The 72,089-nt window shown below is 42.0% G+C and overlaps 4 protein-coding genes across 11 annotated transcripts in view; 1 reads left to right on the top strand and 3 right to left on the bottom strand.

Moving 5' to 3' along the window:
• Positions 1 to 5,990: 5,990 nt before the first annotated feature.
• PURB (purine rich element binding protein B) lies at positions 5,991 to 13,492 on the bottom strand. The gene has a single exon (XM_075207314.1). The coding sequence runs from the start codon at positions 13,264 to 13,266 to the stop codon at positions 12,265 to 12,267; it is 1,002 nt and encodes a 333-aa protein (XP_075063415.1). The 5' UTR covers positions 13,267 to 13,492; the 3' UTR covers positions 5,991 to 12,264.
• Positions 13,493 to 27,837: 14,345 nt separating this feature from the next.
• Positions 27,838 to 41,567, bottom strand: LOC142151558 (neuropeptide Y receptor type 4-like). Of its 4 annotated transcripts, none has more exons than XM_075207317.1 (4): positions 41,426 to 41,567; positions 32,935 to 33,008; positions 32,640 to 32,705; positions 27,838 to 31,791 (listed from the first exon to the last, which is right to left on the bottom strand). In XM_075207317.1, exon 4 carries the CDS (start codon positions 31,757 to 31,759, stop codon positions 30,647 to 30,649), a length of 1,113 nt encoding a protein of 370 aa, XP_075063418.1. In that variant the 5' UTR covers positions 31,760 to 31,791; positions 32,640 to 32,705; positions 32,935 to 33,008; positions 41,426 to 41,567; the 3' UTR covers positions 27,838 to 30,646. The 4 variants fall into 4 exon arrangements, with proteins under 4 accessions (XP_075063418.1, XP_075063417.1, XP_075063420.1 ...); XM_075207316.1 differs by having other exon boundaries at positions 41,415 to 41,567; XM_075207319.1 differs by lacking the exon at positions 32,935 to 33,008.
• A 6,978-nt stretch (positions 41,568 to 48,545) lies between these two features.
• Positions 48,546 to 52,261, bottom strand: COX5B (cytochrome c oxidase subunit 5B). The gene is made up of 4 exons (XM_075207334.1): positions 52,089 to 52,261; positions 50,653 to 50,723; positions 49,547 to 49,646; positions 48,546 to 48,786 (listed from the first exon to the last, which is right to left on the bottom strand). The coding sequence occupies exons 1-4, from the start codon at positions 52,183 to 52,185 to the stop codon at positions 48,671 to 48,673; spliced, it is 384 nt and encodes a 127-aa protein (XP_075063435.1). The 5' UTR covers positions 52,186 to 52,261; the 3' UTR covers positions 48,546 to 48,670.
• Positions 52,262 to 52,271: 10 nt separating this feature from the next.
• The window catches only part of SEMA4C (semaphorin 4C), a 465,016-nt gene continuing 445,198 nt past the window's right edge, over positions 52,272 to 72,089 (top strand). Inside the window, exons 1-2 of one of the 5 annotated variants that reach the window (XM_075207325.1) lie at positions 52,272 to 52,342; positions 55,403 to 55,517. The gene's annotated coding sequence lies outside the window, so the exon portion shown is untranslated. Of the gene's footprint in view, positions 52,343 to 53,604; positions 55,518 to 63,235; positions 63,349 to 63,903; positions 64,010 to 72,089 lie in introns of those variants that run through there. The other 4 variants (XM_075207330.1, XM_075207327.1, XM_075207328.1 and 1 more) reach the window with 4 other exon arrangements.

Genomic DNA, 72,089 nt, shown 5'->3' on the forward strand with positions numbered 1-72,089 from the left:
GAACATAGATGGTAAGTATAAATGTTTTCTTTTTGGGTTTTTTAAAGAAACCTTTGTGGTTTCAACGAGGGGTGTCTTATTTACATTTTGCATTGGTGCATTACAGGACACAGTGGGCCCTGGGTGTCAGGGCATGTTGGCACTTGTGTTTCCCTAAGTTCCAGCATGCCCTGGCAGTCATGGATATGCTGGTGTTTGTAGTACTACAAGCACCAGCATGCCCATACTGTTCATTGCAGCCCAGGCTTGCTGGGACCTGTAGTTCACCAATGTAATAGTGTTTCATTCATTTTTTCCTTTTTTTTAACACCTTCATTACCCCACATCCACCACCCAGGGGTGTGAGAAGAGACCTGGGGGTAAATATATCAAGCTGAGAGTTTTCCGGCAGGTTTGAAAAACCAATCGGATTCTAGCTATCATTTATTTAGTACATTCTACAAAATGACAGCTAGAATCTGATTGGTTGCTATAGGCAGCATCTCCACTTTTCAAACCCGCCAGAAAACTCTCAGCTTGATACATTTACCCCCTGGTGCTGTGGTTCCCAAACTTTTGCAGTTCGCGGCACCCTTAGTGTCTCCATAATTTTTTCAAGGCACCCCTTCAAAATAATTACAGAGCAGTCCTGTTTTATAAGTAGTTGGGGCAAAAAACGTAATAAGTGTTTAGGTCAGGACAGAAATACTTATTTAATTGTATGCAAAAATAATACACATAAATCCAATATTTTTTTCAATTATATTTCTGTCAAAAGAATAATTTACATCTAACTCAGACTGTGCCCTCCTTCATTCAAGGGTTCTAGCAACATTACAGCAGGGTCTGCGGTACTCACCTGCAGATCTAAGAGGGGACAGTGCTTATCACGTCTGATAGTTGATGAGAGACCAGAATGGGGCTAAACAAAAGGGCAGATATGAGTGCAGTATATATATTTATATAGGCTGACGAGAAGTGAATCCGAATTGGTCATTCTTCTCATTTACTGCATATGAGTGGAAGGTGTAGCACAAATTATGAATTCAATAATACATTTCATATAGAGGTAATATTGTGTAAGCATTGTTATAATGTATGCCAGTGGCTTGTTATAGTATCTAGGTGTTTCCTAATACTACAATCATTAGGTACACCTTTCCAGTACCCCGTTTGCCCCCCAGAATAACTTGAATTCTTTGTGGAATGGATTCAACATGTTGCTGGACACATTCCTTAGACATCCTGGTACATGGTGACATGATAACATCACACCGTTACTGCAGATTTGTCAGCTCCACAGTCATACTGCAGATCTCCTGTTCCCCCACATCCCAGAGGTGATCTATTGGTGATTGCTTATTGTTTACTGTACTGTGCTGTATCTCCTCGTATTGTAATTTTGTTTGTCCCTGTACGGCGCTACGGACACATAATGGCGCCCTATAAATAAAAATTAATAAAAATAATAATATTGGACGGAGATCTGGAGTACACGTTTGTGGAACTAGCATGAGATGACGTGTGCTATGTGACATGATGTTTTATCCTGCTGGAAGTAGCCATTAGAAGATGGGCAGACTGTGGCCATAAAGTGATGCACATGATCAGCAACAAGCTACTAAGGTAGGCTGTGGTATTTAATGCTCAATTACCATTACACCACCAGCCTGTACATTGACACAAAACAGGATTTAGTAATGAATTCATGTTTATACCAAATTCTGACCCTACTATCTACATGTTGTATTAGAAAACGAGATTGTCAGACCAAACGTTTTTCCAATATTCAACTGTCCAGTTTTGCCCTAGTCAACAGGAGTATAACCCGGTGTGGTCATCTGCTGCTGTAGCCCATCCACTTCAAGGTTGGCCATGCTGCGAGTTCAGAGATGCTCTCCTGCATACCACTGCTGTAACACATGGTTATACGAGCTCCTGTTGCCTTGCTGTGATATTAAACCGTTCTGGCCATTCTCCTCTGACCTCTTATTATCATGCCATTGTCGTCCACAGAACTGCTGATCACTGGATGTATTTTGTTTTATGCACCAGCTTATAGTTAAGTGATAAAAAGACAACACATTGTTCACTCTGTTTAGATGTCATTTAGACATGGTAACTGTGAACAAGGCTTTAGAGAAAGACCAGCACAGATCACACTGCATTAGGGATTCCTATACACGTCATCACACCAGCGTATGTGCTATTTATCATGACAATCCCATGAGTGTTACAAGAACTGGTTCATGCAAATGGAACACAATAATGGAGAAATAAATACACACTTGAGAATAGCCTTTAATGTGTAGTGTAGTCCATATATGCGAATTAAACTACTTATTGCTCACCGCCCTCATTACCCATCTTTTAACCAGGCATACACTACTTTAATCCCTAAGCCAAATAAGGACCCTATGTTGATGTCTTCATATCGCCCTATAACTCTGCTAAACCTGGATTTTAAAATTCTTTCCCGTATAATGGCCAAGCGCCTCCAGACAATACTGCTCTCACTGTTAACTTCACACCAACTAGGCTTTGTGCACGGACACCATTCGGTACGCGGTATTCGTACTGCAATAGCTTCAATAATTGCCTCTTCCCAAGACCCCCGCTCACCTAATATGCTTCTCAGCTTGGATGCCCATAAAGCATTTGATACAGTGTCCTGGTCTTTCTTATCAGCTGTATTGAATGAGAGGGAGTTTGGTCAAGATTTCATAGCAGTGATAAATTATTTCTATGAAACCCCATCAACGTCTCTAATCATTAATACATTATTAGGAGATCCATTAGTGATGTCGAGAAGCACTCGACAAGGGTGCCCGATATCCCCGCTATTATTTAATTTATCACTAGATCCAATGCTGAGATCCAGCAGTGGCCCCGGATGGAAGGTATCTCGGTTGGCACAGAGTGCACAAAAATTTTTGAGACTTGGGAAAGTTATATTGATATCCTACCCTCCCAACTACGAAACCAACTTTATGAATGCTTTCACCAGACACTGTGGTATGAAACAAGGGTACTTCTTCGAGACCCCCCAATTCTTGTATGAGATGATGGGGCGGGCCTATCCTCTCCCTCTGGTCCCTCCGCACCCTGATGAAGGGTTGGGAGCGGGGAAACTGCAATGATGCGAAAGCTCCTCTCATTGAGGGGGGGTGACATATTTGTTCTCCTCACAAATGTTATCCTATTATAGTAATGTCCTACTTCATGCTACAGTCCTATAATAGACTAATATCAGATATACATATCCTGGATTATATGTAGCGAGGTATTGTCAAACCTTCTCAAGTAGAACCTATAAAAAAATGTAACAATATCTATGTACATGTGTGTTGATTGTATTTACAATTGAATGCTTCTTTTTCTGTATGAAACAAACTATATTGTATGATCTGGACATCTTCAATAAAAATGTTTTGAAAAAAACAAACAAACTACTTATTGCCCGATTCATTAAGGAAAGTTAAGTAAAATAATTGAGTAAGTCTCCTGGACAAAACCATGTTACAATGCAAGGGATGCAAATTAGTTTATTATTGTGTAACTAAGGACAATACTGGCTGCTTTCTCATGTAGCACACAAATATCTTCATTTTTGTCCAGGAGACAATATACTCTTTATTTTTGCTTTGCTCTCCTTAATGACTCAGACCCTATGTGCCTAATCCAAAAGAAGTGCACAAGAACACACATCATCTTAATACGCTCATGGAAATTGGTTATTATAGAACAGCAAAACCTTAAATGAATGTAGATGTACAGCGCTACAATTCACAATGACAGTGTTAGGAGTTTATTAGAACTGAAAAAGTCATTGAAAAGCCTTTTTATATACAGAAAATACTTCTTGTTGGTATTTTCATTAAAGGACCTTGTAGGCAAACTTTTACCATAACTTCTTACTGATATCAGAGGACAAAATCTTGCACATAGACGCACTGCATATGTAATGTGTGAATATACACTGATCAGTCACAATATTAAAACCACTTGCCTAGTATTGTGTAGGTCCCCTCGTGCCGCCAAAGCAGCTCTGACCCATGGAGGGATGGAGTCCACAAGATCTCAGGTTTCCTGCGGTATCTGGCACCAAGACGTTAGCAGATGTTTTAAGCCCTGTGTGTTGCTAAGTGGGTCCTCTGTGGCTCGGACTTGTTTTTCCAGCACATCCCACAGCTGTTTGATCGGATTGAGATCTGGGGAATTTGGAGGCCAAGTAAACACCTTCAACTCTTTGTTATGTTCTTCAAACTATTCCTGAACAATTTTTGCACTTGAAGATTAGGGTAATGCTGCACGTTAGCACATGACAATTCTACACAAGGAACATTTAAAATACAAGCAGATGTATAAAATCAAAATTATCCAGACGGCACAGCCAGTAGGTGCGACCCCTGCTAAAATTTACTTTTAGCACTAACATCCCCTAACTAGAAAAACCAATGAGGTCCATTGCTGTAGCCACCCCAAAGTAACTGATCCTTCGCTGATCTCTCACAGGCACACCTCTACTTTAAGGGGCACTAGGCACCCTTGCTTCTTTCCTGTTTAATGTTTTATTATAGTATTGCGGTGTGATTGATAAATAATTCAGAAAAGTGCTTCAGTGAAATGTTAAATAAAGTGCATATTCTTTATTCAAGATATTTACCTAGATGTGAAAATACCAATTCACATCTACAGTGCTGGGGGCAGTTAGTAGGCTGAATTATAGATGGATAATGCTGATTTGGAGTGCAGGTGTACACTCTCTGGTGGTTAGTGCCCTTGTACTGCACCACTCCCCCAAGCTCTGCGGGTTAGTGCCCTTGTACTGCACCACTCCCCCAAGCTCTGCGGGTTAGTGCCCTTGTACTGCACCACTCCCCCCTCCCCCAAGCTCTGCGGGTTAGTGCCCTTGTACTGCACCACTCCCCCCTCCCCCAAGCTCTGCGGGTTAGTGCCCTTGTACTGCACCACTCCCCCAAGCTCTGCGGGTTAGTGCCCTTGTACTGCACCACTCCCCCCTCCCCCAAGCTCTGCGGGTTAGTGCCCTTGTACTGCACCACTCCCCCCTCCCCCAAGCTCTGCGGGTTAGTGCCCTTGTACTGCACCACTCCCCCTTCCCCCAAGCTCGGCGGGTTAGTGCCCTTGTACTGCACCACTCCCCCCTCCCACAAGCTCTGCGGGTTAGTGCCCTTGTACTGCACCACTCCCCCAAGCTCTGCGGATTAGTGCCCTTGTACTGCACCACTCCCCCCTCCCCCAAGCTCGGCGGGTTAGTGCCCTTGTACTGCACACTTCCCCCTCCCCCAAGCTCTGCGGGTTAGTGCCCTTGTACTGCACACTCCCCCCTCCCACAAGCTCTGCGGGTTAGTGCCCTTGTACTGCACCACTCCCCCAAGCTCTGCGGGTTAGTGCCCTTGTACTGCACCACTCCCCCAAGCTCTGTGGGTTAGTGCCCTTGTACTGCACACTCCCCCCTCCCCCAAGCTCTGTGGATTAGTGCCCTTGTACTGCACCACTCCCCCAAGCTCTGCGGGTTAGTGCCCTTGTACTGCACACTCCCATCCCCCAAGCTCTGCGGATTAGCAACCTTATACTGCTCCCCCCAAGCTCTGCATTACTTCTTCCTTTGCCTTAATAACTATAACCGCAACAGAAAAAGATTTTTTTTTTTAGCACAGCCTTCGCTCTATCCATTAAGTGTCTGTATTAGAAATAGACAGAGATCTTTAAATGTCCCATCTTCTTGTTTGTTACCATCAGGATAAGACTGCAGCACACGCTGGGTTGGGTCCTTTCATAGGACCATGGCTCTGCTTGCTGAGGGGCTGGAAAAAAAACCTTTTAGATGGCGGTATCCTTTAAGGCCAACAACCCCCCTCCCCAAATCTCAATAATCACAGATGTGACAATCAGTAAGTCATTAATTGAAAGCAGACTTATATCCAAAATCTGCCCTCAATTGTGACTGTTAACATCATTTACAGTACACAAACCACTGGACACAGATGCATGGTTTCATTCACTTTTCCGCATACTTTATTTGTTACAAACATACAATTTTTTAAATATATAGATTGTAAAACTCAATTTGCAAAATTCTGTTATTGTAAGGAGTGCTGACAAGCATGAGTTCTGAACCTTATGCTTTAAATTGCTTGTTCTTTTAAATGGTTAAAATTTCCCCTGCTTTGTAAAGCTAGTGGTAAATCCAAAACTTGTATCCAGCCCATAGCACTGGCCTCTCTATCAGGGAATCGCAATAGGGACAGAACACACTCAGCTGTCTCCTGGAGGGAAGTCTCAACCAGAATAGGTTCTACAATACCCAAACAAGCCCATCGATTGGGGAACGGTACAAAGGTTTATTGTGAAAACCTGGCCTGGCTGCCCTGAGGAGAGTTGGGGAAAGGCTGAGATTGAAGCTGTGATCAGCAGGTTGAATGGGAAGGTCTAAGGAATAAACTACTAACCATAACCTCAGGGGAAGACTGAAGGATATATTCCACTTGTCGTTACTAATGGAACAGCGCATTGAGCCGTTTTACTATTTAAAGTGCTTTTAAACAGAAACAAAAAATATACTTTTTTTTTTCAATATAATTCTTTTATTAGTTAGCTAAATGCATTTGAGGAATATGTAGATTAAATGCCTACAGCAGAAATGTTTTTTATAATCTAAATAGGGTAGCTCTAAATTTCATGTGCTCAAACTGTATTAGCACACATGGGGGACAAGGTTGAGCCCTCCCTGTGCTACTAGTATGTTTCCTCTTGGTTTGAGCCAGTGCAATAGTCATTAATATTATTCTGTGCTTTCCTCTTAACCACATTATGTGTCTCTTACTTCTCTATGATTAAAGTCTCTGTGCCAAATAATTCTGGATTGGTAGAACAGTTTAATGGCTCACTACACCGCGGCAGGGGGTCGGCCCTGTAACCGCACAAGTAATAGTTTTAGATAGAGCCAAAGTTTTTATAAAGCATTTGAAAAATCCTTAGAAATGCAATTCCCAAAATGTCCCCGTTTTAAAAACCAATCACATCTAGCACTTAAGTCAGTTTGCTTTAAACACTAAAGGAGCACCTATCCTTAAGCAACAAGGGAGCATTTGAGCTACAGATGAGTACCTCCTCCAATAGTATGTGAGAATTAGACAGGAGGTAGGGTTTCCCTTTACAGGGGGGCCATGTGGGCAACCAGGCTCATTTCTGCCACGGCATTCAAACCACAACTCCAAAATGCAACCACAATCATCAAAGCAGCACAACAGTTCTTAATTGTGGGGGCTGATTCTACACAGGTCTTTGGATGTAAAATTACAGTCCTATTCAAACATGGTGATGGGAAATGAGTGTTTGTACACTAACTGCCTCTTCTAATATAATATCCTGCATGTCCCCAACCCATAAGTAAAATAGGGTTCTCTCATAGTGAAAACGTTAATTGGCAGGTTCATTTATCAACACCAGCATGGTTAAAATTTATTGAATTGCCTACCCCAATACAATTCATCTGTCAGTTGTGCAAAGCCGAAATGTATATTCTTCTACATGCAACAGACTATTTCCCTGTCTGCTAAATCATTTAAATTGTACATTCAAAAACCTCTTTAGACATTGCTTGGGGATGAGTAATCGAATACACAGCATTTGTGAATTTGACCCCTGCTCAGAAGCATAGGCAGACACAATGTAGGATTGAGCTAACACAATCTAGTCTGGATTGAATGCAGTTTTAAAGCCTGGATCTGTAGCTCAGGATGTTTAGTTAAACTGGGGTTTGTCGATTTCACTCTTGCATAAAATGGAGAATTGATCGTTTATCCTAAGGTTTGTAGATTCAGTTAATGCAGAGTGTTTGCAAGAATTCCTGTAACGAGTTGAATGTGGAAGGTTTAAACTGAACATATACATAGGCCTATCAAGCAATGTAACCGAAATGAGTCCCAGCAAGGGGCAGTAGGCTGTGGTGGTTTACCAACTCAGAGCAAGAACGAAACCAACTACAGTTTATCACTAGGGGGTAGAGGAATACATCTGTAAAACACATTCAGTTTACGGTCACCCCCTGCATATTACCATACAGATATTGATATTAAGAGGCTAGACAACATTTACAGGGAAGGAGTTGCTAATTTTATACAGGCATTTGATATTATGGACAAGCTGCGTATGACACTAAGTCTTGCAGATTACTCAAGGCTACGGCAATGAAACTTCCTGCAGTTTCCAAGTGAGTGGAAGTGACCGTAATTAAAAGCCTGAAAAAAATAGAATTATTCTACAGAGACTGTTTGCTCTAATCTTAACCGTAATTGTTAGTTTTTCAAGATCAATATTGGTTGTGGCTTAATTATCCCATTAACTGACAAAGGTCTATATTGCACTAAAATTTCCTATGGCAGTAAAAGGATTATCTCCAGCCATACCTTGTGACTGCACTCCAATTTTGTAACAAATAAATTGCTAATAGTATAGACAACATATGCTGCTTGTTTCCACCTATGAAATAACTAGACTGTTGATTAATTAGAACGGGGTGCATAAGACAAGGACAGATCAGGATGATGTTGACGTTTCCATTTTGGAATTTAATGTATCTGCATTTAGGCGTTAAAACCCATTAGTTGTCCTATGAACAGCTCTGAGCAGTCTTGCAATGCTTAGTAGGGGATGGGACTAGTCTAATATGAAAGGGGTGGGGGTATATTTCTCCTTACTAAACGCTTGTCATAATTAATAGCTTATTTACCTATTAGTGAACCAATGAATCAGAGGCTGAAGCCACGCTGAGCAAGAAGAGGAAGGTCTGGGTAGAATTTCAGAAACCGCCCCAGTAGGATAAGAGTTTACACAAGACTACTGGCAGTTCATTGAGCATGTGTGATATATATGCCCATAATAACAGGGTGCAAATATAAATAAAACTTTGGAGCAAGCCACCTCTTGGATTTTCTGTGCAACTGACAAAAAATGTTAAAGGACTTCCTACAAACCCTGCATGGGCTGTAATCAGCTGTTCGCGCTGTGGATGAAGCATGATGCTGCTACAAGTAACAGGAAGAGAAAAATAATCCACATAAGATTGATACAGCAGGACACACTATACAGCTGCCTTGCAGGTACAAAAATACAGTACAATATACTGATGTGATTAAAACATCAAGAAATACTATTGCTCCCATACAGTTTTGAAAACAAAAACACAAAACATGTTTGCAACAATTAGATGGCATGTAAAAATGTTGAGCTATACCTAGATGTGTTGCTGGAATTTAAAACAGCAGCAAATCTCATTCTTACACTTACAGTAGACCCATCATCCACATGCAGTGGAGGCAGCCGTGTTAATATTCAGCCTACCTAGGAAGAGACATCAGCGGAGCTCAAAGTGCCTCATAGCTTAGTGAAGTTACTAGCTCCTAACTATTCAATAGGCTGAATACTGGTTCAGCCCACAAACCGCCTGCCTTGACTGTGTAGACTACAGGTCCACTTAAGTTTTCCATCTGCCACCTGTAACACAATGCTCTGCATTTAATGACACATTACATTTTGGGACAGACTCTGCCCAGTTAGATCTGTCTTAGAAACAGTAACATCCTCCTTAGACCGCCAAAAAGGTATACACCACCTGTGCCAGAGGCCCTTATGGCAGCGATCAAACCATTAGGTCAGTACATGAATACATTTATATAGGTAACCAATTAAATCATGATGGAGTGAAAATATAAGAAGGCAGCTCACGTGAAGATATAAATTACCTCTATGCATCAAATACTGCAAGCTGCAAATTAACTGAACGTTTCCAGAAGCCTTTACAATAAAGTTTTTTTTTCGGTATAACCATATTGCAGAGGCAATGGAAACGCTCATGGCAATAACTGCACACCAACATTAAAACTAGTAGGGAGTTCATGATGATCATTTAAAACTACATGTACGCACAAAAGAAAATAAAAATACTATAATTTCATTTCAACTATTTGGGGACAGAGGGAAATGTGGATATCCATGCACCTCTGCTCTCAAAAGGTTTATTTCTTGTCAAAATGTATAAGCAAGGGAACGATCCAGTATAGTTAAAACCATTCGCAAGGAATTCATATTAAAAGAACAGTCCGAGAGCTAGATACAGGAGCACCCATAATATTTACTAGGGGAAGAGACCTTCTTGTATGCAGTAAGTTCACGCTCTGATAACTGAATATATGCCTGGATTGTAACAGGCAACACACACTTCTCCACACTGCTTGTACTGGTGTGAATTGTTCACCTCCTGGACAGCTTCTTCCCGGCATTTGCCAAGAACATGTTGGAGGCACCATCACCCTCCGAGGTACTGAGAATTGAATGCAGGTCTTTTATTAATGAAAAGCCTGCAAGAGAATAATCATGGACCTGAGCTTATTATCTTAGTTGACAATTGTCCGTTTGCATGAACTTAATTTTTTTTTTTTTTTTTTTTCACTTCCTCAGTGGAAGGGTTTAATTTGGAGATTTCACAGACTTCAGGATATTGTTTGCTCAAAAATTTATATTTCATAATGTCCCCCATTCTGAAGATCTTATTTTCTTTTGTTGTTAGTGCTGGTATTAAAAGAAAGTCGATTTATGGCAGTGGGAAATAATCCATGATTGGAATGGTGGGATCAGAGTTCAGTCCTGGTAGGAATGGTAGCTGGTCCTGCCACCGGATACCTCTGTGGATATTACAACAGTCTGCAAGAAATCCAACAAGCTTTCCTTGTGCTTTAGGAATGGGTGGACTTGTTAGGTATTTGCAGAGAATGATGAGAACAGAACTGCTGGTCTTTTCTTCTTGGGGGACAACGCTCTAAAGCCCCTTATCAACAAAAGCAAACTGAAATGGTGGCAAGAGAGGCAAGGAAGAAAGTGGTCAGTGTGCTCCATGACTAGCTCTCTAATCCATTTATTCTACCCCAACCTGTACTCTGCGCCTGCACCTTACCCTACCTAAGTAGAAGTGCTGCTGAATGTTGAAATCAGATGTATTAAGATAGAGTTATTGAGACTTGAGGATGCCAACACCACACTCATCTGGCTACAGGGGATGGAAAGCCTACTCATGCTGGCTTCTGAAACTCTCTGCCTGCTCGAACCACCAAGAATAGCAGAAAGAAAAAGATTAGGTTTGCCGAGTGTCATGTAATAAACTACCTATTACCAAGAGGACACAATGCTGCCCTCTCATATTCAGAGCACTCAATCTCTACACTGCATCTGTAGGGAAGATAGGGTACAGCAGGAGTCAGACCATAGTTCTTCAAATGGGTAAAATCAACCATAGTCTAGAGCCAATGTCAATTGTAAAATAGTTAGTTGGACCCTGACTCCAGATTACAGAAGATAGAGACTGCAGAACCCAGCCCCCATGTAATACGCAGAAATGTATTGGTGGACAGAGTGGCAGGAAACTGGTACTTGTTGATTTAAAAAAAAAGTGTACACTTTACGATGGGGAAACTATCTCAAGACATACTAGACTTAAAACCCAGGATTTGCATTACAATTAAGCCATAATTTAGACAGCCCCCTCCCAGCTTTTTTTTTGTTAATCTGTTATCACAGTGCAAGTCCCTCCTATGGCAACAATTAGGGCTGGTTCACACAGTAATAAACACAAAAAAAGGCATAAAAATGGTTCAAATAAGTCAATGGAGTCACTCCCATCATTGCATTCTAAAATTTTTAGACCTGACACGGCTACTACTCATGCTTTAGTGCACGCTACCAGTACAATATATATTGGTAAAGGTACAAGTTAAAATGTAATCCTAAAAAACAAGTCTACAGAACATGTTATGCTTTGAATCATTTTTGCCCATTTTCCAAAAGTGTATGTGTGAACCAGCCCTTAATAGTTTGTAGCTCTGCCTGAAACAAGACATTAAAGGCCGCCAGGTCTCCCTCCTCCTCTATGCCCGTTTACCCATCACTGCATTTGTATTCTGCCCACTGGATCATCTCTCTAGCCCCTATGAAATCCCTGACATCCCAGCTGTGCTACTCTAAGTCAGGCTGGGGCAACCTGTGGCTCTGCAGCTGTCATGGGAGGTACAAGTCCACAGCAGCCGCTGGCAGAGGCATGCTGGGACTTGTAGCTCCACAGCAGCCGCATGCTGGGACTTGTAGCTCCACAGCAGCCGCTGGCAGAGCCACAGGCCGCCTGGTGTGACGTGTGATAAGTGTATGTATGTGTTACTGACCTCCCTCCCCATCTTGCTCTCCACTTTCCCCCCTGCCTCCCTCACTCTCTGCTCAATCGTCGTCCACATCTTCTGTCTCTGAGTCTTCTCCTCCCGCCCCGGAGCCCAGGCCGCCGCCGCCGCCGCCTCCTCTCTCCCCGGGGCCCCTGCGGTCATACAGCTTGTCTCGCTGCCGCTCCTGGATCTCCTTCATCTCCTCGGCGTAGCGGCAGAAGGCGCCCCCGAACTTGCCCCAGGCCTTGAGGGGCACGGTGATGGAGTTGCGGTAGCTGGGCTTGACCTCGCTGACCCGCAGGAACACGCCGTACTTGTTGCAGCCCACATCGAAGAAGAAGCGCTTGGAGTCCACGGTGATGGAGGTGCCCTCGGGCAGCTCCCCGTACAGGCCTCCGGCCGCTCCCCCTCCTCCTCCGCCGGACCCCAGTCCCACGCCCAGCTCGTCGTCTTCCCCGCCGTAGTCATCGATGAGCTTGGCCAGGGCGTCGCGGAACTCGATGAGGCCCTGGGCGGGCAGGGCGATGGTCTGGCCGCTCTGCAGCCCGGCTCCCCCGCCGGCCCCTCCGCTGAAGCCCGGGCCGCGGTTGATGGTCTGGCGGATGCGCAGGAAGCGGCCGCGCTGGTTCTCCTTCAGGTCCAGGTAATACTTGCGGTTCTCCCGCACCAGGAACTCGCTCTTCAGGGCACGGCGGGGCCCCCCGGCTCCGGAGCCGTCCTCCCCCGAGGACTGTGCGATCTGCTCGGGACTGCTGGGGCCCAGCTGGGCGTAGTGCTCGATGAAGTCGCCCAGGTAGTCGCGGAACTCGGCGGCCACGGCCATGGAGAGAGTGAGGCGGCTCTTGGAGCCCCCGGCCCCGACCTCTGCGATCTTGATGAAGCGGCCCTTAGCGTTCTGCTTGACGTCCAGGTAGAAGCGCTTGTTCTGGATGTCCAGCCGCTTAGAGGCCAGCTCCTGGGTCTCCTGATCCCGGGACATGTGCTGCTGGAAGCCGCCGGGGCCTCCCCCTCCTCCACCGCTGCTGCCCCCTCTCTCGCTCCCGCTATCCCCGTCCGCCATCTTCTCGTCCTCCTCCTCCGCACTCACAGCCACCTCCTGAACTGACTCCTCTCGGCTTCCGTCCGTCCCTTGCCCCGGGACACCCTCCTCCTTCTCCCCGCGGGTTGCCCGTCTTTCGGTTACCCGCTCTCTGCCACTCCTCACCCTCCTCCGCACTGCTCGCCCCTCTTCTTCCCTCTCGTTCTCTCTCCCTCAGCTCCAACCTCTCCTCCTCTTCCTGTTCGCGTCCTGCGCAGCTACGACGTGCTGCGGGCACCTGCTGCCGCCATCTTAACTAAGGGCATGACAACATATACCAGTGGGCATAGTGTATATCATACAATCACCATTTTATCTTCATATTACTCGCAGGAGAAACAGAATCGATTACTCAGCGGTTGTATTTCGTGTTTCTACGCGAGGGCACCCAGCATTTTAAAATGAGAAACAGAGATACCAGTGTGACCTGAAATCTGCTAATATGGTAAAATCCACCCATGCCTTCTGTCAGGTTTTATTCCCTCCCTATTGTGCTGGTAATGTGGTATCTTTGGGAGCGTACATGATACGAAAATCAACAATGGTATGTGAGCAGGGTTGCCAGCTCTGCAATGAAAAACAAGCACAATTGACATACGTACAAATCAGGTATGGGTATACTATAAGTGTATGAACACAAGCACATATCACTTAAGTACACATATCTACCACATGAGACACGTCTTTACCAATAAAAAGGCAACCTGAAAGTCCATCAAGGAAGAACAAATATGTATGCAATAGTAAAAATAATAAATTTAATAAGAAATTTCATTTCTCAGAAAAAAAATCCACAAATTAAACCAATTATGATGCAGACATCAAAACATCATTCGGCACGTGTCAATTTCACCGCAATTTCCATCTATAGGCGGTGGGGTAAACGTCACTAGGTGCTTAAGCTGGGGCTATTACCCAAGACTGATACGCCCAGACTGGCATTCATCCTGAAGCATTACGCATACCTGACACTCCTAAGCTAAGACCCAGAGCTAAAGCCTATCACTAATCAGGAAGCTGGGTAGGGAGCGCGTGCGTCCTCTGCGGAGATCTCACTCTGTTACAGTGATAACCCCAGCAGTATGGAAATGACAGCACAGGAGAAATAGAGCATAGTATAGAGCAGTGTGAGGTGCACTGGAGCCCGGACATAAACACCTGGATGAGGCATCTTTCCAGGTACAGCTGGCACAGTGCACACAGCTCCTGCGCTAGACTTTGATGATTTACTTGTCATAGTCTTGTGTTATGTCGCCCGCTTTGTGAGATTGGCTGGCGCTTTCACTCTCAGGGGGTGGGGGCATATGGCTGTGCGCTGATTGGCCAGTTTGGCTGATATAACGGTGCAATGTTCCAAAGGGGTAGTATATCCTGGAGAAGCCGTCAGAAAATGGTAAGAGGTATTCTGGAGACCTGAGCTAGTTACATGTATTTGCAAAGCCCAAAAACCCGCAACCCGCTACTATCACAAAAAAAACCCGCAACTTGGGGAAAAAAAAGCCCAATTCCGCTTGTTATAAACGGAATTGGCAAGTATGGGAGTTAAGATTTGGGAGAGGAGGGAGGGAAGTGTTCTAGAAAACGGGCACATGGGAGCCCTATGTCTTTTAGACTGTCCATGGTAGACTGAATTACTCAGAAAAGCATGGTGCTATATCTGAAGGAGTGTCACACCGCCGCGACTCACTGTGCTCTCAGGACGCGTCCAGGCTGTCTCCATGACGACCAGGACGTCACTCCCTGTTTTCGCCCGGGACGTTGCCTAGGCAACGTTCGGGACACTATTTGCTAGCGCCGCGTCCTGGCATTAGGGGCAGCCTGGCGCGTGCGCAACAAGTTAAATTAATTATATTAATTAAACAGTCCCTGAGGCTGATTACTCTCTGCTGGGCCTCCTTTGCTGCCATTGGACAATCTCTGTATATAAGGCTTAGCCTCCCTGCCGGTTATAGTTCTCCGTTTGCTAACCTGCTCCGGTGCCTTGAACCTGTTTACTGTTTTGAATTGCTCGTGTATGACCCTTGGCCTCGTTTATTTGACTTTGATTCTTTGACTGTTACCCTGACCTTTTGATAAGACCATCAGCCATAACAAGGAGTCAACCTAATTAGAGCGGTAGGGATTATTAATGTGAAGTATAGCAGCTAATCAGGAATTAGTTTTGGACTGTCTTGCGCAACTAAACAATAAAGACAAACGTATGGATTTTGCACTTATTTAGATAATAACCCCATTGCCTGAGCCTGGATCCCTGCAGTCCTCTACCCAGTTAAGGACGTTTACACCACTTACCAACTTGACCCAGTTTATTTCCTAGCTCAGACAATATTTATTTCTCATCGATTGATTTGCTCATAGTTGCCTACTCTTTCGGAATGTCCCCCAAATTTGGGGGATATCGCCCAGACTCTCGAGATAACCGGTAATTCTTGTCTGCCTGTTAGGTGGTCTGGGAAGTGCTGTGATGATGCATCATCTATATATGTCCTCAGTGAACACTGAATGGACAGGGTCGTAGTGATGTCATTAGTATCACCTTACACATGACCGTGCCCATTGCATGATGCAAACAGCATCAAGTCATGCACAATGCTTTTCATACTTAGTCTCCGCATCTTTCAGGTGACAGGGGTAAAAACTTTGAAGATGTCTTGACAAACAATTTAATCAAAAAACACTAGCGGGTTATTGCTGATACTGCAAGAATCCCAATGACATGTTATTGTCCTTCCTAAAGATAATGGCTTGATCACTCACTTGTAATAGCTTAAAACCATTTATTTTATTTTCATCCATTAAAAGTCCATCGCCATAATATCAAAAGCATTAGCAAGGTAATTTACTGTCACATGATGGAATAACAGTAATGTGGGATCACACAGTGCACAGACTCTACAGCCTTTTCACACCTGTTAGGAGCTTTATGTTACACACTTACCTGTCCCCGTTCCAGCACTGCGATCTACGCTACTTCCGGGTCTCGGCAGCGCTGTCACATGACTCTGCAGGCGGGGAATTCAAAACTGCACTATAAAAACCTGCTCTGACGCCTGGACAGCGTCAGAGCAACTTCTTCCTGTTCCTGACTAGTGATTCCTGTGATCTCCAGTGTACCTTGCTGACCTTCCAGATTCTTCTCCAGTGTACCAGACCCAGGCTTGATTGACTACGTTACCTCTCTGCTCCAGTGTACCAGACCCCGGCTTGCTGACCACGTCTAAATCTCTGCTCCAGTGTACCGGACCTCGGCTATCCTGACCACGGAGTGGTTCCTATTTACCTTCCAGTTCCAGTGAGACCGTGAGCTCTCTCCCGCATCCTTACCTCTAGAGGCAGACCAGTGGACCACGACCTATGTTCCTCCGCAGCAAAGCCCATCCCGCCTTGCGGCGGTTCTTGGTGAACACCAGGGGGTTCGTTAGACTCCGCACCACCGGCCGGCCAGCGCTGATCTAGAATAAGGCAAGTACCCCATATTTATACCTATATTACTGCACGTTACACGAGTGTTACACTTTGTTTGGCTCTTTGATTGCTATATGTGAGTAAATTTAGCTATACTCATGATTTTGATATTATAATGATGGACTTTTAATGCATGCAAATAAAGTTGATGAATTTAAATGATTACATGTGAGTGTGTTTAAGTCACCAGGGCCGCCAAGAGGAATTTGGCCCTTTTCATAGCTGCCAAAGAGGGTGTGGCCACACCAAATTGGTGGCTCCTCCCACTACACAAATAGGCCAAACCCCCTAGGCAGGCTCAGGCCCTTTGAACCTGACTCCTCTCCCACCACAGTCAGACAGTCCCGCAAGTCACTATCTCTTGAAACATGCCCATTTAATTTCACCCCACATATGGAAGACATATACATATAGTATTAGTAATTGCAATACAGTATGTGTATTTCTGGATGGCGTTAAATGGTAAATCTGCAAACTCTGTCCTAAAAGCACCCACACCAAGTTGCAGGCACGCATTATGCTAGCCATTTGTTACACCCTTTTGTTGCCATTATTGGTAGGTCAAAAAAGAGGACACATCGCGCGTTTCTTCTATCTCTTTTTCTAAAGTCACACTACCGAAGCAATGACTGTTTTGGGGGAAATATATCAACGTGTTACATGTGTTAAGAGACTGGTCAGGGAGATTGCAGTAAACCGTTTACATTATGCCCAATTCATTAGCCAATAGCATAGGCTTCAGTTATTGCAGTTGCCACCACTCACTGAAGATCAATCTGTCCCATCACCAGTTGCATGATCACAAGCAACCTGTGCTGTTGTTACTGAACTTAAGTTAGTGATGGGCAACATGTGGCCCCCAGTTTCTTCCTGCTTTATCTGTCATTGGCCCTATTCTCAGCTTTATGTCCCGCCAAGCTTATCCCAATGTCCCAGCTCTTATTGAAAGATTGAGTAGCGGTGTAGCTCTGTAGGTGATAAAACAGAATATAAGACTGAACTTGATCTTATTATTGGCCTGGGCTGGCATCACATGACCTCCCACCGCACAATGCAGACGGAGGTCACGTAGTGTCAGCAGCACCTCTGAGGTCAGAGCAGGAGGGATGCTCAGTCTGTACCACATGGTCTCCTTCCTTCCTCCGCAGCTTAGAGCAATGTGATTCCTGCTTGCTTCATTAAAGCCAGGAATTTTTAGGTGGATCCTCTTATCCACCAGGGCTGCAAATTGTGTCTATTTTTGGTTCCACATATGCATATGAACAGACAAGGACAACAGGTAGACAGATGGAAACCTCTCTGCAAAATTGCATTGTGCCTGCACCAGCCTTTCATCTAACTTTCAAAGGCTGATGGAAAATCTGGGCACTCAGATTAGTGTCTCATTCTTTGATTAAATGTACCGTATATACTCGAGTATAAGTCGACCCGAATATAAGCCGAGGCACCTAATTTTACCACCAAAAACTGGGAAAACTTATTGACTCGAGTATAAGCCTAGGGTGGCAAATGCAGCAGCTACTGGTAATTTATTTATTTTTTTTGAAAAGCTCACTTCTGTTTAATTATTGTAATTTCAGTCAGAGTTTTAAACAATCAGGATAATCACAGTCTTAACAAATGATTTCAGAACTCAAACATTTCTATAGTGATTCTATGCACATGGAAACACAAAACAAAAAGACAAGATGATTTGGAAATCACCTGGCAACTCCAACTAGGTAAAGAAAAAACAGCGCAAATTTAACCACAAAAACCTAAATAAAAATGATAGGTTAAATCTATGAATTTATTTTTAGAACACAAATAACAGTACATGACAAGGAACATTCATAAATGATTATAAAATCATTGGGTACAAAGTAACAAATAAATCAAAGATAATTTAAGCAATACCCTAGGGTGCTCTTGTGTAATGTAAATTGATGCATCTGCAGATCATTGGGTTTGTAAATTTTAAAAAAATAAAAATGAAGCTAGCTCCTTTTAGCTCTCTCTATATAGCTGTTTTACCATGGTACTTATTTTCCATTTGTATAGCCCTATTGGTACTCTCTCTATGTTTTGCGCCATTATCAAGGTTTTGGTTTTTTTTTTACCTTTTTTTTTTGTTGTGCATATATAAGTAAAAGGCTTCTCTCTCTCTCTTAGCCAATGTATGAAACCTTTTACTATTTTTTTCAAATGTGTACTGTGAAACAGGAACAACAACATAGACCACTGTCACCATAACGAGGAACACATAGAACAGTACCATTCAGATGCGCTGGTAGCCAACCCTGGGGTATCCCTTTTTAAGGCGTAATCCTTTGTGACAGAGGTGTCACCCCACAGATCCACAACAACATCCCCAGAGATTCAAGAAGAAGGATGAAGCTTACTGGTCCTCAAAGTCCTTTACTTTATGCTCTGATTCTTCAATCAGTTCAGCAGCAGCTGTATTCCCGCGTTAGTCCTGACATCTCTCTTTCTCTCAGCCCCGCAGTGGAACGCATGTGCGTTCCACATACAGGAAGTTCGGCATTTCTGTTACAAATGCAAAACTTCCTGTCAGTGGAACGCTCATGCGTTCCACTGCGGAGCTGAGAGAGAGAGTTAACAGCTCAGGGACCGGACACCAGGTAAGTTCACCCGTGTATAAGCCGAGGGGCCTTTTTCAGCATACAAAAATGTGCTGAAAAACTCAGCTTATACACGAGTATATACGGTATTATAATTTATTACTGAGAGTAACGGCCCGTTTGAAGGTTAGTGGGCTGCCCATTCAGCCCTGGGGAGTATATCAGATTACCAGTCACTGACTTAATTAAACTAATTTTGGCTATTGGCATTTACTGGTAACAATGCAGCAAGAGTGTATACAATGTCAGCACACTAATTATAGTTAAGAAGGGATAATTTGGTCCTGGACCCATTAGAAATCCTGCCTACCTCCCTGGATATGGAACTCATAAAGAAAATGGATGTCTTAGAGTCCCCACATTTTCTGAGTCCTGCAGGCTCTGCATGGTTGGGTTTCAGATCAGCTTAAAAAGAAGCATGCAGTGAAGACAGCACCTGATTGGTCATGTGCTGCTGCTTTCACCGTTTTGCTAGCTTCAGCGTGTGTTTGTATTGTTCCCACCAATCCAGTCCATCTGAGTGGGCTCAGGAAATGCATTAGACCTAGGGACTGTTGCAGGGTAAGGTGGAGGATGAGGGCTGGACTTCTGCTTTCATCATCATCATCATTTATTTATATAGCGCCACCAATTCCGCAGCGCTGTACAGATAACTCATTCACATCAGTCCCTGACCCATTAGAGCTTACAGTCTAAATTCCCAAACATAGACACACACACACAGAGAGCGAGAGAGAGACTAGGGTCAATTTTGATAGCAGCCAATTAACCTTCCAGTATGGTTTTGGAGTGTGGGAGGAAACCGGAGCAGCGGGAGGAAACCCACTGCTTTGAGTAACTGATTCTGAAAACATCTTTAACATTAAATATTTAATTCAACCATGGTTAATTAAATTGAGAAATAAGTGGGAACATGGGGCAGAGCAATGTTTTATTATGCATTAGCAAATATTTCAATCTGATTATAACTCACAACCTCTCCCATGCGACTGGTGAGTGCAGTTTTACCCCAAGTGACAATAAAATGCATTTGTGCAATGACGGTAACCTCACTCTCTCCCACTGCTCGCCCTGTGGACGGCCAGGTCAAAGAAATGGCTTACAATGGAAAGCTGACAAAGCTAACAAATGGCTCACATTGTTATTTCTGAATCAGGGATGACCTCACACACATGATTATGGGGGCCATTGATATATCTAGTTTCCAGTTCTGCTGGATCATTTAGATGAAATTGGATTGTAGAATAGGGCTACTCACTGGTGGTGATATCATCTAACTGGCTAAATATTGACCCGAGCAGAGTTAGATTATTAATATGTTCAGAAACGTATTCAGATGATGACTGCTTTCAGCCTGTGTATGAGGTCGTCCGCTTAGAGGACGCCATGTGATACAGAAAGCATCCGGTGGCTCAGGATGGACTTTGCCGAATTTGGCGTTCTACAGCATGTGTGCGGACAAATTACAAAGCGATCCTGTAACTTTGTGCTGCAACTGAAAGGCCGGATCAGCCTGTGTACGCAAGCATTTGTTATAAACTATTATTTTGTCCAAAATACAAATTTTGATACTGTACATGTGTGCAATAAAATACGCAAGCACAAGTCCCTATGTAGGTTCAGGCGCATCTTACACTTACAACTCCTTACACTTAGGAGCACAGTGGGAGGAAAGGGGCGTGCAAGCGAAGGTAAAGTAAGGTAAGGGTGATGTCATGTAAATACATCTGACCCATATGTGCTTCTTAATAGGGATATAACTTGTGCCTGCTACAGGGCTGGTACAAAATAGATATTGATGATGATGACGACATGAACTTGGCACATAGGCGTTCAATGTAGATCAGGACACATCTTCAGATGCGTCCGGTTTGGTATACTGCGCAAAACGTGTCTTTTTCAGACAAAATTACATCTGCATCTTTAAATTGCATCCAGTTCTACATAAGGCTCTGAGTCTGAAAAAAATTAACATAAGTACATGGGTACAAAATAAACCCATCTTTTATTATTATTATTATTATTATTATTATTATTATTATTATTTTTGAAAGGGGAACTGATCCCGAACATAAACATTCCCTATGTTAATAGTCAAAATTAACACATTTACCTTTTACCAAATGTTAACCACTTCATGACTGCATGGTTTCTCCCCCTTTCTCCCCCTTCATGACCAGACCATTATTCACATTTTGGCTATATACCTATTTTATTGCTTACTCTACACAAGTGAATTGTATGCTGTTTTTTTTTTACGACAGATAGGGCTTTATTTTAGTAACACAGTGGAGCAAATATATTTTTATTTTTTGGCAATTAAGTATTTACATGTACACATAGGGGGAATATTCCATTTCACGTTATTTTTCCTCAAGTTATTGTGACAATACCAGGGTGAACCTTGGCTATTTATCCCATGCTGACCAGCGAAGAGTGTCTTGAGTAGTTACATTTTGACTTAAACCGAATAAAAGCAGTACCTACTTACCTACTCATGTACTACAACGTATTTTAACACAGATATTCTAAGTGGTACTTGCACCATGTTAGAATGGACTCCAAGCCAGTAGACATAGGAGAGTAAAGAATACTTTATATTTAGCTGCTGGCAAGGCAGCAGTACTGCTTCAGTCTCACCACGCTTTCTGTGAGCACACACTTTCACAAGATCTGCAGAGGATAAAAGAAGAACATCTCTAGTTCTTCATTATAGCTCAGTGATGGCTAACCTGTGACACTCCAGGTGTTCTGAATCTACAAGTCCCAGCATGCTTTGCCAGTAGATAACTAGCTGATAGCTGGCAAAGCATGCTGGGACTTGTAGTTTTACAACACCTGGGGGTAAATGTTTCAAGGTCCGATTTTGCCAGCGTGTTAAAATCGCGGCAAATCGCGGGTGTTAACCCGCGATTTTAGTTAAAAACTCTGCAAATGTATCAAGGTGAGATTTTTACCCTGAAGTCCAAAATTGCTGGTCTTCTCCGGCGATTTGCAGCAAGTTAAAACACTCCCGTGTTTGTCAAACACTCCTGTGTTGTAGCAGCGAGTTGTAAACACATCACTGTTACCACTGCCTGTCATACAGATGCCGGTGCTCCGGCAGCTATAAAACCTGTAAAGAATAGATTAAAGTAAAAAAAAAAAGCGCGCGGGTTCCCCCCTCTATTCCTGCTTAACTCTAGTGCTGCCAGACTACTGCTGGTTTCCGTGAAAATCGGGGAAAAATTTTGCGTGGGGTCCCCCCGATTTTCACTTAACCAACACTAGGCAAACCAGCCGGGGTTGGCGGCACTATAGCAGTGGGACACGCAGCAGGGGTCCCCCTGCCATAATGACTAACCAACCCCAGGCTATTCAGCGCTGGGCTGGATTCCCAGCGCTAGCGATTTTGATAGAACAACTCTGTCGATTTTGCATGAAATCTCAGCTTAATACATCTGCGAGTTTCAACTCTCCCGAGAAAATCGCTGATTTTGCAAAATCGCACCTTGATACATTTACCCCCTGGAGTGTCACAGGTTAGCCATCACTGTTATAGCCACTGTCTTGGCAGTCCAGCAGGAACCGTAACTCCTAGCCAGTCCTGTCTTCAAACTCCACACTCTTACATCAGAGTCTCCCTACTGGTCTCCGGGCCCGGCTCTTTATCCAGGCTCTGATTGCCACAATCATGGCTTCTCGAGACAGGAGGGAGCTATCTCTGCTGGTTATCCAATTGACAGCTTTTACCTGGGGTATGGCTCCAACTGGACTTTGAAGTCCACTTAGAAGTCCACAATGTACAGGGATTGTGGAGACCAGATATTCTGTGACTTTATACCTGGGGGTAAATTTATCAGTTATCTGCGAGTTTCCAGCGGGTGTGAGAAGTGGAGATGTTTCCTATAGCAACCAATCAGATTCTAGCTATCATTTATTTAGTACATTCTACAAAATGATAGCTAGAATATGATTGGTTGCTATAGGAAAAATCTCTACTTTTCAATCCCCTCAGAAAATCGCAGCTTGATAAATTTACCCCCTGACCTTTGTGGGACAATAGGATGACACCTTAGAAGTCAGAGGTGGAATTTCAATTCTAACTTGTGTGAGGTGTCTCCGCAATGGCCGTGAGACACCTTGTGCAGATTTTTTTTTACATAAATCTCCCTCATTTTTACTCGCACTCCAGAGATGCGAGTAAAACTGATTGGATATTTTTACCGTATAACCTGTAGAAATGCGCAGCCGTGATGTTCCCTCAGAACATCACGGAACATTGAATTCCCCTCCATAGTGTTGAAAACCTAGTACCACCGGATTGCGCCCAAGCAGAATACCCTGGGTAATAGTAATAATCTGTTTTCCCCTTTATGTTGTATTGCAGTGTTTTACAGTGTGATTGCTTAACTGTTGTTTAAATGTGCTATAGCCACTTCTTCATTGTATGGGAGGAGTACAACACCTGATGTATGGACGATTTCACAAGGAAGTAGTTTTTTAATAATACTTGTACATATCTGTGTATTTCAAATAATCATCCCTTCCTGTAAGTCCATGTGACCTCCCCAAGGATAGCACATCACTGCATTCCAGAGTGCTTCTGTATGTGGTGCATTGCAGAGCAGCTCACATTAAATCCACTCGCTGCAGAACCCCAAGCATTGTATGTACAGAAAAAGATGTGTGTGGGTACAGTGCTGTGCGTGCTGATCAGCCTTCTGCATCCAAAGAAAGATGTCACCTGCAAGGACGCTTTCAGTTTTCCTAACAGCGTACAAAGAGATTATGTAAACTGCAGAGGCCGCTGAGTTGCAAGGCTGCAAACTTGCTAGTGTATATTATCACACAGTTACCGTGGTGACTACTGCTCGAGCGTGTGGGGGGGGTATGAAACCCAGAGGAAGGCTGGAGGTGTGTGGGAAGGAGGACATGTATGAGGGCAGGGAGAGAGGGGGAGACTGTGCTCTGCTCTTATGCTTAGATTCCTAAAGCGGATGGAGGTTCCAATAAATTCAGAGGGATACATGGGGCACTACAGGATGCATGGGACATGGATCAGCCTCTATACAGTAACTGTTAGAGGTGTGCTATTCAGAGTAAAGGGATATAGGCTTATATATGTAACACACTCTTAAAGTCCCTATATGTTATAAAAAATATGAAACAATATTACATGTTATTTTTGGGGAATTATGTCATTGTCTTTACACATTAGGGGGTGCCGAGTCCTTCCTTTGTGAAATTTTGAATAGTTAATTTATCCAAGTGAGAGAATCATCATCATCATCAATTTATATAGCACCACTAATTCCGCAGCGCTGTACAGAGAACTCACTCACATCAGTCCCTGCCCCAAAGGAGCTTACAATCTAAATTCCCTAACACACACACAAAGACAGACAGACTAGGGTCAATATGTTAGCAGCCAATTAACCTACCAGTATGTTTTTGGAGTGTGGGAGGAAACCCACGAAAACACGGGGAGAACATAGAAACTCCACACAGATAAGGCCATGGTCGGGAATTGAACTGATGACCCAAGTGCTGTAAGACAGAGGTGCTAACCACTACACCACCGTGCTGCCCTTAATGCAACATAATTTACTATGTTTGTGCTAAAAGTGAGTATCTGAGGGGGGTGGATATTTCATGATATTTGATTTAAAGATTTAGGACTGACAGAGGACATGGAGAAGATGTTTATTGTGGTGGATGCTGGGATACATGTGTAAGCACTGTGCAACAACTAAAGATGACTAAGAAATGACCATTATCCATCATACACCAGCAGCCCCACAAGACTGACATAGGCATCCCTGGATTGCTATATATTGCACTCCTACACTGCTTTCGCTGTGCTGCATTCTCACTTATACAAACCTCCATGACCCCATCCACCGGTTGAAGGAAAAAGATGCCATTAATTAAAAATGATCATCAACTTATATTTCACAACAGACCTGCCCCCTTCCCACCACCAGAAAGGTACATATAAACATAAAACAAGCTAGGAGTGAGTCCTATGGGAGGCACATAATGCCACTATTACAGGAAGATTAAATAGTAGCTCATCTACAGGCCAGAAACTTGTAGCTCAAGAAATTATGAAAACAGCATAACCAGACACCGTTGGGTGTCCCTCGAAAGCCAGTTAAATATCTTACTTTCCCATAGGGTTACTAATAACCTAAAACACTTACAGCAATGCTACTAATGGAGAGAAGAAGGCACACAGCCTAATCAGAGAAATGAGATCTGCAGAGAAAGCTTCCAAAATTTACTATCCAAGATAGATGACAAAAGAGTTTTGGGATTATTACAAAAACTTATACCATTTGTCCAGACCACCAGACCCTACCAAGAAATAGACCCTTATTCATCCACAAATTCTACAATTTCTGACAAAGAAGTCACGTTATTAAATGCCTTTATTACCAAGGAAGCCATTTTTGAAGCCATTAAAGACCTTGTCATTTTTTGCGCCAGGCTCTAACGGACTGAAAACTCAATATAATAAGAAATTAGCGGCAGAACTTCCTTTGTTTCTGACATTTTTTTTAACAACATCTTAGTAGGGGTTTCCTTTGATACAGCAACAATTCTTGCTATCATTGTCATGATTTCGAAACCTTGGAAAAGACCCCACACTTTGTACAAGCTAGACCTGGGTACTTCTCCCTGCTGCCAGTCCTCTTGGTTGATTGTGTTACCGTTTATTTTGTAATAGTTACCTGGAATTCAAACTCCTCGGCCTCTGCCGGTCAATTACACTAAAATCATGGAACAACCGTTCTAGAACTGTTTTACTGCGTTTGGCACCCAAGAAGAATCAAAGGATTGAGTTTTAGACATGGAGAATACTTTAAGGAAATATGTTCTACACTAATAGGACCAAGTACTCTGGTAAATCATAAAGTTATAGATTTCCAATGTAAATATAAAAGCTGATGTCCTTTACATGACAGTAAAACTTTGTACACACTACAGAAAATTTCTTCCAATGCAATATCTTTACCAACGACTGAAAGAACTAATCAGCAGCCGATTCATGTGCACACACTCACAGGATTTTACAAGATTTACCTTCAGATCTGTGCTCGTCATCTGTCATAACCATCTGCTGAAAAGATTGTGACTTTGTAAACTCTGTGGAGAGCTGCCTACACTGCAGAATTTGCCCGACATCGTTCCATTGTTTATAGAGATTTTTAATCTGGTTATAAAATCTAATGAAACAATACGATAAATCATGTGGGAGGATACACACTAATGCACTATTGGATCTAACAGTCATTAATCATGTGATTGGCACGAGAATCGGGAGAAAAAAGGGTAGTGTGTACCCTGCTTGACCCAGGTATGCTGTGATCATGGTTTAGAGATGAAGTGGACCACAGTAGAACATGTTTCACTCACACCATGGGCTAGATTTACTAAACGGCGACTTGGTCAAACCGCCGTTTTTTGGCTATTTTTCAGACGGTTTTGAAAGCACCGGAGTTACTAAAGCCCAAACCGCCGTTAAAACGGCCAGAATTTACATTTTTCAAAACCACCACTTTACAAACCGCCATCCAGATTTTAGCAATGATGAACATACAAACCAACAGATTTACCGAGCTGGGGTTTTCAAAACAGCCATCCAAATTGCCAAAATGAAAGAGGTGGTTGTGAGTGGCGAGATTGCTCAAACAGCTGCTGTTTATGCTATTTTGCCATTCACAACATAAGAGAAAGCACAATTGGTATTTAAATTATTTGGGCAATCATTATTGATTAAGGGGCTAAATGAATTTAATATTAACTTATGGGAGAATTTTCTTTTAGATATTTATTTAAGGGGACACTATTATATATTATATAATAGGGTCCAGTATTATATTATGGGGAAAATGTGAATGTGTAATAATATTAACTGATTGTTAATGGTGGATATAATTATTTATGTTGCACAAGTTTGCATTACATAGTGCCCGAATAATATAATAAATACATAATTCTGTCCCCTTAATATAATGACATTTGTTTCCCCCCTATAAGTTAATATTAAATTAATTTTGCCCCTTAATAAATAAATAATGATTGCCAAATAATTTAAACGTCAATGGTGCTTTCTCTTATGCTCTGAATAGCAAAATAGTTTGAGCTATCAAGTCATTCAGAAGCAGGTATTAAAACTGTCCTGTCCAGATTGTCTTTTGGATGGTGGTTTTGATGGCGGTTTTAACCAGACCGCCAGTGGTTTAGCTTTTTTAATCCGCCACCCATCGCCATTCATTTTAAATCGCACCCCCAAACCTCCCTGTAGTAAATGTGGCGGTTTGGAGCACTAAACCGCCGACGATGTGTGGCAGCTGCAAACCGCCACCAAACTCAATTCTTAGTAAATCTAACCCCATGTGTTTCTACTCTACTTTGCCATCCACTAAGCGAATAGCAAACAATCCACAACAGGCTGACAGAGAGAATGACATAATCCAGCTTTATAAGTATACCTTTATTTCTACAAACATAAATCAGTGTCAGTAAAGAGCATATAAAATATCCATGCTCAGTTTTTCTTCTTTATAGTATATATATATATATATATATATATATATATCTATATCCATTAATATACATATACCTGCATGAAAAGTTTCATATACTGTATAAATATTGACAAGGCAGCATTTCTTTTAGCCTTCTCTATATTTTCCACATGGTGTAGCATTCATTCAATACATCCCTGGCAGGTACAGTGACATCCTATCCACCTCCTGCCCCCTTTACATTGCTAGCCCACCCTGCTCATACACCTGACAATACATTAAGATCATTCCCAGAATCACCTGAGTGTGTCTCGATGGAATTTTGTGCATTTTAATCCCTATCATTATGGGCCTGATTCATTAACGAGCGTAAAGTGAACGCAATCAAGTACAAGCGGATATGCAGAAATGTTTCTAGTTGAATACGGGTCTAAGTACGCTCTGCCTATACGCCAGTTGCAGTATGCAGATAGACACAAAGAATGCACAGATGGGAAAAAAATAACATAAAGACATTAATACCGGTTAATAATATAATCGTTAATAAAAATACATAGAAAAAAATAAGTTTGTTTTTTTTTCCATATGAAATACATTAATCAGGATGTTATTAATGCCTACTGTACATAAAATGCATTTTTACAGTTGCTCTTAATTGCAGGCATGTTCTGGCGTACATACGTGTCAGTCATCACTGACAGTCGGCACTTACACCTGCCCTGTAGCTGGTGCAAGTGATACGGTTAATAAATATGTACCTGAGAAATCCCCAGACCCTGGCACACCCGTACTGTACATTGCCTACATGCATACGCCCCTTCCCTCCCCGTTGCGCCCTTTAAATCGTAAGCAGGCGGAAGTGTCATGAAGCATTGCATGCACTTGCGTTCCCTGGTGTATAGTACGTTTCTGAGCATGTGCAGAGCAATTTTTACGCAAAATACGGCATGTATCAGGATTCACGTTTCTTAATGAATCAGGCCCTATATATGTTTACTTAACTTGGTTATATACGTATATTTTTTTTCCTTTCTTTTAAAATATTTGTCTTTATTAAATATTAACTTTTAAAGACAGAATGAGGATAGGTAATGATGAATACATGTAATATTCAGAATAAGCGGAGTTCTACTGCGTAGTTTGGACAATATAAAAATATAGGGACATTTCCAAAGAAAACTAGGACTGTTTCTGGAAGTCAAGGGCTGCTGGCATCTATGCCCACTTCATGGCGAGCGAATGTATCGGACATTAATCATGTCGTTCCACAACAGCAAAGATTTCTTTGAGCAGATTCAAATTTGTGATTCTGGTGAAACTGAAAAATGGTAAAGTGATTATATTTGTGCATAAAACATGTGAAAACATACACGTGTACCCAGCACATGTACTGCAAGGGTAGTACCAGCCTGCCCAAGGCACACACACTGCCTTATAACCGCAGCATGTACATTACGCACACAGACAGTGCCACCCCAAACTTCAAATCAGTTACCCAATGATTTGTATGGCGAGAGGGAAAGTACACCCTAGATAAAAACGGCCGTGCCAGCCTCCCTCACACACACACGTAACAACATATATAAACAGCAACATCACGCCTGGTAGCGGGCTTTCATTCACAGATACATACATGTATAGCAGGTTTTAAATGGACATTAAGGGGCATATTCAATTAGCTTTTGGATTTGCGGTAACGCGCGTTACCGCGAAAAGTGCGCGTTCTTGCGGGTATTACGGTACCGCATAAATCCACGTTATAGCGGTACCGTGTATTACGTTTCGCGGCTGTTCCGGCGCGTTCCCGCGAATCCAAAAGCTAATTGAATATGCCCCTAAGATTTTAATGAGTGTCATGTGGTCTAATGGCAGACATCTAGACACCACCTCATACATACAAAGTAGGACAGGGGATATATAAAAGTTATATAAAACATCTCTGTGTACATGTAAACATTGATATACATTGTTTGGGAGTTGTAAGTCAACAGTTGCCATCTGAAAAACTTATTTAAACTGTTTCTTCTTTGCAAGATGTCTTGATGATGAGGGGCATACACGAGTCTGTGATGGGCCAAGATACATATTCTTCCATTTGCAGTTATATGCAAGGAAACAAGGATTATCAGTTGACTGTCTTAGTGATAGGAAACGTGTTTGGAATATACTTCGGTTTCATTATAAAACATGCACAATCTGAGAGATGTTCAGTTGTAGATTAAGTTGTGAAGGAACTGTCCACATTTGGGAGAAAATTTGCAGTGAGCAGCTTGGTGTGGGACTCCCTGGTGAAGATCGAGGGCATCCTGTGATCATATCTTTCCTGTCTATCGCTGTCTTTGTTTCTTATTGATGAGAAGCTATTAAGTGGTAGCAAAAGAAGAAACCAAAGTACAACATGATATTAGTACAGTAGCTTTTTCTTACCTCTGGAGCTTCATAGCAATGTCTGAAAAAGGCAGGTAGAGGATCATAACTCACAAACACAGATGTGCATGCTTTTGGGTGCTGGGCTAACAATATTATAGTGAAATAAATTATCTTGTTTTTCTAAAGTCTTTGAGGTCACTTAAACAATAAACTTGCAGCGAGTATCAGAACCTAGAGGCTTGTAACATGGGCATGGGGTAATATGGAGTTCTGCACCGAGAACTTCAGAAAGAAGCAGCATTTTGGCCATCAGGCATGTTCCAGAAAGAGGGTAACACTTTACCACTGCAGTTCAAACTCCACCCAGTTGTCCACATCTGATTCCTGACCTTATACATTGTTTCCATTGGTGACACTTTGCAGAGAAGCTTTGGACACCTCAGTGCTGACGGTTGAGAGTGGAAAACTCTCGTATCGGTCCCGACCCCCTGCGCACCGGCACCGGAGTATCAAGTTCTTAACTTCTTTTTGGAAGTTGCTGTTGAGGAAACCATACATGACAGGGTTGACACAAGTGGATGCCATGGCTGCTAGGTGGCAGAGAGAGAATATAAGATTGTGGTAGCAGGCAGAGATGCGCTCGTGGTCCCAATCAAAGAGGGCATTAAAAACAGTGAGGGGAAGCCAGCAAAGACCAAAGGCTACCACAATGGAAAGCAGCATGACATTCACCCTGCGGTGACCTCCCCTACGTCCTCCCGAATCCCCACCTCCTGCCCTCTCCACCACATCCCTTCTCCTCCGCAGCCGCAGAAAGATACGAAGGTAGCACAAAAGGATGAGTAGCAGAGGTATGCAGTACTGGAAGAGTAGGAGACAGGTGGTGTACGCCAGACGGTGGTGCTCAGAAGGCCAACTGTCGGTGCAAACAAAATGGTCAATGAAAGGATCAAATGGCAATGAAAGGTTCTGAAATGGAAGCTTGGTTAGTATGCTAACAGAAAGGAATGGCAAGGAAATGAAACATGACACAGCCCAGGTCACGGCAACCGCAAGGTAAGCATGCCAGGGCAAGGGCTTCCAACCAGTTGGGTGAATTATGAGTTGATGCCTTTCCAAAGCAATGAGGACCAGGGACAGTACAGACACTGTGACGGAGATACACTGCACAAATGGCGTCACTTTGCAGAGAGCTTCGCCCAGGATCCAACGGTTCATAAGAGTGTAGATTACCGTGACGGGCAGGCACACCAAAGCCATAAGTATATCAGAGCAGGACAGATTGGCGATAAAAATGTTTGTGACATTCCGCATTTCCCGCTGACGAGCAATAACAAAGACCAGGCAAGAGTTTCCAATGAGGCCCACCGCGATGAGGGCGCTATATGCCACCACTAGGAAGGTTACATTGCCAACAGAGTCTGCACAAGGGTCCTCCCGTTCCCAGTTGGGGCCCAGATGTCCAGACACATTTAAGTAGAGAAGGCGTAGGTAGTCTTCCATTTTCTTACAATGTGGTGTTCCTCGGGACTAACCTGCAAAGCAAAAACCAACTCACTAGTCAATCTATAAAGTCATTAGTCTGACAAGATGTAAAGTCCATCAGTTCAATTGTGCATTTACCACTAGGTTCCAATTAGATTTATCTAACATAAATGGGTACAACTCATCCGGTGATTACTACAGAGTGTCACATGGGTACTGGCAGGGCTTAGCACAATATATTAAACACCTAGCGCAATAAACCAGCAATAAGTGCTGAAGATAACTTTGGTGATGACTTTAGCTTCTCACCAAGTTCCCATCAATAATACGAACATTAAAATATCAACTCATGCAATTAATGTCAAATATTACCCTGAACAAGAGAACACCTGTTTGTGGCTCTTTAATGGTGACTGTATTTAAACCCTTTATAACACAGTTTAATTACACCTTCAGACTTAAGAGTGTCTGAAGCTTAAACCATTTTCATTGTTAAAAAAATGAAAAAACATAATTTTTGCCAGTTTGTCATTATAAATGACACAAACAATCAGTAATAACCTCCATCAGATGTGGTTCTAGAATGTAATTATGAAGTGTAAACTATTACAAGAAAATTTGACTTATTTGGTGTTATATATAGTGCTAGAAGTGGGCAAGTTTCAACCACTAGACATGACCGATACAACTGGTTCTATCTGTGCACACGGCTGTTTTAGAATGTAATCCTCTTTGTTTTCAGATCACTGTCTGCATTATTTGGGAGTATGTAATAATGCATTAGCATTTGGGGATGGGGGAAGGCTATACAAGTGTATAAATATAACATTTAGAGAAGACCTTACATTTTAATACATTAATGATCAACTTCTGAAACTGATTAAATGGACCAGCTTACCGAAAAGTTAAGAGCGCCCTCTGGACTGGATCATTATATGTCCTGATGTTGCGCTAGTGATGATTTCTAGAAGAAAAGACGTTGGGAGATATGTTTAAATAGGTGAAATGGAAGGGACAGAATAACTGTGGTATTAAAAGACATAATGGAAGAGGTTTTATTATTTATTAACCATTATTTATATGGCCCTAACATTTTATGCAGAGCTTTATAGGGAATGTTTAATCAGTCACATTAGTCCTTGCCCCTAGTGGAGCTCACAATCTCCACCACACGCACGCTAACAATAACTTACCAGTATTTTCCTGGAATGTTGGAAGAAACACACTGGAACACGGGACAAGATTCACACCCCACACAGATAGTGTCCTGGTGCAAAGTGGAAATAAGATTTTTTACAACAAAACTCTAAATCAGAGGAAAATGTTGGACTAAAGCATCTCAGAAAAAACTGTAGACCCTAAAAAATCAATCTCCGCCAAGCTTTTAGGCTTTGTACATGGTTAAAACAGTAAAAACATCACATTAATCTCTAACCTACTTCCACCATAGATTAACTCCTTTCATTCATTTCAGTTTTTTAATAGTTTTTCTAAAATACGATAATCATGAGAGCGAGGAAACATTGGGACTACCTTTATTTCATGGGTCACATTTGAAGCCTAAAAATGCTCTTTCCCGGCATCTGTTATGGGAATGTCAGGGGGTATATGTCTTCTGGGTTAAAATATGGAAATGTATTGGTGAGGTTGTTCCGAGGATCCCCCCCGACGCCCAAGGCATGTCTATCTGGTATTACTCTTGAAGATAACCTAAGTGAAACTCTCTACAAATTTGTTTTTATAGCCATAACCCTAGCCAAAGTTATCATAGCACGTAACTGGCTTGCAAATGTAAAAACAGATTTTTGTACCTGGAAGGTCTTGGTAAATGATACTATGAATCACGAAACATATACTTAAACTGAGAGATGGGCGGTACACAAATACCACAAAATTTGGTCTCTTTAGTATGAATCGAGACATAGAGCTAGATTTACTAAGCTGCGGGTTTGAAAAAGTGGGGATGTTGCCTATAGCAACCAATCAGATTCTAGCTGTCATTTTGTAGAAGGTACTAAATAAAAGCTAGAATCTGATTGGTTGCTATAGGTAACATCCCCAATTTTTCAAACCCGCAGCTTAGTAAATCTAGCCCATAGACTGAGTGTGGTGGGGGCTAATTACAGTTAACTGTAGTTCGCGGAATTATACTTGGCTTATGTGTTATTATTATTACTTCTGGAGGTTATATAATCTCTGGTATGGTGTATACTTACTTGAATATGTACTTGTACATTTTGCTGCATGTATTTTAAATCTACTTCCATATGTCCATCTTATATATGCGAGAAAATATTATGTTATTGGCAATGATCTCACTGCAAATTGTCAATGGCGGCTAATTTTTGTTTTGTTTTGCTACATTTTGTTCTTTCTTTTGTCTTATATGTTTTTGTATGCCTACTTTTTGTATGCACTAAAATCAATAAAAATTTACTTGATTTAAAAATGCTCTTTCCCGCAGAAGTACCACTGAAAGGTGCAAAATGCATGTACCGGAATGAGGTGCCATAAAATTCAAGTCCATTTCTTTGAAGAAAAAGTATGTGCACCCTCCCGTAAAGCAGGGAAGTAGTTTGCAAATCACCAACCCCTCCCATTGGCTGCTGCATGCTTGTTGTAAACCTGCAGGCACTGCCATGGTGGATGCATGGGCACAAGAGTAGGAAGCTGACATTGCCAAACGGCATTTCCAATGTGGGGTTATAAATTTGTATGACCGCAAATAAACCTTAGAGAGATATATTAAGCATACATCTTAAGGCCATATTTTGTTGTTGCATTTTTTTGGTTTTGTTCTTGCAAAAGAGAATAATTAGCAACACATGTACAAATCTTTTATTCATAGTAATAATTCAAATTAATAAAGGATAATGCATAGAATGATTTCACATCAGGTAGAATGCTAAGCTGGATGAAGCAATTATTCAAGTAAAAGAGGCATTGAATGCGATAGATAGATAGATAGATAGATAGATTAGTTAGATAGCTAGCTAGATAGAATAGATTAGATAGATAGATAGATATGAGATAGATTAGATAGATAGATACCCACAGTGTCCATTCTATAGAACAGACCAGCACCACAGTTTTAAAAAGATTTGAATGTGAAAAGATTTATTACCAATACATAGACAAGCGTTACATGATCAAGGCCAACAGCCATTTCATTGAGTATTTCTGACTTTCTTCAGCGGCCTGAGACACTGACTGAAACGATTGCTGGGCTTGAGCATCTAAAACTTTTCTATGTGTTGTTAATAAATCTTTTCTCATTCAACTCTTCTTAAACGCTGGTGCTGGTCTGTTCTATAGAATGACCACTGTGGATCTACATATTTGGTTATGGACCCTGCACAGCGAATCTGTACATTTATATAAGTACTGAGTGACTCCTCTCCTTGAACATATATATATATATATATATATATATATATATATATATATATATATATATATCCACTATATAAAAGCCTAGTGGCGTGTGTCTATGTGTGGAAAAAAAAACCAAGCTGCAGCGCCACCTGCTGAGCGAAGTTATACACTGACCTACTAAATTCTTAGTGTGTGTGGGGGAAAAAACTCAGAAAGGGCTGAAATTTGCTGCAGCGCCACCTGCTGGGCAGAGTTATACACTGACCTACTAAATTCTTAGTGTGTGTGGAAAAAAAACTCAGAAAGGGCTGAAATTTGGTATACTAAGATGTTTTTAATTTGTTAATTTAATTTGTTAATTGTTAAAAGTGTTTATAAAGATTTTAAAAATATATATATATATTTCTTGAAGGAGAAGTGACAGTTGGGAGTGGTTGGTGGTTGCCGGGGGTGACAGTGGGTAGTGGTTGGTGGTTGCCGGGGGTGACAGAGCGAGAGGAGTGTGATACTCAGGACCGCTGAGAGAGATCCCTGTGTCTGGATAGACATCTGGATAGATGCGGTGATAAAGATGAAGGATGAGGTGATGGAGAAAAATTATGAGGTGGTGACATGTGGACAAAACCACGTTAAAAAAGGGCGCTTGCGTCGGGAAGTAATGCTCTTCCCCTGAGGAGGCCTGGCCTAGCCCCAAATGCATGACAAGAACCTTTTTAACACCTTAAGTAGCTTGATTTGACTAGAATGCATGAGTATCATGCACGGGTTAACTTGTATATAAATATATATATATATATATATATACACAAGTTAACCCAGTGCATGATACTCATGCATTTGGGCCTACCCCAGGCCTCCTCAGGGGAAGAGCGTTACTTCCCGATGCAAGCGCCCTTTTTAATGTGTGTTCATGAGGTAAAATTACCTCACGAAAATGAGTTTGAGCCCTCAACTCGTAAATTTAGCCTTTACTACCCCTCCCACGGGGGGAAGGGGGGATGATGGAAGTTAACTGACTTCACTATTCTAATTTTTTTGTCAAAAATAGTTTTTTCCACACACACACTAACACACGCCGCTGGGCTTTACTTTTATAATATTAGATTATGATAAGAATTTAGTAGGTCAGTGTATAACTCCGCCCAGCAGGTGGCGCTGCAGCTTTTTTTTTTTTATAAACACACACAGACTAACACACGCCGCTAGGCTTTTATATTAAAGTATATATATATATATATATATATATATATATATATATATATATATATATATACATACATACACACACACACACACACACACATATACATATATATATATAGATAATTGATGGGCTGAATATTGGTTTAAACCCCAGAATGGCTACCTCCACTCTATGTAGGCTGTGGATGTGCTTTGTGAATATCCAATCTCATCATAAGAAGCAGTGATGAAAATATACATTAAACCATCTGTGGCAAATGTTACAATGGATTCCAAATATGTCTGATAAAACATATAACAATATTAATTTTTGGTACATCATAATCTATCTTGTACGATTGGAAAACATAAATGCTTCCCTGTCCACCAGGCACAAGATGTCAATTTAAGCAGTAAAGAGGAACTGTTTTGGGCACAGACACAGACCATAAAAAGTAAGATTAAGTAAAGATTAAAAATATAATAAATTATGAACCAACATAAAGATGCGTTGTTCTTGTTTGTTTTTTTGTCCTATGAACAGTGAATCCCTATTAAACACTGAGCTATGTAGTTGTGATGGTAAAGCCCAAACACAGAACCCAGCTGGTTAGAAATGGATAGCAGAGAGCAGTGGTGGTTTGTGGGTAGTGGCTGTCTTATGTTTCTGCCATTTGCACCATCCACAAGCTAACTCTAGATCTGTCACTACCTACAGACTGCCTCATGGTATTTGTTAATTGATGTCAATGATACACTAGTCAGTGCCTATCTCCTCAGCAATCAGGAAGTATATTCATGTCTGGTAGGCTAACAAAAATACATATATGATGTGCTCCCCAGTGTATCTAAGATACATGTAGGGTAACAGGATTTTGGTGACCTTACAAAGGACGGGTATAGATTGTACTGTGTACTGTACACCCGCCTTAAAATGAAAACAGTTCAGTCAGAAGTAACATGCTGAAATTACAACTGTATTACTTCTCGAAATGTGATGCTAATATGAAAACAGATAGCTAGCTTCCAGCTTTACTATCACTCTGGTAGTAGTGATGTGACTGATTTATTACAAGACCAACGGGACAGATCACTAAACTGTCCAGGACTTGAAGATACGTAATGGGGCTAAAATCTGATAATTCCTAAATAGGCCCCAAGATCTCTACATTCTATTTCCTAACCCAGAAATATAGGCTAACAAAATGAAAATATAATAGGGACAAAGTTTTTCTATTACTACTAATATAATGGGACTCATTTTCAAATTTACACTTTTTTTTGCATAACATATGCGCACCAAAAATACATAAGTATGCATCCTTATTTAGTCTTTTACGTATGGTTGACTGGCGTTTCCTTGCATCCGGAAAGGCGGAATAGGGGTGGGCAGGCATGGTACAAATACAATAGTGGCACAATTAGATGTGGACGCGTCTGCAGATATCAGATATGCTTTTTAATAGGCGTAAGAGCTGATGTAAAGATACACAATGATGATGACTGTCAGCAGTACTATATAACTGCTTCGGATTGGCTTATTGTGTATTCAAGCCTCCATTGACATTTCCATTTGAACTACTGCAGGACTATTGGGCAGCACAGTGGCTTAGTGGTTAGCACTTCTGCCTCAAAGCGCTGGGGTCATGAGTTCAATTCCATGGCCTTCTTATGACCATGGCTTTGTCTTTAATAAAAGTGCCTTTTTAGAAAATGACTTCAAAGTGCCGGGAATTGGCGGTTCTATGGAACCGCCACATACTAAAGATACCTTAGTGTCTGGGCAGCATAGTGGCTTAGTGGTTAGCACTTCTGCCTCACACCACTGGGAACATGAGTTCGATTCCCGTCCATGGCCTTATCTGTGTGCTCCGGTTTCCTCCCACACTCCAAAAAACATACTGTTGGGTTAATTGGCTGCTAACAAAATTTTTTACCCTAGTTTGTGTGTGTGTGTGTGTGTTAGGGAATTTGGACCGTTAGCCCCACTGGGGCAGGGACTAATGTGGATGAGTTCTCTGTACAGTGCTGCGGAATTAGTGGCGCTATATGAATGATGAGGAAAGAAAATTCCAATTTGATTTTTGGGGAAACAAGTTATTTGTATCTCTTTGTATTTAATTATATTTTATATTGAAGATTCAACTTTCCCATTTATTAATAAGACACTGTCTTGTCTTCATGATACTTCATTTCTTTATTAGATTGTAAAAAAATAGGGTAATGCAACTTAATACTAACACAGTCAAGCAACATATCTATGCTACCTCTACACTATTGTTGGACATAAGTACACACTTATATAACTGACATATGTACAAACGCTACTGTATTTCAGCTGGCCACATCTTGACTGAACATATGCAGGTAAACAGTGGTCAAAGTGGACATTTAGAAGTGGTGGTTTGAAAAATGTAATGGGAATGTAACTGAACGGAATTTGATAACTTTACAATGAATGCAGTAGAAGTGGCGGTATGGCGTACCACCATATACCAACCCACTTCCGACACTGCAGGTATATACACTTTATTTTACTACCATCTTTTCCTATGCATTTGGATAACCCCACCTTTTCATGCACCTGCTCTGAACCTATAAATTGATTGAGTAACTACCATTACTGTATTGTTGTTTCAGCATGTTCTGATAGCAGATGTGGAGTGCTGTATCACCCAGTATACAGGGACTCTCATTGTTTAGAGTTAGGACCACTCTATAAGCAGAAGCACTTTGATGGGGCGGGTGGCTTATCATGCACTTGCAAATGTGTGTAACTGAGACTTCTGCATTTTTATGTACAAGTAGAAAGGCAGCTGTTTACTGGCTCACAGCAGTGGTGCGGGGGGATTTTTCTCTGTATTTTTTCCTTTTTGGATAACCCCGCCGTTTCATGCATCTGCTGTGAACCTATAAATTGATTGAGCAGCTACCACTACTGTGTTTTCCTATGTAGGTTCAGAGCATAAATTAATCCACTTCCAAATAAGCCTCAATATGTTTATGTCCACCAGATACTTTAACGCAGTACTGCACTCCTATGTGGCATGTGACTCTCTTGCTGTTGTTGAATGACCTATAACTGCCAGCATAAACCAGTGGCAGTCACATCCTAACATGGGGCTGGATGGCAAATTTTAGCCCGGGGAAATTGGGAGGGGGCGGGGGGGGGGGGGGGGGGGGGGGTCTTGGCTCAGCAAAAGGAAAAATACATGCAGGTAGCCCAGTGACATAGCCCAAAGTAGATCCCTATGGGACCGGCCTGAGGGATAGATGCCCGCCTGCCCTCCAGCCCAGCCAGTCCCTGCATCCTAAACTACTTATACAGTCAGACATTATGGGGTCTATGCATCAGGCTTTTTTGACACTTAAAAGATGCAGAAGCTGCTGTTTCTGCATCTTATAAGTATGTTTGCCATGCATTAACTGTCTTTCGGAGAAGATTTAACAGAAATCTCCTCCATTTAGGCAAATACCGTTCAGCATCGGACTGCGATTTTCTGCAACACACGAAGCTTTGATGAGCTTTGCATTGCGCAGACATGTAACGCTAACTCTGGATGGCGTTACATGTCATTCACTATGGGATTCTGCTAAAGCCTCTGTGGCTTCTCAGAATCCGGTACAGTGTTAGTGCTGTGTGCATGCGCCCAGCACTTCCTCCTATCGCTGCCGGTAAATAGGAAAAAAGATCCCAGCATAGAGGTCACTTCGCCAGGGCTCCCAGAGTAGCCCCGGCCTGGTGCATCTTAGCGGTGCATAGATATGTATCCTGCGTTTTGCAGCGATGCATATTCAGGAGCACCGCATCTTATTGATGCATAGACCCCTCTGTACCTTATGTCCACTGTCTGAAGGACCCTTTTAATGGCCTTTCAAAGACAGTGTTAAATTGGTGACCATTAGTTGTGAGCAAGGTTTCTGTATTATCAGTCTTCATGCACAATGCCAAAGATTGACAGTCTGTGTCATGATGAAGGAATCTCCTTCCTGCAGCCATGATAACATTTGTTGGAGAGGTTAAAATACTTGATCCTGTTAAAAAAACACACTTGGATGAAGATGGCCCCCTCCAAGCTAAAAGAACAATCAGGAGTTATCTGCCAGGGTATTCTGTATCTAAGACATACAGTGGAAGGATATATAGGTGTTATTTCTTTGGGCAAGTGTATTTAAGGGGGCACTAACCTAAACACTCTTCTGTCTTTTTTTGTAACCAGGAAAGTAAATGTGTTTATGTTCTGCTTTATAAAATGAGTTTTGTTTTCATACAGCAGGCTGCCATTAGTGGTCCCAGGAGGTCTCTTCTGCTTCCTCATTTATAAACAAATGTATAATAAGTTAGTAAAGTACGTCTGCCTACACTTGTGAAGGTAAGTGGGGAAGATTGAGGTGGGGGGACAGGGCAATGATTTTTTTAGGGCACACATATAATGTGCTCCAAATTGGCTGTGTACCTGGTGTATGCAGCAGGCATTGTCACAGAATGTACTCAAAGCTGTCTGCTCAAGTTTTATATAAATATGTTTCCTTATAATACCACTCAACAGATTATATGGGAAAGTTTATTTTAAAGGGATTAGTGTGCCTTTAAACATCATAACATACAGTGATGAAGAATGCTGTTGTGCAATCTGTGGGTTGGGACTTCAAGTGGGGTCCCATAATCTGATTTAGAAATCCCCAGCTGCAGATATTAAATACATTCTATTGTCTACTCCTTCTTCTGGCATATTGGCACTTAGATTCCCAGCTAAAAAAAACAAAAATGCACAACACCAATGATCTAGAATAAATTGCAAGTTTTTCTGAAGCTATGGTTTAGTTCCCAATGCAGAATTCATATCTTATCTGTCTGTGGAGTATAGGAAGCATTGTAGACCCCTCTGGCAGGGAGAGCGTGCATGAGATAAGACATATACAGTATAGGTCTTTGGTGGGTATGAGGTGGATAAGAAATGATATGCAGATTATGACTACTTGGTCCACATGCAGTATTGGTTTCCCTGAAAATCAGTTTGTTACCAGGATGAGTACCTACCCCTTGCAGGTGAACAGATCGGCTGGATAGGACAGGGAAGGTGACAAAACACAGATCAAAGAGAGAGCCACTTACGTGTCACTTACAGGAGAGTATCAGCATGTAGGTATCAGGTGTAGAGATAATGGTGAGAAGCAGAGAGAGAACGAGGGAGGAGAGCTGTCAGATGTCTGCACACTCGCTGTGTGACTCCTACTCTCTATCTCACTCTTCTCCCCTTCCAGCTGCCCCCCCGCCCCCTTTATCTCTCTCCTCGCCCCACTCTTTACCTTTCCCCTGACCTCTCTCCCCCCTTATGCTGACATTATCTGTCCCATTCCTATGTCACCCTCATCATGCTTCTTGTTGCGTCCCTACAACCTCTGCTGTCACTGTGCCCCCCCTCTCTACCTAAAAATATCTCTCCCCTCCTCACACTTTCCCTCTGCCCCCTCTCCTCCTCTTAGTGCCCACTCCTCCTTCCCTGTAAGGAGGGGTTCCTGGAGCCAGCTCGGAAGGGTGCTGGGGTAATAGGGGTGCAGACCCCAGGAGATGTGGTCACTAGAGGAAAGCTCGCAGCTTCTGCGGGAGCAATGAAGAGATCTCAGCAGACGGACAGACTCATTATGGGAAATCAGCTGCTGTTGCTAGGAAACCAAATTCTTTTTTATCTGGAATCTGCCAGCAACAGAAAACAAATTATTCCGAATCCTTCTCACACTCCGCAACCCAGCACCTTCTGCTGTTCCTGGGCATGCACACACCGAGCTGCTATCACACCCTCTGCGCTCCTTCAGCACAGTCCCCTGTCACAGAAACATCTGCTATCCCTGTTCATTGCTGTCTCTCTAGGATCTTTGCTATTTCTGTTTACTTGCTACGATATTAATGAAATCTATGGTATTCCTTGGCACTCACTGTTGCATTATTGCTCATGCATAACTTACACAGAAACGAGGAATGATGATAGCAGATAAAGAACAATCTGCCCTTCTAGATTGTTCAGCTCTTTATAATTATGTAGAAAACATGCTCCAGATGAGCATTAAACTCAGAATCTCTTTACTACTTAAAATAAAAAATTCACACTTCCATCCCCATCGGTATCCAGTGAACACACAGAATGTTATAAGCCCCATTGTTTTCTTGAGCTGAAAGTGTTGTCATTAGCCCTTCTATCTTGTGCACACACTGGACAGTCATTAGTCACTCTAGGATCCTATGCATACACTGTCCTATCATCTCTTGTGCATGCACTGTGATGTCACTGGACCCTCTAAGATCCTATACATGCACTATGATATCATTGTATCCACTTGTACCCTATACATGCAATGCTCTACTACTGGATCCTCTTGGATTCTATGCATGCACTGTGATATCATTGTATCTCCTTGTATCTTATCATGGGACCCTCTCGTATACTATGCATGCACTGTGATATCATTGTATCTCCTTGTATCTTATCATGGCACCCTCTCGTATACTATGCATGCACTGTGATATCATTGCATCTCCTTGTATCTTATCATGGGACCCTCTCGTATACTATGCATGCGCTGTGATATCATTGTATCTCCTTGTATCTTATCATGGGACCCTCTCGTATACTATGCATGCACTGTGATATCATGATATCATTGTATCTCCTTGCATCTTATCATGGGACCCTCTCGTATACTATGCATGCGCTGTGATATCATTGTATCTCCTTGTATCTTATCATGGGACCCTCTCGTATACTATGCATGCACTGTGATATCATTGCATCCCCTTGTATCTTATCATGGGACCCTCTCGTATACTATGCATGCACTGTGATATCATTGTATCTCCTTGTATCTTATCGTGGGACCCTCTCGTATACTATGCATGCACTGTGATATCATTGTATCTCCTTGTATCTTATCATGGGACCCTTTCGTATACTATGCATGCGCTGTGATATCATTGCATCCCCTTGTATCTTATCATGTGACCCTCTCATATACTATGCATGCGCTGTGATAGCATTGTATCTCCTTGTATCTTATCATGGGACCCTCTCGTATACTATGCATGCACTGTGATATCATTGTATCTCCTTGTATCTTATCATGGGACCCTCTCCTATACTATGAATGCACTGTGATATCATTGCACCCACTTGTACAATGCACATGCACTGTTCTGTCATTAGCTTCTCTTTAACCTATGTATGCAGAGTACTATCATTGGGATCTCTTGAATGCTTTGCACATTTTTATCCTATGCATGCACTGTTATGTCACTGCACCCTCTTGTATCAAATTCATGTCCTATCATTGGACCCTCTTGGTTATATGCAAGCACTGTCCTATCATTTAGACCCTGTTGTATTCTATACATGCACTGTGCTGTCATGGACCCTCTAGGATCATGTGCATGCACTGTGATATCACTGCATCCCCCTGTATTCTATTGTGGGTCGCTCTTGTATACTATGCATGCACTGTTCTATCAGTGGCTTCCCTTTGTATCCTATGTATGAACTGTGATATCTTTAGATCCTCTTGTATCCAATGCATGCACTGTCCTATCATGGGACCCTCTTGTGTCATATGCATGCACTGTCTTATCATTTAGACTCTCTTGTATTCTATGCATGCACTGTGCTGTCACTGGACCCTCTAGGATCATATGTATGCACTGTGATATCATTGGACCTTCTTGTATACTATGCATGCACTGTACTGTCATTAGCTTCTCTATGCAGAGTATTATTATTGGAATCTCTTGCATGCTTTGTAACCTTTGCATCCTATGCATGCACGGTGATATCTTTGGACCCTCTTGTAGACCAATACCTGTGCTGTGAGGTCACTGGACCCTATAATATCCTATGCATGGTCTGTGATATCACTGCATTCTCTTGTATCCAATCCATGCACTGTCCTATCATGGGACCATCTTGTATCATATGCATGCACTGTCCTATCATTTAGACTCTCTTGTATCCTATGCATGCACTGTGATATTACTGCATTCCCCTGTATCCCATAATGGGACCTTCTTGTATACTATGCATGCACTGTCAGTGGCTTCTCTTGTAACCTATTATTATATATAAGGTGCCACAGATATCACCAGATTAGCGCCGGATACAGAAGCAAGTAACAAACAGATGAGGTAATACATATAAGTAGCACAGATGAGTGTGAGTAATGCTATGGGAACTCACAGAGAGCAGCAAAAGACATGACAGGATGTACCAGAGTCAGACAGTAAACAGACATGGAACAATAGGTAGAGAGGAGCCTGCCGTGAGAGCTTACATTCTAAAGGGAGGAGGGGGAGGTGAAAGACAGTAGGAACAAGATGAAGATGTCAGGCAAGGAAGAGGAGGTAATGGATAGAATGGTTAGGAGGTGGTTGGATAGGCGAGCTTTAAAAGGTGAGTTTTGAGTGAGCGTTTGAAGGACTCAAGGTTGGGGGAGAGTTGAGAGACAGGGTAGGGAGTTCCAAAGATTAGGGGCAGCACGGCAGAAGTCTTGGAGACGAGCATGGGAGGAGATAATGAGAGGTGAATTGAGGCGGAGGTCAGAGGAATAGCAGAGGGGCCGGGTTGGTATGTACCTCAAAACAAGGTCTGAGATGTAAGGGGGAGAAGTGTTGGTAAAGGCTTTGTATGTGAGGATAATTCTGACGCAGGAAGGGAGCCAATGAAGGGATTTACATAGAGGAGTAGCGGAAGATGCGCGGTGGGAGAGGATGGTGACCCTACCCACAGCATTCTCTATGGATTGAAGGTTGGAAAAGTGAGTCAGGAAGGCCAGTGAGGATGTCGCAACAGTCCAGACGAGAAATGATGAGCGAGTGGACCAGGATTTTGGTTGCTTCCTGAGAGAGGAAGGGACAAATTTTCATGATGTTACAGAGGAGGAAGTGGCAGGATTTGATGAGGGACTGGATATGAGGGGTAAAACTGAGGGCAGAGTCAAGGGTGACTCCAAGGCAGCAGGCTTGGGTGACAGGAGAGTGATTTTGTCAGAGGGAGATATTGATAACCTATGCCTGCAGAAGCTCTTGCATAGTTTGCACCCTTTGTATCCTATGCATTTGATATCGTTAGACCCTCTTGTATCCTATGCATGTGCTGTGCTGGCACTGGACCCCCTTGTGTCATATGCATGTACTGTTTAGTCATTGGCTTCTTATAACCAACATATGCACAGTATCATCAACTATTTATATAGCGCCACTAATTATACTATGGTTTTTTGGAGTACTATCAACAGAGTCTCTTGTATCCTATGCATGCATATATCATAGGACCCTCTTGTATGCTATACATGCACTGTAATATCATAGGACCCTCTTGTATGCTATGCATGCACTGTAGTATCAATGGATCCTCTTGTATGCTATACATGCACTGTAGTATCAATGGATCCTCTTGTATGCTATGCATGCACTGTAGTATCAATGGATCCTTTTGTATGCTATGCATGCACTGTAGTATCAATGGATCCTCTTGTATGCTATGCATGCACTGTAGTATCAATGGATCCTCTTGTATGCTATGCATGCACTGTAGTATCAATGGATCCTCTTGTATGCTATGCATGCACTGTAGTATCAATGGATCCTCTTTTATGCTATGCATGCACTGTAGTATCAATGGATCCTCTTGTATGCTATGCACAAACACAGGGAGAGCATACAAACTTTCACATACTATTTATGCACTGTGTTCTCATTGAATCCTCATATAAACTGCACATGCTCTATCCTTACATTGTATCCTGTGGGCACTGTCCTATCATTAGATCATAGTGAATCCTGTGCATGCACCGTGATAGGACTAGACTATCTTGCATGATATGCTGGCAATCTCCCCTCTTGTATCCTGTGTACACATTGTACTATCATTAATCTATCACACACCGGTAACTCTTGGGCACACACTGTGCTGTCATTGTCCTTGAATTTTGTGAAGTTTCTTCTTTTGTTCCACTTGTATCTAAAGTACACACTGTACTCTCATTAGCTTGTAGTATCTTTGCTTGTCTTGTTGCACACACCAAACTGTCACCACCCCCTTTTGCAGCTTACAGAAAAATAATTCAATCGCTTTGGTGTTCTCTACAGTATGTTATAGCTATACCCTATTGTTTATTCTTAGATTTGACTATTCTTATCCAACAATACAAACGGAGTGGATGACATACTCTATACTAACATATCATGAACTGTATTATTTCTCATCAGTCTGATTATAGGAGATAGCTAAAAGAGGATATACAAGTAAAACATTGCCAGAAAGCAATCCTGATTTTAATCTGATCTAAATCGAGCTTATTATTCTTGGGTATGTTTGTTCAATGCAGTCAGCAGCAACTCTCATGTGCCTGTTTATGTAGGCATCTTACAAGTGCACTGACAGCCCCAATGTGCGCCAGGCCAAGCAGCAGGCACTGCTCGCATTAGTGATAAATCATTATTGCTCTTTACATTACATAATTAAATACAGCCCACCCCAACCTGTCTTCCTCTTCCAAGATCACTATTGACAATCCCATTATTGTATGTTATCCACTATGTCTATTCCCTGATAAATGAAATGGAAGACAACTTCATGCACATAACATCCCTCTATGACAGCCCAAGTATACTTACTCTGCACATACTAGGTTCCTCAGAGGCAGCAAAGACAAAGGGTGGATGAACATCCTATCATGTTTGACCCTATACAATCTCACTGTGTCACTTTGCAATATCTCAGTCTCATTGAAGTTACCATAGGCCCTGCTTTCACAACACAGGAATTACAGTCTTTAATAATGTAGTCCATTGAATCAAACACAGGCATTGTTTAGCATTGAACCCCTTGTTGACCACATGTTTTGTCCACACCGATTTACATCAATTGTGATGGCTTGGTTACAGTGGGCATAGCAAATCATTTGTGTTAGTTTCCATGTGTGTGTGGGACTTTTTGTGACAATTCAGCTGCAGAGGCCCTGATGGCAGGAGAGATAACAGCTGGAAGAATGTGGAGCATTCATTATGTGTAACATTCTCATATCACATGGAAGGAGTTTGTAGGAGGTCTTTATGCACTTTTAAACCCCCCCTTCTTCATTATCTACTTTATGAGACCAAAAGGCAAACTGTAGCATGTAGGGGGGAATGCAATAAAATTTCAACTTGACTATCATTTTAGGTTGCACTAGGTGTCAAATGCCAAATGTGACAGAAGTCAGCAAACACAAACCTTGAGAAATGCGACGCTCATTTCAGGCTCATGGGTCAGTGTTCCATGGTTCTTCTGATGCTTACACCTCCCTCAGTGAGACATAACCACATATACTTACTGTGAGGAGACAACACTAAAAAAGCAACTCCCAGAACTTAGTGGGTAAGATGTTGGCAGTGTTGTTAAACCAAGTCATTCACATTTGAAGTCTCTCTTTTGCCATTTACAGGAAGATGTCACTATTTTCTGGAGCATTCACGCCTTTGTGAAATTTGAACATAGGGCCTCATTTAGAATCGCGTGTCAGGGCATAGCAACTTCATACTGTCTGGCACTGCACAAACACACAACTTGCAACATATTTTGGGCTCCAACTACAACCCCTGTATCTCTTAAGATATGTGCAACTCAAACTAGAAGTAAAAACACAAGTGCACAGGTAAAATTTACTCATAGGCAAAAGGCGTGTAACTAACGGAGGCTCTTAGTGGGCACATTAAACTGTTCTCATTGAAGCAAAGCAACCTACTGTCCTGTCAGTAGCAACATGCAGGATACACCTTCACCAACAACAAGAGAAAAAAGTATATTTCTGGGATACATTAATAAAATGGACTAACTTCATGGTAAGTTAATTGCAAAGCATTAAGGTTTTATGTCAAGGGGTTATATTGGTGATAAAGGCAATCCAAACACAACTTTCTAAACATCACACTGCAGTAAATAACTAATGACAGATGTATTACCGTGTATTGTAAGAGACCATTAACTAGAAGCACAGCACAATGGCCCGAGCATAGAGAGAACTCGGTGAAACGCAGTTACTAACCTTAACATGTAAATGTCAGTTTCAAACCCCATTACATCAAATAGGTAGGCTTAGTACAAGGAAGAAAATGCCTTCACCCATTTCCGGGGTGGTTTACATCAGTTACACTAGGTATAGAGCAATACATATGCTGAAATAAAATCATATGTCACTAAATAAGGAAATAAAGGGCAGAAGCGAGTTGTAGAGGCTGGACTGTTGCATTTTAATATTAATGGTCCCAAGCCAGTAAGGAATAATACAGAAGGCTGTAAACAGGAATAGAGCTACTACACACAAAGCACACAAGACATGAGGTTGTGCCCATTAATGGTGGTGGTGTTTTTGCGCTACCAGCTTGTAGAAGGAGCCACACGATGGGCATCGCTGAGCCTCTCCTTTGTGTAGCCAAAACCAAATTACGGCAGTGTTCTCCTCCTCACCTGTGTGCAAGACAAGAAATAACATAACCAACATGAAGACAGCAGCAGAGCGCAGTTAAACAAAATACTGCAAGAACCGTAATTAAGAACTGAGCATCAGGTCCATCTATAACAGCGATGGTCAAACTGAGGACCCTCCGGGCCTTCAGCTGAGGGCCCCAGCTCTTGCTGCTGTCAGATTTGTTTGTTATAGCCCAGTGTTGGCTAACCTGTGACACTCCAGGTGTGAAACTACAAGTCCCAGCATACCCTTCCAGCAATAAGCTGCTATATAGAGGCAAACCATGCTGGGGCTTGTAGTTTCACAATACCTGGAGTGTCACAGGTTAGCCAACACTGTTATAGCCTGTAAGACTTCAGTAAAATGTCTGTCTTTATGTTAATACAGATAGGTATCCCTTTTTAATTAATTATATTGACTTATTACTGAGATTAAGGGTAATGTGCAGCCCCTTTTGAGGGTAGAGGGTCTCCCATGTGGCCCCTGAAGTGTATCAGGTTTCCAATAACGGATAATGTATACACACTGCACAAAATTTCAGTTCCCTCTTTGCTGTTTGATAAGATACTGCTCAGCTGCCACCATGTGTTGGTTACATCCAAGCAGGAAGGGACATGCCAAAATACTGTCCTTTCCCATTTTCAAGCTATAACATAAATGACTGAGCTTTTATAATAATGGTCCTCACACCACTGCCCTACAGTGCTAGAGTTTTGGAGTGGAAGGTTTAAAGTAAAAAATTGGGCATTCCTGACTTACAGATGCAACCTACGATCCTCTGGTCATTTACAGAAGGAACAATGTGTGGATCCTCTTTGGTCCCTTTGTACGGTTTTGGCTTCAGCATGTTGTATGGATCCTGGAAACGAGAAGACATCCTTTTTACTAAATAGGCTGGATCAGTCCATTAAAGAGCAATCTGTACATAGGTCAGATTGAAGACAAACATCCCATATATTTTTGTAGATCAGAAATCAAAGTACCCCCCCCCTCCCCTTCCACATGTATAGGGGCATGCATAATAATCTGTATACAAAAGTCTGCAATATACTTGTGTCTATAACCAGGGCTGGACAAAACACAAGAGCCAGGCAGCCAATGTAAATAAAGGAAACTTCTGATGTCTGGTATTTGGGAGTCATTATTATTGATGTCAGTGGATGCACATCTTTACTGGATCAAGCAGACTGCCTGCTTCCTAAATTCTACATTATTTTGTGGATGTCTGCTATTAACAATAGCATCACTAATCTTAAATACCAAGTACCCCTCTTTGAGCACTTGAAGTTTTGAATAGTATACCATCACCGCTGCCGGGCATTGTGGGTTACAATATGCCATTTCTTGATATATTTTAAGCAATGCATGAATGAAAATTTGTGTAACAAATATAGGCTACGACCTCAGCAGCAAGCAGACTGCAATTCAATCTAAAGTAACATGATTTCTTGGCTTCTCTTCCCGCTGCATAGCATAATGAATGACAGCAAAACCCTGCTTCCTGTATTGATCTATTTGATTCTGACCTTCGCATGATCCATTTTTCCTGGCAAGCCATTGCACACCTCAAATTTTCCCCTTTTATATCCCAGTGGAAATAAATGGATAGAATAGCCGATATTAAATGGGTTTTTTTTAGGTTGAATTTTGAAATGACTGGGGAACAAATAGGTGGAGAGCAATGCATGATGGGTAAAATGGGTCTAGAAGTCTGTCTTGACTGTTGAACTATGTTTTCCTGGAGACAAATAAATAAGAATTGCAGATACCATTCCACCTCCAACATATATGTGGCCAGAATGTATCTGATGAATAATATAGGAAAACAGAGGGTGAAGAGAACAGTGTCATAATGCGCTACATACATCACCATGCTTCAATGCTGTAAGAATCTCCCTCTCTAAACCAGTAGCCTGCTCCTCATCAGTTGGAATACCTGCAGAGGAAACACAGAGAACCCAGCCATGCTGAAGTGATTGTACACTGGTGATGTGATTCAGGAAAACACAGGTTAAAAAAAAAACAAACCATGATTTACCTAAAGTTAAGTTCTTTTAACCTAGTTTTATGCAATTATATTTGACGGACATGATGTTCAAGTTTGCCTAGTTTGTTCACAAGCAGATAATTGTGATAGATCTCCGAGAATACACTGCATTCTGTGGGAAGTGTGTCAAATTCCATAGGCATTATTTTTATTTATATAGCTCCAATTATATTCACAGCACTGTACAGAGTCTATGTAATCATTCACGTCAGTCCCTGTCCTATTAGAGCTCCCATTTTAAATTCCCTACCACACACACTGGTCCATCTTGTCAGAAGCATGTAACCAATTAGTATGTTTTTGGACAGTATGAGGAAATCCACACAGATGTGGGGAGAACATACAAACTGCACATATAGGTCCATTGATGGAACTCAACTCATGACCACAGCAGTTTCAGGCAACAATGCTAACCACACTGCAGTGTGTTTTCATCAACATGGTATGTAACGTATAAAAGGTGTTCTGTAACCTTACATGTATAGGGCTGTATATTACATACACATGGGTGCAGGCAGAGCTCAGATCATACACGCTGTACATGTATGACACAGAGTGGTGGGTCAGGTTTTGCATGCACTATATTACATATACATGGGTGCAGGCAGAACTCGGATCATACATCCTGTACATGTATGACACAGAGTGGTGGGTCAGGTTTTGCATGCACTGTATTACATTATACATGGGTGCAGACAGAGCTCGGATCGTACATCCTGTACATGTATGACACAGAGTGGTGGGTCAGGTTTTGCATGCACTGTATTACATATACATGGGTGCAGACAGAGCTCGGATCGTACATCCTGTACATGTATGACACATAGTGGTGGGTCAGGCTTTGCATGCACTATATTACATATACATGGGTGCAGGCAGAGCTCGGATCATACACCCTGTACATGTATGACACAGAGTGGTGGGTCAGGCTTTGCATGCACTATATTACATATACATGGGTGCAGGCAGAGCTCGGATCATACATCCTGTACATGTATGACACATAGTGGTGGGTCAGGCTTTGCATGCACTATATTACATATACATGGGTGCAGGCAGAGCTCGGATCATACATCCTGTACATGTATGACACAGAGTGGTGGGTCAGGCTTTGCATGCACTATATTACATATACATGGGTGCAGGCAGAGCTCGGATCATACATCCTGTACATGTATGACACAGAGTGGTTAGGGTCAGGTCTTGCATGCACTATGTACATCCTATCTGCCGGGTGCTACAGGACCAGCTCACCTCCCGCAGACATATTCCGCGCTGGGGCCGCCGCTCGCACAGCCCCAGTCCTGGTGAAGGCGCGGACAGCGCTACGAAACAGTAACCTTGAAGCCATGATAAAGTCTTCCTCAATCAAGCACCAAATACCGCAGACAGGAAGACACGCCCGGGAGTCGCACGTCAGCTCCTGTCCTGCGCGATTCTGTCACGGGTGCTGGAGTCTACGTCACGTGATGAGAGATTGGCGCTGACCACGTGTCTCTCTGTGACAGGTTTGTGTCAGTGTGACCCTTAATTATATTGTTAGTGAAGACTGATGATAGTAAGAAAAATAAATAAGTATAATATTGTGACTGAGCACGACGACTTATGGACATATGGGTCCCTACTATGAACGTCAGAGATAGTGATTAAATCTTTTCTACGTGTATTCGTGCAGAAAAGATTTGCCCATAATTAACAATTAGTCCTTTACTTTCATGTTCCAAGTGGTACTAGAAAATTACATTTATAGTGTGGTTGCTGTGAGTAATGTCACCTTTTGCACAATGCCTCTTTATTAGGGAGAAGAACCTTTTTATTTCAAGTGTAATATTTAATTCAATGATGCATACATCTGTTTAATATAACGGTGGGTTTGTCACAATATTCACACATCAGTGACGGGAGCCTCACATCAAGGGGGATAACCTAGGTGGCACCCCACAAACTCAGTTGGAAGTGGCCCTTGGGATGATGTGTCCCCCTGCTAGTTCTTACCCAAACTTAGCATCTCTCCCGAATTCCGGGTAGATCTCCCGGTAGAGCATTCACTTCTCTTGCATCCTGCCCACTTCCTAGGGAAGTGGAAGTGGGCAGGTTGTGAGCCTCAATGACATGATTTGCGGGGAATCGCGTCATTTTGGCCCTGCCCTGTGACAAAATGGTGCTTTTGTCACATGAGCGAGGCCTGAGTGACGCAATTGCCCGCGATCCGCCCTCCAGCCACGTCCCCTTCCAGGATCTCCCGGAATTAAAAAAAGAAAAGTAGGGAAGTATGTTCATATTTTGGAAGGTGAGGTGGCATCCTCTGCTACTGAGACTGGCGATTGACTCTGATGTCATAGCGCCACACTCCCAGCATAACACGGACATGGAGGAATAGCTGTAACAAGCTGCTGGCTGGTTTGCCATGTCAGCGGCTGATACTCTATATGGGAGCACCGTGTGGCATTAAAAGCACTACATTATTGACATATCATTCATTCTGTGTTTTAGGTACCATTGGCGCCCTAGAAGTGCCAAGGTTCGCCTAATGAAAGTGTCGGCCCTGATCATATCACTAATCTGTGCTGTCTGCTTTCTCCACTAGCGAACTCCATACATGCTTACCATTCCTTGCTTATGGGAAATGCGTAGGAGAGGTATGAGAAGAAGAGGTGGATGTGACACTAGGCTCTAGATTTTTTTTAGGCCGGGGGTCTGATTTTGCAGAGCTCTGCCCCCTTCTTCACTCAGATTTGTGAGCCCTGCGCCCTTTCACTCTGATTGGTGAATAGGCTGCACCTGACTACTGAGAAACAGGCAGTGGATGCTGCCGGCCACTTTGTTTTGTTCAGAACAAAATCAGAGCGGCCCTGCAGATCCTCTGCCTGCCTCTCGGTCTACAGGCATATGTATGTAGTGTGGCCACCATTGTGGAGAATGGGGAAGCGATTGCCCCAATCACTGCCTTCTGGATCCAGCATTTAAGTGATCAAGTGGGTGGGGCAAAGCATATGATGATGTCGATTGCATCATCACTTCTTTGCTCAGTGTTCACCTTAGTATTCAGGGCTTGCTGTTGCAAATTGCATCACTGTGGCACATCCCCACCCACCTTGCATACAGGTAAGCCCCCTCTAGAAAATTGCTTGCAGTCTCACCATAATCCAAGAGTTTCTGGATTGATGCTAAGTACTGTTAAGTTCTTTTAACCTAGTTTTATGTAGTTATATTTGACTGACATGATGTTCAAGTTTGCCTAGTTTGTTCAAAAGCAACTTCCTTTTTTTTCAACATGCTGATAAACATGATTGGATTTGAGCTATCTAGCCTATAAGTACCACCCTTCCTTGGAGCTCTGGTGTAAGTATGATGACTTCCTGGTACTTCCATGGCAGTGGTGGGTTGGATGAATTTGACCTTCTATCACTTGATCACATGAAATCCATAAGATTGAGGGACAAAGTCTGTGAAACAGCGACAGAGGGCTCAGATTCTGGAACCTGGACAGCTTAGTTTGTTCCATTGTACTTGCTTCATTACCAAAACTTCAGTTAGCCAGGAGGCACTTGGCTCACCTGGGAATAGTGATAGGGCTTCCTCCTATACACCTGATTACTAATCAGACACATAGGAATAGAGAAGTCGCTAGTGCCAGAACAAGTGTTTATGTGCCCTGGCATCTTTATAACATTATTATCTATGATAATGAATGTTAACCTATGCTCTACCTGTAAATAAGTTGGCCTCATGAGCTTAGTTTCATGACAGGTGCCTCACATCACTCCATTATGCTGTTGATTACGCTGTTCCTTTCACTATCTAACACACAGATAGCTTCTTGCTTGGCTGCATGCCCCAACTTACATCTTGAAATAACCCCTGTAACATGCAGTCTTGTCCGTATTGACTTAATAGCAAGAGAACAGCTCACTGCTTCCCACAGGGCCAGTACATGTAATATCTTGTGCTGCTGTGAACATTCCAATGATTCGATAAACCGGGTATACATGGAAGGAAAGGATATAATTATTAGACACACATACTAAGGAACGAGAAAGTGTTTGTTATGGTGGCACTCTCAGTAGGTCCACAATAATTATTTGAAAATGTATAAAATAATTTAAGCTAAATATATTTGTTAGCAAATTATGTTAAAATGATAGAATACAATAGTGAGGAAAAGGTATGTCAGAAAGTAAGTTTAAAAATAGTGTCAAACTAAACTATTGTAATCTGTTAATGGGTAGATCTGTATGCTGTGTCCTAATTTGATTGTAATTATTAGTGATATATTTGTCACTCCTGATTATATGTTTGTAATCTCAGTATACCAGTAGTTAATTGGATTAGTTACAATTATTAAAGAAATATAATTTTTGTAAGGCAGGGTACACACTACAGGTTTTTCACCCGATTATCGTGCCAATCACACAATAAACTCACCAATAGGTCTGATATTGCATTAGTGTGTACACTGCAATGATTATGTTTTATTGTTCCAAAGCACATTGTATTGTTTAACTTAATTTTATAAACTGACTAAAAATCTGTATAAACGATGGAACGATTTTGTCTAAATTCTGCAGTGTGTATGCACTCATGGCCGTCAGTGTAGGCAGATCTCCAAAGAGGTTACAGAATCACAATCTTTTCAGCCGATGGTTATGACAGATGAAGAGCACAGATCTGAAGGTAAATCTGGTAAGCAGAATATAGTGTGTACACATGAATCAGCATGCTGAGTTGTTGAAATTGTTAAAGATGACGCATCACAGACTGGGGTCAATTTTGTTAGCAGCCAATTAACCTACCACTATGTTTTTGGAGTGTGGGAGGAAACTGGAGCACCCAGAGGAAACCCACGCAAACACGGGGAGAACATACAAACGCCTCACAGATAAGGCCATGGTCGGGAATTAAACTCATGACCCCAGTGCTGTAAGGCAGAAGTGCTAACCACTTAGCCACCGTGCTGCCCACTTCTATAACATAGCGGCTTGTATAGTTACAGCTCTAATGCTGGCATTCTCATGACTACATGAAAGAAACCTTTCCAGTGCCCTGTTGAGGATGTTGATACCCCGATGGAAGTTTCCACATGACTGTATAGTACAAGCAGGGAGGGATTGGGAACTTAAAGTGGCCCTGGAAAAAGTGGCCCTGGAAAAAGTGGCCTCATGTGGATCGGACCAAAATAACTGTAGGTGGGGCCAAAACAAAAGTAGGCTGGATTTAGAACTACTGTAAGTTGGTTGTAGTAACATTTAAGAAAACCTAGATGTGATGACTTTACACACAGTGGGTCATCTCTAAAGCCATGCAGGGCAAATGCTGTCAGTCCTAAGTCATAAAATTACATGAAGACTTTTACATTATCTGCGACTGGTTTATACCTCTGTGCTCGGTGCTCCAACTTGTTTAGTTGCCTACTAACACATCCTTCCAAAATTCCCTTCAGAAGAAATATACCTGATTTTGTTTAATAAGTTTAACTTTAATTACAAACCATGTTGACACAATCCTATTTCATCAGTCTGCCAGAGCAGCATATATGAGCACCTCACGCACTGTTGTTTCCCTGACATCAAGACATGCAAACTACTAGGGATGTGCACCGGCCACTTTTGGTGTCTCGTGTTTTGGATTCGGATTTGCTTGAGGTTTTGGGTTCGGATTTGTTTCGCAAAACACCTGACGAAAGGTTTTGGTTCAGATTTAAGGTTTTGGATTCGGATTTATTTTGAAAAAAACATAAAAAGTGCTAAAAACCAGTTTTGTGTTTTGTTTTTTTTCACTCCTACGCTATTATTAACCTCAATAACATTCAATAACAATCATTTCCACTAATTTCCAGTCTATTCTGAACACCTCACAATATTGTTTTTAGGCCAAAAGGTTGCACCGAGGTAGCTTGAGCACATAATGGCAAAAAAAGAGGTACAAGATGGAATTGTTCTGGGCCCTCCCTCCCACCCCTCGCGAGATTCGACGCGAGACTTGGACGACAGAGCCTCGTTTTCATTTTTTTGCCCGACGGAAATATCCGAACAGTGCTCGGATCCCGTTCGGATCCGCACTGTTCGGATGGGCTCGGATTAGCAGAATCCGAGCCCGCTCATCTCTACAAACTACCAGTTAAATCTCTCTCTATATATAATATATAAATATGTGTACTGTGTGTTTAAAAAATGCATTTATAATAATTCTTATAATAAATGGCTGTCCAGGTGCGATCATCACAAAGGTGAAATAGCATCTGCAATAAAATACTTCTTTTGTAACAATTGTGTATGAGCTCTAAATGTGACCTGTGGTTGGGGGTAGTTTGAATTAACCTTTAGAGGTCTTGTGGAGTCCATGCTTCGATGGTTCAGAGTTGCTTTGGTGGCACGAAGGGAAACTACAAAATATTGTTTTAATGTTGTAGCTGTTCAGTGTATATGTATGTTAGTAACTGTTCTATTTTACATTAGAATTTCTCACTGTATACATGTTTTTGGTTAGCACAAAGACCATATTTTTCTGATTATATCTAATATTATTTGGGGACTGATATTGTTAATATTACGGGGGACATACTCAGATATAGATATATACACAGTGGTGGAATTGGGCTTGTATATGGTGGTATGTCATTCTGCCACTTCTCCTACTGTTATTGTAAAACTATCAAACTTTTTTAAAAACCTACTCTTTTAAATTTCTACTGCGACCACTGTATATGTATATTGTGGCAAAGAGGAGTAATTGCAACACCTCTCCTGTATAGGGACAGGTGAGATCCAGGGGAATCTGCAGCTTAAGGTTGCAGACCAGGTATCACAGGTGTAGCACTGCACTTAGGTTCTGTTATGTACAGGTCTGAGACAGGTCACAAAGTAAATGTAAAATGTGATTTAATTATATGCTTTCGCAGTTTCTTCCACGTCAACAGCAGAAGGCTGACAAGGTATCTGCAATTAAGAGGGGTTACAGACCATCTGGAGGAGACTTCCTTTAAAGGCAAAGTGGGAGTGTCTGTCAGTCACCCAAGGCTGTGGGAGGAACCTTAAGTATAAAAGACTGTGTGGTTCAGATGTGCCTTGCAACTGATGCCAGTTAGTGGGCGACTGGTAGAGAGGGAAACTGCCGTATAGCCAGATGTAGGTTGCCTGGTGTCATAATGACGTTTGATGTGAAATTGTGATGTAACAATAAAGCACTGTTTTGATTTGCAACAAGAAGTTGTATGTGTTGCTGATGTCTGCAGGGTGCTCGTGCAACAAGTGGTGTCAGAAGGTGTCAAAAGTGCTACAAGAATGGCGCTTTTGTTACTATATATATATATATATATATATATATATATATATATATATTATATTACAGATGCTCGGGTTCAGTTCTCCGAGAACCGACCCCACCCAAACTTTGCGGATCCCTCTTTCGCTCGCCCTCGGAAGTGAAAACGAGGCAAAACGTCATTGTTAGATTGTACGATCCTCTGAGCAGGGTCATCTCTCCTCCTGTCCTCACCACTCTTAACTCGGCTCTCCAGCTACCTAGCCCTCCTCCTCGAGGACCCTCTTCCCCCCCCTCTCGCTCCTTCCTCTCCCCTCTGGGGGTTTCCCTGTCATCCGGGCCCTCCCTCTCGGGCTCAGCCGTATGCAGGACTTTCCCCTCCCCCGCCCCTCTAGCTGCGCTTTGAGCTCACCGAGTTACTGTGCTTATTGTTTACTGTACTGTACTGTCTCACCTTGTATTGTAACTTTGTTTGTCCCTGTACGGCGCTACGGACACATAGTGGCGCCCTATAAATAAAAATTAATAATAATAATAAAAATTGCTGTATTGTCGAATCTTGTGAGTTTTGGATTCTATAAGTACCGCCCTCCACGGAGATCCAGCACCATTTCACAGAGAGAAACAGAAGAGGTAGAGGGTTGTTGGCAGTCTCCAGTGCAGTTGGGCAGCGTCATTAATGAAAGAGAAAGAGGAGGGCTGGCAGTGCTGTTGGCAGTCGCCAGTGATATAGGGAATCGTAGGCGCAGCAATGGCGCCGAAGAGGGATAGGGGGGGATGGATGCCAGGTGGCCCACGTGTGGAGCATGAAGGTAAGGGAGGGGGGGGGGGGGAGCGGACAGGGAAGTCCGTCCTGCGTTTCACACCTGAGTGGTGCAGGTAGCCACTCAGGGAAAGGTGGAGGCAGGTCAAGAGGTGGGACAGAGCGAGGGTATTAAGAGGGGAAGTGGGTACAATCGTTTTCAGTCTCCCACCCACCCTCCCAACCCATACAGTTGTATATGGTCAAAAAAGGAAATAAATAATAATAAAAAAATAATAATAATAATAATAATAAAAAAAAAAGATAAAATGAAAATATGAAGTTTATCTATGTTGTGGTCTGTGAGCATAATCGTGTTGATAAATGTTGACAGTTGCTGTTTTTTATGTTATGCACAGTAGAAAGAGCTATCTTTCAAGCCATTTTGTCACAGTTGGTGGGGCGGAGAAGCGGTGAGCAAGGCTTAAAAAGGGGGGAGCCAGCAGGGCCGGGTAGTATCACCCTGGGTAGACGGCCGCACGCCTGGCTCCAGCTTCAACGGTTGGGCCAATACGGGCGGCGTGCCAGGTTTTCCGATATTGGAGAGGGCTTGTCTCCGGAGGACGTTGTTGCGGTGCCTACAGGGTAGGCAGAACCCGTCCTATTTATTCTACAAGGAACTAGAATATTTGGTAAAATTTTAATATACTTGCACGCCGCTTGTCTGCCGGATACAGGAATGTTTAATAAAGCTGTGACCGGAATAATTTTTGCCAAAACAATTGTCTCCGAGTTTTCTTTGAGTGCTATGAGTGGGACGCCGGTGGGTCAGCCTATACCCCTTATCTACTTACTCTACATTTTTCAGTGCTGAAAACAAAATGGTAATAATAGGGCTGGGAGTGTTTTTAAAAATCTCCAGTGACATTCTACTGTGCCATAGCTCACCCAGAAACAGGAGGGGTGGCAGTGTCCTTGTCACTCTCCAGTCTTCAGTCACATTGCTCTTGTCACTCTCCAGCCTCAGTCACGATGATACTAATCCCTTTACGTCATGTGCTATAGCCTATGTTCAAGTGCACAGTGGTTTTAAGTCAAGGAAACAAAAATGTAAAAAACAGCTTGTACCTTTTAAAGAAAAAAAACACCTTTCTAATAAAGGTGAAAGTTTACTGTCGAAAAACATAAAATTGCCAACATGCCATTCTACCCAAAATATCATCAAGCATACCAGCATCAGCTAGCGCCCGTCTCTCAGCTAGATCCTAGCACCTGCAATCTATACTGTCATCATCCTCACCCTCATCAGTGTGCACATCATCATCACTCAATACTAATTAATCCGTCTGGAATCCACCATTACAGAAGTCTTTGTACTTTGATCTAAATGCCAGTAAAGGCCTTTCTCGTGGAATTTGTAGTTTATTTTACAACAGAGCTGTCCTGATTTTGGCAATTCTTTTACACCAAACCAAATGCCAAAATGTTCTGCTGAATCATCTGCATCATCCTTGGGTCTCTTAGAAAAGCTTAGTTTTTTCCTAGCAGCAGTAGCCAGAGAAACTGAAGTACGGGATGCCGTCATGTCAGGTACCACTTCAGCTGTCAACTTGTTCACCAGGAGCTCATTGCATCTCTTGTGATCTGGGACAGTGGGAAATAAAGAGAAGACATAGCTCAAGCATAATTGCCAAAATGTAGTGATACGATTTCCAGAAGTTGATAACTCCTCGATTCTGGTGAAGCGATTAAAGTACTTCATCTACAAGTGCGACAGCGTAATTTCTTTGTTTCATCTCCTCCTTCATTTGTTCAAGGTGCTTTTCCAAAAGTCTAATTAAGGGAATCACTTTGCTCAAGCTATCAGTGTCTGAACTCAGTTCACAGGTGACTACTTCAAATTGTTTCAGCACCTTTGCCCTGCCACTCAGTTTCACTGTTCCGGAAGTGTGCTCTGGGTGATGGCAATCTCCTCGTCTTCATCTTCCAAATCTTCGTCTTCAGGGGTCAGTGAAACACCCATTTGTTTTCTCAGGTGGCTTAGCTGTTCTCTAAACTGGACATATTTATCATCCTGCCTCTGTTGGGCCCGACATTGTGTGTGTTTGGGGGATCTGGAGTGTGCTCAGAGGAGCAGACTGGTGGCTTCTGGAACATTAGGTTGATACAGATCGCTGCCCAGCCCCCCCCCCCCCCCCCCCCAATTTGCCTACAGTATATATAACTGTAATAAGGATAGATTCTAAGATCTGTGTAACTGGATTGTGCATTTGGTCAATACTGAAAGATAAGGATATTTCCAGGAACTAACCTTTGGTAGAAATAACTGTAGAAACATATTACACTGTACTGAACTAATCTGTTGACAAGGGGAACACTGTCTAGTTTAGAGCTCATGTACATAATATACTGGGGAGCTGCGGAGTATAATGATAGATCAGAGCTCATGTACTTCATATACTGGGGATCTATGATGTATAATGAAGGATCAGACTCATGTACTTCATATACTGGGGATCTATGATGTATAATGATAGATCAGAGCTCATGTACTTCATATACTGGGGATCAATGATGTATAATGAAGGATCAGACTCATGTACTTCATATACTGGGGATCTATGATGTATAATGATAGATCAGAGCTCATGTACTTCATATACTGGGGATCTATGATGTATAATGATAGATCAGAGCTCATGTACTTTATATACTGGGGAGAAGCTGAGTATAATGATAGATCAGACTCATGTACTACTTGGTAGAAGCAGAGTATAGGGAGAGGTGATGATGAGCGATCTCCTGAGTGATGACACTGACCGAGCACCGTGCACATCAGCTTCCCGCTCTTTTCCTCCCACTAGTGACAGTTATTATTTGAAAGCAGCTCAGGGAACAGTCAGTGATGGGGAACTGAGACAGTTCAACGTGAGATCTGGGTGGTGGTGGCAGAAGCAGGCGGCTGTGCCCCGAGCATGGAGGAGGATGAACCAGGGGAACGGAGGTATAGCTTTCCCAATAAGCGGTCAATGTGCACATTGCATATAGAGATACTTCATATATTGGGGATCTATGATGTATAATGATAGATCAGAGCTCATGTACTTCATATACTGGGGATCTATGATGTATAATGATAGATCAGAGCTCATGTACTTCATATACTGGGGAGAAGCTGAGTATAATGATAGATCAGAGCTCATGTACTTCACATACTGGGGATCTATGATGTATAATGATAGATCAGAGCTCATGTACTTCATATACTGGGGATCTATGATGTATAATGAAGGATCAGACTCATGTACTTCATATACTGGGGATCTATGATGTATAATGAAGGATCAGACTCATGTACTTCATATACTGGGGATCTATGATGTATAATGAAGGATCAGACTCATGTACTTCATATACTGGGGATCTATGATGTATAATGATAGATCAGAGCTCATGTACTTCATATACTGGGGATCTATGATGTATAATGATAGATCAGAGCTCATGTACTTCATATACTGGGGATCTATGATGTATAATGATAGATCAGAGCTCATGTACTTCATATACTGGGGATCTATGATGTATAATGAAGGATCAGACTCATGTACTTCATATACTGGGGAGAAGCTGAGTATAATGATAGATCAGACTCATGTACTACTGGGTAGAAGCAGAGTATAGGGAGAGGTGATGATGAGCGATCTCCTGAGTGATGACACTGACCGAGCACCGTGCACATCCGCTTCCCGCTCTTTTCCTCCCACTAGTGACAGTTATTATTTGAAAGCAGCTCAGGGAACAGTCAGTGATGGGGAACTGAGACAGTTCAACGTGAGATCTGGGTGGTGGTGGCAGAAGCAGGCGGCTGTGCCCCGAGCATGGAGGAGGATGAACCAGGGGAACGGAGGTATAGCTTTCCCAATAAGCGGTCAATGTGCACATTGCATATAGAGATACTTCACATATTGGGGATCTATGATGTATAATGATAGATCAGAGCTCATGTACTTCATATACTGGGGATCTATGATGTATAATGAAGGATCAGACTCATGTACTTCATATACTGGGGATCAATGATGTATAATGATAGATCAGAGCTCATGTACTTCATATACTGGGGATCTATGATGTATAATGAAGGATCAGACTCATGTACTTCATATACTGGGGATCTATGATGTATAATGATAGATCAGAGCTCATGTACTTCATATACTGGGGAGAAGCTGAGTATAATGATAGATCAGACTCATGTACTACTGGGTAGAAGCAGAGTATAGGGAGAGGTGATGATGAGCGATCTCCTGAGTGATGACACTGACCGAGCACCGTGCACATCAGCTTCCCGCTCTTTTCCTCCCACTAGTGACAGTTATTATTTGAAAGCAGCTCAGGGAACAGTCAGTGATGGGGAACTGAGACAGTTCAACGTGAGATCTGGGTGGTGGTGGCAGAAGCAGGCGGCTGTGCCCCGAGCATGGAGGAGGATGAACCAGGGGAACGGAGGTATAGCTTTCCCAATAAGCGGTCAATGTGCACATTGCATATAGAGATACTTCATATATTGGGGATCTATGATGTATAATGATAGATCAGAGCTCATGTACTTCATATACTGGGGATCTATGATGTATAATGAAGGATCAGACTCATGTACTTCATATACTGGGGATCAATGATGTATAATGATAGATCAGAGCTCATGTACTTCATATACTGGGGATCTATGATGTATAATGATAGGTCAGAGCTCATGTACTTCATATACTGGGGATCTATGATGTATAATGATAGATCAGAGCTCATGTACTTCATATACTGGGGATCTATGATGTATAATGATAGATCAGAGCTCATGTACTTCATATACTGGGGAGAAGCTGAGTATAATGATAGATCAGAGCTCATGTACTTCATATACTGGGTAGAAGCAGAGTATAGGGAGAGGTGATGATGAGCGATCTCCTGAGTGATGACACTGACCGAGCACCGTGCACATCAGCTTCCCGCTCTTTTCCTCCCACTAGTGACAGTTATTATTTGAAAGCAGCTCAGGGAACAGTCAGTGATGGGGAACTGAGACAGTTCAACGTGAGATCTGGGTGGTGGTGGCAGAAGCAGGCGGCTGTGCCCTGAGTATGGAGGAGGATGAACCAGGGGAACAGAGGTATAGCTTTCCCAATAAGCGGTCAATGTGCACATTGCATATAGAGATATGTTATTCTAATAAACGCTACTGACAATATACTTTAGTTGTACAAACTTATTTAGTTTAGGGGTCTGATATTGTCTATCGGATATGTGATATCGGCCATTCACGCTTCCAGGACAGCTAAGCAAAAATAAAAAAGAATCCCGGGTTATTAGGTTTGTGAAGCCTGTGATAAAGGTAACGTGGTGGAGGACTCCCTCCATTACAGACAGGTAAAGTCACAATCTCTACAGCTGTTAGTCAGTGGTTGCAAAGTGCTTTTAATTACTGACAGAAGCTAATAGTAAAACAGAGGAATATGAACATATAGGAGACCTTCAGATGACTAATCCCTATGTCACATCATGTCACCTGGTCACATCTCAATAGACAATGCACCAGGAACATTGCATGCAGCATTCCCAATACAGTGTGAATGGGAGGTGTGGTGACTTATCGATGATTAATATCCTAGTGATACTACCACTATGCATACATACAGAGATCTGAATGTGCTGACAAGTCTAATATGATTTCAGATCTCCTTGTATGTAAATAAAAGTCCATCTATCTGTGCAGAGAATCTTTTCTAATTCTTTAGCTAGAAGACTTCAAGCTAATCTCCAGGCTTCTGCGCTCCCTCACCACCTCCGGGTTGATGAAACATAGTGAATGAGAAGCACCGCTGCGCATTTTGACACAAGTGAAAAGCACTTTAATGACTTCCCTGAGAACCTGGGTACAATTATTATTTTTCTTCTTTATTTTTGTTACGCAACTGTACCTCAGCTTCAAAAAGAAAATGCCTTTAGTGCAATCATTTTATGTGGTGTGAAGGAAATGTCGCAAAGACCTATCATTGGCATAATGCAGCAATTAATGAACGTCTAGGGAATAATGATCCATTTATACAAGTTGCGCAGGTGTGTTTTATAAGTTTCACTATTACTTTGTGCTTTATCTACACCAGTTCTGGCTATGCACGGAACAAGTGCTTTAATTGTGCTAACTTTGGTGCTTTCTTTACCTAAATACGAACCCACCTTTTAATTGTGCTCTTTTTTTCTAATAAAACCTTAATTCTTTGCAGCGAGTCACAATAAATAATTTTTGTCCAAGAGAAAGAGTTAATACATGCAGTGCACTTAAACAGTTAATGTATTAATGTAGTATCCTGTTTAGTAATATCACTTCTCTGCAGCAAAGCAGAATATAAAATGTAACATTTTTTAAATATACATTAAAAGAATGTATCGGTCATTATAGACATATAACTAGTGAAATATAAAATCTGGTAGTGTAATCTGTTAGTGTTACAATAACATATTTTATATTTCAGTGGTTCAATGTATATAATATATATAATAGAGCGGCAACACTTGGGAGGAATGTCCCCAGCACGCAGTAAACTGTGCTATATGTGACATTACAAAGGGAAATATAGGGAGCAGGAGGTGGAGTAGAGCTTGTTAAGCGATAGTCACACCTATTCCACTGTTTGTTCTGGTATAGTATACACAAGAATTGTTCGTCTTCTTTTTATGTACAAATTAAGTACTGATTACTAATGTAAATTTCTGGTAACAGATTTTGTTTAGTGATATATAGGGTAAAAATTCAATTGCCCGTGTTACTGACAAAAGTAACGTGGCCTGTGCACTATTACCGTTACTTCAGTAAAAGTGCACAGTATTACCGTTAGTATGGTCATTTTTAAAAATGATTTTTGCTTGCCGCGTTCTTCCTAGTATAACGCGGTCAAATTGAATCGTCCCCATTGAGTAGTTGAGTTTCTCTCCACTAGAGATCTTTATTCCATCTGTCTATGGGTAAATGGTATTAAATAGAATACACTTATTCTGCCCACTGTCATTCCCCTGTATTTTTTTTAGCTATGCATCGCTATGTCCTTCGGGTAAGACATAGTAATCTTGTTTTCTAGAAACTACAGATGCCATTTAATTTGCACTCATCTGTATAAATTAGTCTACACAAGGTACCTACATATACAGTCCAGTAGAGAAAGAAACAACTTGGGATGGAGAAACACTTTATCGCCCTGTAATGAGTTTTCTCCTTTTTCACTTGATCATATCTTTCTTACTAGAACAGGGTTCAATCCCATACAGGCTTCTCTGGGTTTGTAATTAGCTATGGAGATTCAATAATATTTGCTATGGTGCACTCTTTTCTGAATGATTGCGCATAGCATACATTTATTACATAGCAGTGGTACTTGTAAAGTTCAGTCCACAACACCCTTTTTTTCTTTAAATTAACCTATGATTAAGTATGAAGTTTGGTACTGTTAACCAGCAATCAATACTCCTATGAGTGGTGAGAATCTTGCCAGAAGCAGAGCAGTTCTGGGAGCAACAGACATGAGGCTATCACCTCCTAGTCCCCCAGCCTTTGTTATTTGACCTCCTGGTCCACCAGTCACCTTGTACCTCATTCATTGATTGCAGGAGGGAGTACAGTGTGACACTGATCACTTGCAGTGTTGACAACCTCCTTGAGTCATTATGGTCAGTGTGCCTAGTGATGGGAAATCTAGTTCATTTTGGAGATTAGTTCATTCTGATCTAGTTCACTTAGCTCATTTATGGGGAAATTTATCAAGCTGCGGGTTTGAAAAAGTGGAGTTGTTGCCAATAGCAACCAATCAGATTCTAGTTCCTGTTTAGTTAGTACATTCTACAAAATGACAGGTAGAATCTGATTGGTTGCTATAGACAACATCTCCACTTTTTCAAACTCGCAGCTTCATAAATTTACCCCTTAGTTCATTTAGTTCAGTTAGTTCATTTAGCTCATTTAGTTCATTTAGTTCAGTTAGTTCATTTAGCTCATTTAGTTTATTTAGCTCATTTAGTTTATTTAGTTCAGTTAATTCATTTAGATCATTTAGCTCTGTGACTGGATCACTTATAAATAACTTATGGTATAAATTTATTTAAAGGAAATAGCGCAGGGCGCTTATTTATATAATTGCACATGCATTTATTTTTTATATTGTGTATATTTTAGTAAGGGAAATCTTTAATTTCTGAGACCAGGGGGAGAAAATTCGTTTTTACTATGTTAACCTTTCTAGAGGAAATGCTTTATTTCTGATACAATACGCCTTTGTTTAGAAAGCCTTTTGTATATCTTGGTGTAAGGAAATGTCTTGTTTGGGGTTTGCAACTTTTCTTGGGGGATTCTTTTCTTTGGAGGAAATGTGTATTCTGCAACTGTTGGAAGAAAGGATTCATGCTAATCCCATGCTAATTAGACCTTTTGATGTGTGAGGGTCTAGCACCTGAATGCATAGGAAGATGTAGTTAGACTTGCTGTCAGATGTCCACCGTGTCCAAATTAAAATGCAGGATATCACAGTAAGGTTTTAAGATATCACAGATAAGCATAAATACTGTTAGCTTTGCAATGCATGTAAATCTATGTTTTGTTAAACAGGTTACATCCTAGTTTTAAAAATAGCCTGTAAGGCTGTGTCTGAAATAGTATAAAAAGGAGCCCTTGTAAACTAAAATGTATCATTTTGATGTTCCATCTGACCTGACCACTGATACCTTTAATCAGTGGAACTGTCCTTGTCAGGACACTTGAGCAATAAACATTTCTCTGCTTCAAGACCCTGCTTGACAACGTCTTCAAAATTGCTGTAATCCTGTTGACCTACAGATTAGACCCTAAATCTAATCCGTCCTCCAGCTGTTTCTAAGGTTTGGACCCAGCTCTCCAGTACCACCGTTCTGCCCCTACCTAGCAGTTTTGGCCACTGTGATAGGCCAGGGGGGATCCATCCACAGCAGAGAACGAAAGAGCCAGTGTGAGTGAGACAGTGAGCTTGCTGAAGCTGCTGTGCTTAATCTCTGTCTAACTCCTCCCGCTTGTTTTAGTTCCTGATGAACTAATCTTTGCCAGAGCTGTGAACTGAATGAGTTAGTTCACTCTGAAGATTAGTTCATTTTGAACTGATCATTCGTGAATTACCCATCACTAGCGGTTTCTTCACAAGCAGTATGAGTAGATGCGGTATAACGAGGAAGGAAATGAATTATCCATCCAGGTTACCTCTATTTTAGCTGTCAGTCACCAGGTGCTACTGCAAAAACTTCATGAGGAAGCGCATGCTTTGCACTGAGCTCCCTCTAGCAATCAGTGATTCAGAGAGCAGGAGCACAGTGGCTAAGGTACAGGAGGTGTCCCTTCCCCCTTGAGTGTGTGTGTGTGTGTGTGTTGTGTGCCTTAAGTAGTGCTGCAAATGTCGCTTCACGTGGTATAAGAGGAGGGAATGCCCCTGATCTTAACCACTTGACAAATTCACAATCCTATACTTAAAGAAGAACACCAAGCAATCAGTGACTTTTTCTTTTAGAAACAAGGGATTCAGTTCCAGTAACCCCTGTGGTTCTTAGGAGAAACTCAACCCCACTGTCGTGTATAATGATTGCAGTAACATTCATGACTACTTATGTGAAATCAAACTCTGCTTGGCCAGATTGTCATACAAAAGCTGATTGAACAAACCTATGCCAAATGCAACAACATATTTTACAGGTAACATAGTCTAGGATAACACAGACTATGCTGAGCTGAGAGAGAGGGAGTAAACATCTGCATGTGAGAGACTGCTGAGTGAATGTAGCATCAGAGTGACCTGTGGAGAAGAAGACTCCAAATGCCTGTGCCAAGGAATCATTAAGTCCGAATCAAACACCCAGCAGAGCGATCCAGTGAATTGTGAGCCACCTGAATAAGAGTGTGATGTTTCAGTGTGCAGAGCAGTTAACTAGAGCTATCTCTCAGGGTTTCGGTGTGATCCATCATACAGGGACAGTATGAATAATCCGTACTACTATTTCTATGAATACCCAGTGAAGTGCCATAAGTTACTCTCTTATGTGACTAGAGAAGGTCTGTATCCCATTACTTATATACGAAATACAGCACTTAAAATTTCAGCAAGGGGTGATTCAAGGGTTTGCTACAACTATTTCTAGTTGGCCTGAAGTTGGAACAGCCTTGCTCGGACTGCAGTTTGCAAGACCTCCAAGCAAACAAATAAATGCAAACACTTTCTACACCATACATTTGTCTGCTTTCCTGTGGCTGGAACCTGCAACACTCAGCAAGGGCGCCAGCTGTGCTAGCCAACAGGAACTCATCATTAATGTTGTTGTGTTACTGTTATGCTTTAGCCAGTCTAAGAGTGAGCATATGTGCAATGTTAGAGGGAGCACTGTGTTTTACATGGTCTGCCACATCTTAGCCGAGAGCTATCTTTGTGTTATACATTATGTGAGAGTTTTATTGTTGAATTGCACTGTCTTTATTGCCTCTCATAACAACTTGCCTAGTGTTTGCATTTATTTGCCTGTTTATACTGTAAATTATTGCTGCATTTATTATTTATTGTTGTGTATTCCTGACCCACCATAGCAATAGGGGGCTAAGCAGTATTTATTTTATGCCCACCGTTCTGACCATTAACACTACTCCCAAATTATAGTTACACAATAAATGTGGCAGGTGACTTATACCCCAGTCAAGTGTTTGTGTGCCCCTTCTTAACTGACTGTTGTCCGAGTATTGGATAGTGGTTCCCGAGTCAACCCCTGGTAGGAATCAGGAGATGCTACCCTCCCGAGGTCTACGACTAAGATTTGGATAGAGGCACTGCACCAGAGATCGAGGTGAGACCTCAATTGTACACACCTAGCAACATATACTCACCCCTCAGAGGAACAGGAGGTTACAGTGAAAGCACCGTTGAGATTACTGTTCAGGAGTATCGCAGCTACAATCTCCATGGGGGGACTATTGGGGGAAGATGCCCTTTTTTGGTGCAAAAACTAGTCCATCTCTGCAAAGAGAAAGCTGGTGATCCAAGGTTACCTCGCTAATGTGTCAGTCCTACAGAAGAGGTATGACAGTCCGAGTGGATAGAGTGCAGTATAGGCTAACTGAAGGGACTAATCCCACCCAGAGTGACCACTTTCTACTGGTGATGAATAATTTGGTGGATCAGCTAGACAGGACTACAAGTGTTGGAAGTTAAAGACAACCATCCACTTTTTCGGGGGTCAGGATTATCCCTACCAGATATGATGGGATTGAGGCCTGGAAAGGCACTGCTCTTCATCAGAGAATGGTCTAAAGCAGGGTTGTCCGGCCCAGCACGCCTGTAAATGTGGCCCAGAAGGAGTTTTGGTTGTGGCAAGGGGGCAGCGCTCTTAATGGAAAAAAAAAATCCTGCAAAAAAAAAGAAAAGAAACTACTTACCTTGCGGTCACGTCAGCTGGTACTCCGGCTCCCTCCCTTGTCTCCTCCTCCGTGCGGCACTCGCAGTGAATGTCGCACGCCCAACATCCATTGCGGAGCGCAGCGCAGCACAGAGGAGACACCCGCGCGAGAAGAACAATCAGCAGCACAGAATTAGAGAAAAGAAGAGAAGAGGACAGGAGAACAAGCCGATTAAAAGGTAAATTAAGGGGGATTTTTTTTATTATTTCAAGGGACGCTGACAAGTGAATAAAAGTCACCTGGTCCTGGAGCATCATGGACCTTATCTCCCTGCTACATACTTCTACTTGTATTACTAATGGGGCATTATATATTATTCTCTTTGACCCATTATAAGTTGTTATCCCTTAACTAACATAGTGGTGTAATTATCAAAACAGGTCACAATTTGGGGTCCCAGTGGTGTATATGTCAGGTACCACAGGCCTAGTCAGGGCACCCTGATATACAATGCCTGGCTTAAATGATATTGCATCGAAACAATACAAAAAGTGATAATAGTATAATAACTAGAGAGGATTTTTTGAACAGGGCGATTAAAAGGTAAGTATAGGGGGATTTGAAAAAAAAGTGATAGATATATATATATATATATATATATATATATATATATATATCACTTTTTTTTCTCATATATATATATATATATGTTAACTATGTTTTCTATGGTTTTTTGGATGATCAGCTATCGTTATTGTTAGTGTATCTTATGTGCGGCCCAAACCAACTCGTCGTCTGCCAATGTGGCGCAGGGAAGCTAAAAGGTTGGACACCCCTGGTCTAAAGCCTGAGAGACCCAGCGATGGAGATTGTACAGTCAATGTGTTGAAGCAACAAACAACTAAAAACATATAGCAGTTCAACTTATTACTATTTTAAATTCATAGGTGGTGAGGGTTCCATTCTGTGGGTTTGAGTATTTACATTGTGGCAGAGTTGTGATATGACTAAGCAATGTATGAACGTTAGACACGGGGGACATGAATCCATATGTCATATGTCATGATGTTCGTGTTTGTGTGGTGGAGTTGGCGGTGGGGCTGTTGCGGATGTTCTGCACTTATTGGTCGCTTTGTTTTTTCTAATATTGGGACAGTCATGTCATGAAGGCACTGGATTTTGGTTTTGTTTTGTAAGCCGACTGGTCAGAAACCAGTTTTTGCTTGCATTTTGAAAAGTCATTAATAAAAAGCTTTTTCAATCTAAACAGAACTCATTGGGGGGGGAATTAAATACCCGCTTGGGTTTTGACCCGCCAACGCGACCCTTTTTAGCTACCGCCACATGAAAAATCGTGCAATTCAATTGTAAAACAGGTAAGCCAGCCCCCTCACATTAAACATTGGTGCTTGCGAATTTTGAAAAAGTGGAGATGTTGCCTATAGAAATCAATCAAATTCTAGCTGTCATTTTATAGAATGTACTAAATAAATGATAACTAGAATCTGGTTGCTATAGGCAACATCTCCACTTTTTGAAATCCGCAGTTTAGTAAATCTAGCCCTAAATCTGCATTTCAATTAAATAACAATGGTTTATTTTAAACTAGATAAAATAAATAATACACAGTAATTAACATAAACCGATGTGAAGATACCGGGTTTTCTGGCTCAATTTTACCCGCTTCATGCTGGCTGGCCCCCCAGGGGTGCCTTACTATGCCGGGGAAGTCTACCCCATGACCTTCTAAGGTCATACTTGCCAACACTCCCGCAATTCCCTGGCCAAAATAATGCGATTTGTG

This window comes from Mixophyes fleayi, chromosome 4 (assembly GCF_038048845.1).
Source record: "Mixophyes fleayi isolate aMixFle1 chromosome 4, aMixFle1.hap1, whole genome shotgun sequence".
In the NCBI taxonomy this organism is placed as follows: Eukaryota; Metazoa; Chordata; class Amphibia; order Anura; family Limnodynastidae; genus Mixophyes; species Mixophyes fleayi.

What these genes read in the sequence shown, in the direction of transcription:
- PURB (XM_075207314.1), bottom strand. Translation starts at nt 13,266, where the DNA reads ATGGCGGACGGGGATAGCGGGAGCGAGAGAGGGGGCAGCAGCGGTGGA.
- LOC142151558 (XM_075207319.1), bottom strand. Translation starts at nt 31,759, where the DNA reads ATGGAAGACTACCTACGCCTTCTCTACTTAAATGTGTCTGGACATCTG.
- COX5B (XM_075207334.1), bottom strand. Translation starts at nt 52,185, where the DNA reads ATGGCTTCAAGGTTACTGTTTCGTAGCGCTGTCCGCGCCTTCACCAGG. An exon ending in GCGGAATATGTCTGCGGGAG is followed by an intron (nt 50,724 to 52,088) that starts GTGAGCTGGTCC and finishes TTTCCTCTGCAG; the next exon opens with GTATTCCAACTGATGAGGAG. An exon ending in CAGCATTGAAGCATGGTGAT is followed by an intron (nt 49,647 to 50,652) that starts GTATGTAGCGCA and finishes TCTCGTTTCCAG; the next exon opens with GATCCATACAACATGCTGAA.